Source organism: Nuphar pumila, chromosome 13 (assembly GCF_984573655.1).
Source record: "Nuphar pumila chromosome 13, dmNupPumi1.hap1.1, whole genome shotgun sequence".
NCBI classification, from domain to species: domain Eukaryota; kingdom Viridiplantae; phylum Streptophyta; class Magnoliopsida; order Nymphaeales; family Nymphaeaceae; genus Nuphar; species Nuphar pumila.
The window spans coordinates 51,507,943-51,580,031 of record NC_143261.1 but is presented as its reverse complement, the minus strand read 5'-3'; the positions used below and the strand labels follow the sequence as shown (position 1 = coordinate 51,580,031).

At 38.1% G+C, this 72,089-nt stretch overlaps 2 protein-coding genes and 1 pseudogene across 2 annotated transcripts; 1 reads left to right on the top strand and 2 right to left on the bottom strand.

Moving 5' to 3' along the window:
* Positions 1 to 20,397: 20,397 nt before the first annotated feature.
* On the bottom strand, positions 20,398 to 26,908 carry ABCG26 (ABC-2 type transporter family protein). The gene is made up of 8 exons (XM_089985387.1): positions 26,752 to 26,908; positions 26,377 to 26,532; positions 25,784 to 25,967; positions 24,372 to 24,650; positions 22,992 to 23,276; positions 21,882 to 22,166; positions 21,690 to 21,797; positions 20,398 to 20,723 (listed from the first exon to the last, which is right to left on the bottom strand). Exons 1-8 carry the CDS (start codon positions 26,871 to 26,873, stop codon positions 20,454 to 20,456), a joined length of 1,689 nt encoding a protein of 562 aa, XP_089841513.1. The 5' UTR covers positions 26,874 to 26,908; the 3' UTR covers positions 20,398 to 20,453.
* Positions 26,909 to 31,414: 4,506 nt separating this feature from the next.
* LOC149818360 (pentatricopeptide repeat-containing protein At5g48910 pseudogene) lies at positions 31,415 to 32,749 on the top strand (annotated as a pseudogene).
* A 1,786-nt stretch (positions 32,750 to 34,535) lies between these two features.
* Positions 34,536 to 36,831, bottom strand: LOC149818359 (fructose-bisphosphate aldolase, cytoplasmic isozyme 1-like). Its single transcript, XM_089984836.1, has 2 exons — positions 36,708 to 36,831; positions 34,536 to 35,771 (listed from the first exon to the last, which is right to left on the bottom strand). Exons 1-2 carry the CDS (start codon positions 36,733 to 36,735, stop codon positions 34,723 to 34,725), a joined length of 1,077 nt encoding a protein of 358 aa, XP_089840962.1. The 5' UTR covers positions 36,736 to 36,831; the 3' UTR covers positions 34,536 to 34,722.
* Positions 36,832 to 72,089: the final 35,258 nt, after the last annotated feature.

Sequence of the window (72,089 nt, the reverse complement as noted above, 5' to 3'; positions counted from 1 at the left end):
TAATATAGTGTCTGATATTGTTCTGTTTCATGACAGGCTCAGTTCAATTCAAAAGTTAGCAACGCAACACATGAATCACGTGTGGATTCTTCAACTACAAAATAGTTGTAGCATTTAACTTTCATTAGTGTAAATCATTATAATGTTTAGCATTCTATAATTCCTTATTGTAAATTGATAATTCTTTGTTATAAATCGATAATTCTTTGTTGTAATGTTATAATTCTTTGTTGTAATTCTATAATAGAAATTATACTACAAATATCGCTCTTTGTTATAAATTGTTAATTCTTTGTTGTAAACAAGAAAGGCAGATGATGGAGGGAGGGGATGAAGAGGAGAAAAGTGTAACAAAGGTACGTAAATCGCTCCTGTCTGTCATGATTTACTATAATAGGTATTATTATGTATAACAATTATTGTGATAATGATTACTATGTATAACAATTAATATGATGGCGATTACTATGTATAGCGATTACTGTGAACGATTTACTGTGACATATATTATTATGTATAGCGATTATTGTGATAGCGATTACTATGTATAGCGATTACTGTGAATGATTTACTATGATAGGTATTATTATGTATAGTGATTACTGTGATATCAATTACTAAGTATAGTGATTACTGTGATAGCGAGTGTATAATGATTATTATATATAGTGCACGATGTGTAGAAGTACAAATGAGACTAATTTTGATTTGATACAAAAAATATGCTATTTTATGTTACAGGGAGGTCAGAAGAGAAGTAAAGCACTAGGGGATAAGCTCAGAGGGCGGTGTTAGTGGCCTATAGTTCTGTCGTGGTATGGTCAGTTGAGTGAATATCAGAAGGATCAAATACAAAATATGCACTTCGGCGGCATTTTGGACCAGCATTATTTTGAAACATGCTGGAACACCATGACCCACTTGGTAAATAAGTGAAATCATAAGATGAACACATTCCAGTTTGATTATTTGGAGATCACCATGACCCTAAAAGATATGGCATAGATTACAGGTCTTAAGTGCCATGAAAGTGTTGTCCTAGCACGAGATTCAAACTATAATGCAAGGGACAAGTGCACGACCCTTCTAGGAATGTCGATAGAGGACTGAGGTCAATGTATTTCTGGTGAAAGCAATTCTATATCGATGAAAGTTTCTTCTTTTCGTAATAAATGAGAGGGTCAGTCCGCTACATGTGCATCTGAAATAGATGACCAAGAGTTGCGCGACTTCCATCTTTATTTTTTTGGACTTACTTTATTTTTGGATTTGTCTGGTTCGAGGTTAAGTTACATGTTGCTGCACTGCTTGGAAGACTTAGATGAATTCGCCAACTATGCATGTGGTGCTACTATGCTCGCATATTTGTACAATCAACTTTACTGTGCGAGTAAGGGTACAAAAACCATCAGAGGGTTTTAGCCATTTGTCCAGGTAATTATTTATTACATATTTGGTAGTTGTAGACTAAGATCATTGAAGGTTATAGTCTTACTAATATATTGATTTTGTAGGCCTGGGCATGGGAGCATATTGTCATCTTGCGTCCTCAGTGTGGCTCTGTGATTTGTGGTTTTTTTAAGATCGACCGGTGAGCTAGAATAAATGCCAAGGAGGATAATGCTAAGTTCATTTTAAATGGTCTGCAATTGAATGAGGTAAATAGTTTAAAATTGTTTACAATCATTTCAACATTTATCATTCATTAGTATAAATTGTTAAAATGTTTAGCATTTTTAGGTAATCATTGCTATAGGATTTTGTCTTCGTTAGTACATATCACAATAGCATTGCACGATGAGGAGCAAACACAACTCACAAAAAATATCCATCATATCCCTCCGGCTATAACAACGATTCTCTCAGTTGCAGTACACGATGAGGAGCGAACACAACTCACAAAAAAGAAGGTACTCTCCGCCATAAGGTTAGAGATGTTGGCGAGGGAGAATAAGGAGTTACAGAAGCAGGTGAGGAATTTGGGGAGGCAAATGCGGTCACAATATGGTACATTGGTAGAGATGATTACCAGTAGTTTTAATGAGATCGAGAGAACCAAGAGGCCACCGAGGAAAGAGAGTCTACCAAGGAAAAGAAAAAGACGATTTGTATGTCATAGTCCATCTGAGTCGTCAGGTGCCACTGAATAAACATTATGTGATTTTTTTATCTCGATAATTATTTATTGTAATTCTATAATTCTTTGTTGTAATTCTATAATTTTTTTTGTAACATGACATTCTATAGATGTATAATTTTTTTTAATAAGTGTAACACACAAGTGCCATTGAACAAATTGTTGTAATGTTCGACCTTCATAAAAAAAATTAAAGAAGCATTTAGCGTTCTGTATTGTGAAAATTATGATTTGCTTTTACGAGCTGTATTCCTATCGCGATTTACACAATGATTGATAATAGGCTGAAATGATTTGTATGTATGAAGGCTACGTGCTATCGCGATTTTCTTGATACCGATTGACTTGCAACCAGTTCTAATTCTTTGTTGTGATGTAACATTTAATAATTATATAGTTCTTTCTATAAGAGATCGTGACTTTTTTTTATAGAAGTATTCTATCACGATCTGTACAGCCACGAGCATAAAGCGGAAATGATTTATCCTATCGCAATTTGCGTTTACGAGCTTTGTCTATGTGAACGATATTTTCTGTTGTGATTTACACAATGACTGATTCATAAAAGCTAAAAAAATAATAATAAACAAATTGACACGATGTTTAAACTTAGTAAAGTAAAAATCGATTTCACTGTTTCGTTCATAATAGGATTTATAACTTGATACCGATTTAATTAACAGTTGCAAATCGATTTCACTGTTTCATTCACAATATTTTAGTAACAATTGCAAACCGATATGAGCTTTGTCTATGTGAACGATATGTCCTATCGTGATTTACAAAATGACTGATTCATAAAAGATGAAAAAGAAAAACAATAAACAAATCGATACAATGTTTAGACTTAGTAAAGTATAAATAAAGATAGCAATAAAAAAATTGATACAATGATTGATAAAAGGCTGAAACTCTTTGTACGTATCGTAATTTACACAATGACTGATTCATAAAAGGTAGAAAATAAAAATAATAAATAATTAAACACGATGTTTAGACTTAGTAAATTACAAATTGAGGTAACTTGAACAATACAAATCGAGGTAACTTCATAAATACAAATTGATTTCATTCATAAACACAAACAAAGACATATCGTTGTCGCGATAACTTCATAACAATAAATTGACGTGATTTACAACCACCTTCATTTACAAAAAGTATGAGTATTAAGTTACAATACATCATGACCAATGGTTTGACTTAGATATAATACATGACCATCATCATCAAAGAAAATAGACATCATCATCAACATCACCCCCATGTCCAAATAGTGATGTGTTTCGAGTGCAATCCAGGTATGCATGAAATCTAGTTTGCTAGTGTAAAAAGCTTCGAGGCAAAACTGAACAAGCTGCACAAGGTATGGATCCCAACAGACAGAGAAGATGCAGCTCGCACAATTAGCATATTTGTCATGAAGTATATTAAAGATTAGGCAGATAGTTTTCCAGTTGCGAATGATGGTTTGCAAACGATGAAGGGTACAATAGTAGGAATAGATCAAATAGATGGTCATCGATATCACCCTCTGTCTATCATGCATAATATATGTGCTTGCTCTGGTATACAAGAAAGAACAAGAAGGAAGATGAAGGCAGAGGAGAAAAAAGAAGAAGAAGAAGTTATGCTGCAGCAAAAAAGAGGAAGAGATTTTAAATAGATTAGAGTTTTAGACCTGGACAACGGGTCGGGTCGGGTAGGGTTTTACATATAATAGGGTTTTACACAGATATATATTAGGGTTTTATATATACTAGGGTTTTATGCACGTGTACACAAATTGACACGATGTTTAGACTAAGTACAAATCGAGGTAACTTCATAAATATAAATCGATTTACAACTTAAGACCAATTTAAGTAACAGTTGCAAATCGATTTCACTATTTCGTTCATAATATTTTAGTAACAATTGCAATCCGATATGAGTAAATCACGATATTACATATCGATATCGTTCATAAATACAAACAAAGACATCATTGTCGCAATAACTTCATAAATACAAATCGAAGTCTCAATAAATTTTTTTTTATAATTCTTTATTGTAATTCAATAATTCTTTTTTGTAACGTGACATTCTATAAGTGTATAAATATTTTTTTAATAAGTGTCCTATCGTGATTTACTTTTACGAGCTTTGTCTATGTGAATGATATGTCGTATCACAATTTACATAATGTCTGATTCAAAAAAGGCGAAAAGGAAAAACAATAAATAAATTGACACGATGTTTAGACTTAGTAAACTACAAATCGAGCTAACTTCAACGATATAAATAGATTTCCAACTTGATATCCATTTAAGTTTTATATTAAAATAATATTTTAGTAACAATTGCAAATCAATATAAGTAAATCGCTATATTATATATCGATATCGTTCACAGAGACAAACAAAGACATATCATTTAGGGTTTAGGGTTTTGGGTTTATAGTTTAGCCTTTAGGGTTTAGGGTTTGGAGTTTGCGGTTTAGGGTTTAAGTTTTGGATCTATCTAAATTCCAAATGGATCCTATTTAAATAAATAGAATTTAAGTCATTTAATACCCAAATAAATTTAATTAAAATATATATATGTAAATGTATCTCTCTCTCTCTCTCTCTATATATATATATATATATATATATAATAGTTTAGTTTGAGTTTGGATTTGATGAGAGCTAAATGGGTCTCACAACCAACCCAATCTAATCACTCTCCCACCTAAACCCATCAATTTAATCGAATGCATCCCATCCCACCAAATTCGTTTGAATATCCTAATGTGATTTGCCTATTCGAGCTTTGTCTATGTGAACAATATGTTGTATCATGATTTACACAATGACTGATTCATAAAAAGGGGAAAATAAAAATAATAAACAAATCAACATGATTTTAGACTTAGTAAAATACAAATCAAGGTAACTTCATAAATATAAATCGATTTACAACTTGATACCGATTTAAGTTTTATATTAAAATAATATTTTAGTAACAGTTGCAAATCGATATGAGTAAATCGCTATATTACATATCAATATCATTCACAAAGACAAACAAAGACATATCATTTAGGGTTTAGGGTTTCAGGTATAGGGTTTAGAGTTTATAGTTTAGGCTTTAGGATTTAGGGCTCAGGGTTTGGGGTTTGCGGTTTAGGGTTTTAGGGGTTTAGGGTTTAGGGTTTAGGGTTTAGGTTTTAGAGTTTACGGTTTAGGTTTTAGGGTTTAGGGTTTTAGATTTTAGATTTTAGAATTTAGGGTTTAGGGTTTAGGGTTTAGGGATCAGGGTTTTACGGGTTTCAGGTTTAGGGCTTTAAGGGTTTTAAGGGTTTAGGGTTTATAGTTTAGGCTTTAGGGTTTGGGGTTTAAGTTTTGGATCTATCTAAATTCAAAATGGATCCTACTTACATATCGATATCGTTTAGGCTTTAGGCTTTTAGGCGTTTAGGGTTTTAGGTTTAGGGCTTAGGGTTTAGGGTTTATAGTTTAGGTTTTAGGGTTTAGGGTTTGGGGTTTGGGGTTTAAGGTTTTAGGGTTTAGGGTTTAGGGTTTTAGGGGTTTAGGTTTTTGGTTTTTAAGGGTTTAGGGTTTAGGGTTTAGGGTTTAGGGTTTGGGGTTTAGGGTTTAGGGCTTAGGGTTTTAGAGATTAGGGTTTAGGTTTTATAGTTTAGGCTTTAGGATTTGGGGTTTAGGGTTTGGGGTTTAGGTTTTATAGTTTAGGCTTTAGGATTTGGGGTTTAGGGTTTGGGGTTTAGGTTTAAGTTTTGGATCTATCTAAATTCCAAATGGATCCTACTTAAATAAATAGAATTTGAGTTCATTTGATACCCAAATAAATTTAATATATATATATATATATATATATATATATATATATATATATATATATTAGTTTAGATTGAGTTTGGATTTGATGAGAGCTAAATGGGTCTCACAACCAACCCAATCCAATCACTCTCCCACCTAAATCCATTAATTCAATCGAATGCATCCCATCCCACAAAATCCGTTTGAATATCCTATTGTGATTTGCCTATTCGATCTTTGTCTATATGAACGATATGTTGTATCACGATTTACACAATAACTGATTTATAAAAGGCAGAAAAGAAAAACAATAAAAAAATCGATACGATGTTTAGACTTAGTAAACTACAAATCGAGGTAACTTCAACGATACAAATCATTTTACAACTTGATGCCGATTTAAGTTTTATATTAAAATAATATTTTAGTAACAATTGCAAATCAATATGAGTAAATCACTATATTACATATTGATATCATTCACAGAGACAAACAAAAAATATCGTTTAGGGTTTAGGGTTTACAGTTTATAGTTTAGGCTTTAGGGTTCAGGGTTCAGACTTTAGGGTTTTATTGTTATGATCGTCTACCTCATTATCGAATTGCATTTCTTCTGCTGAAACATTCAAGTCAAGAGTGAATCCAATGCTTGTACCTTTCTTATCATGTGCATCATTAGTGCACATGTTCACTTCTTCAGGTGCATCATTAGTACAAATGTTCACTTCTCCATAACTTTCCAATGAATGAAATACATCATCTTCACAGCAACTAGATGATAAGCTCATCACTGTTATAAGCAAGATATCAATTTGCATTAGCTAGCACATACGTTTACTACGATTTACGCAAGATGCATATAACAATAGACATCGATTAGTTAAGCAAGTCAAAGAAATAATTGAATGAATCACAATATAAAAGCAACAACGATTTGTTATTTGCTTATACTATGCATCGAATTGTTATTTACCATGCCAATAAAAGAAATGATTTATCGTATATGTGTGTTGATGATAGCGATTTACATGACAATGATTTAATTATATCTACAATGCTGTGAAGCGATTTTAATAGAAATCACTAAATGAGCACTGATTTGAATACGCAAATCGTCACCGCAAGCGCGAAATAATGTCTTTTCGCATGCACACATTTTAAAATCATACTACAAATGTCTTACAAACCAATACTAGAAAACACATAATATTTTACAAATTGATATACATATCGCATAATATATTATAAATCAATACGACAATTCAGCATAATAGCTTACAAAGCGACACTACAAAACACATAATATCTTACAAATCGATATACATATTGCATAATATATATTACAAATCAAAAAAAAAAAATCAACATAATAGCTTACAGATCGATATTAATAAACAAAATAATATCTCACAAATCGGTAGTATGTTACTACAACCGCGATTTGCGATACATTACATATACCGAGTGAATGGATGATACTGAATGGGGTAGAGGCCCTTCTTCGCATCTGTAACCAAGCATTCTTGTCAACAGGTCCCAACATCCTACAAATATCTTTAATTTTCCAACTATCAAAAATACAACATCCACCTACAATAACAAAACAACGCCTTAATTGTAACGCCCTCGATTTTCAAAATAAAGCTAAATTAAAATTTTCATGAATTTCTTTTTTTTTCTTTATAGCAGAACTTAGAAAAGCTTTTAGCAACATAATCAGACAATAATGAGTCATCAATTTTAGAAAACTCCGGGCAAGTCAAAGGTATGTGGCCAAGCTCTCCTTAACCACCGAGATGTTTCATTTATCAAAACCACTTGTTTATTACAAATATCACTGCTTAGAAAAAATAACATTTGGTTTAATTAGGGGTGGCAAAACCTAACACGGCCCGCCAACCCGACTCTTAGGCGGGTTCGGGTTTGGAAAAAATGAACCCGTTTAATAAACGGGTCGACCTGCCTAACCCATTTATTAAACGGGTCGGGTTCGTGTTAGGGGTATGCCAACCCGCCAACCCGACCCGTCAACCTGAAAACCCGTTTACCCGACCCAACCCATTTATTAAATGGGTTGGTGGGTCGTGTCGGGTTACCCAATTATTAAACGGGCCGGGTTCGTGTTTGCCACAGCCGACCCGTTTAATAAACAGGTCGGGTTCGAGTTGAGGTATGCTGACCCGCCAACCTGACATGATTGCCACCCCTAGGTTTAATAAAGGAAGCAATACAACATTGTTTTGAGAAACCCTTGACTCTGTATATCGCAACACAGATCCAACACCTGAAATCCCCATTAAACGAGGTCAAAACTATTGATGGTCTGGTAAGCAAGCAATCATACACCCATTCAACTCAAGTAAATGCATTGACCACTCAGAGTCACATTTTGCAATAACGATGCTCAAGCCTCCATGACTTAGCGTATATCGCAAGAGCCTCTTAAGGGCTATGAGTTGAACATTTTGCTCAAGTCTCTATGACTTGAGTAAGCCTCTCCATGGCCTCCATTGGGATGTTAGACTCAAGTCTCCATACTTGGTACATTCGTATCCTATGAATCTAAACACAAGCTCCTCGAGCGTGGCTTACTCATGCAGATACAACATGGGTCTTTGCCCTATCGGTCCAGTAGTATACCAACCATGACATCTTGCTTAAGGTTATGCAAGACTTGGCACAATAACGCCCATTCACTCATACATTCATACATCACTGAACCTAGATCTAATGCACTGTTTCGATATTATTCTTTTCTCCCTTGATACACAGAAGAAACTTTGTTCAGGTATCAACGCAATATTCTGGGGGTTGATTATTCCATGTATTTTAGATACCCCAGAGGCCTGTTGACTCCATCCATAGTAGGGTGGTAGGCTCATATCGGGAGAACCCTACTAGGCCCAATTCAGATGCATCCTCTACTATAGTAGTTGGATTCAATCCTTAGATAATTTAAGGATAACCACGACCTCAAACCCCTTGAGTGACTGAGGTCCCATTGAACTCTGTCAAGTTAATAATCAAATGCATGTCACTCGAGTTGTACTATCACCGTCTATCATAGTGAGCGATAGTTTTAAAGGAGTTCGACGGTCTTACCATTACTTATCGGATATGCGCATGCCGCTCGGGCAGCCAATGCCTCCCGCACTGAGGACATATGTTCCCAACCCCATTCACTAATCCTCCTAACATGATCTTTTGACCACGAGGTTTATTCGGGTTTTAAGTCTTATTCATATGCATGCTTGACCCTGCTCTCGACATCTGCGGCCATCACGAGCATCTCACCTCTTTTGGGTGGACAACGTACTCTGATACAATAATCCTTACGAGCCTAGTTGTGTATCCGTATCTCAATGAGCATGCATATGACATGATCTCAATGGATCGACTTCTCGGTATGAATCACCGCAATGAGTAATTGGCTTAGTCAAGGTGCGATAACTACTCTGGCTCTGTGACCCTTATGAGTAAAGTGCTCTTACAGCTGAACAAGGAAATGAGTAATTCTGGTAGCGTTCCAACAATAAGGCATCCTTGTGTCTTTTAACTAGTTCAGGCAACTCTTTTGCCAACCATTTCGACAACACTTTCTCTACTTCAATGATAGGAGTGATTCGATTCTTTCTACATTGTAGAAAGTACCTGACAAAATATGGGCAACACCTCCTCTTTATGATGGAGTAACATGCTATGCTCTTTCCGAGCTTGGTTGAGTTTCATTAGAAATTTCTGCAGCAATTCCTCTCTTTAACAGAGGAAGTGTGTGTTTCTTTTAAGCTCGATGAACATCTTTTCAGAATTTCAGCAATACTTTTCCTCTTTGAATGAAAAATCACTATGCTTTAACTTAGGAAATGGATGCGCACAGTTGTGTGTACTTTGCATCCATTGAAGTTCGATAGAACCATGGGCCATATCCAGGCTATGCGCAAGTGACTTAGATCATTATGAAAAAGCTGTTTTGCATAAAGGCAAAACCTTTTCAATAGGGGCTTTATTCGTCAAGCAGAATCTTGATCGAGGAGCGACAATAAAATCACATTGGTGATTTGGAGTTGATCTCCATTTGAACGCTCATTTACCCGCACTATATATAGTATAAGCAGAAGCTTGTGCTTTATATGGCGACGACGTAAAAGAGTGCATATACATATTATTCGGGGGGTAAAACCGAAGAAAATATCTTACATATATAATTATAGAAAGCGAGAGCATGGGCATTATTCGACACGACGATAAGACAAAATGCATAATGTAAGTGCATAATTATAAATTGCAGAAAGCAAAAGCCTCGACATTATATAATGTGACAGCAAGATAAAATATAATATACACAGAAATCAATATCCAACGATAGTCACAAGGTGAGCGCATAAACACCAAAGTGTCCTAGACGGCTCAACCAAGGACTAGGGCGAGATACCACTTTTCAGAATGTAAATACTGCGCATTCAAACATATATATCCGACGATAGTCACAAGGCGAGCGCATGAACACCGAAGTATCCTAGAGGGCTCAACGAAGGACTAGGGTAAGATACTACTTCAAAAAGTACACGTCATATACAAACAAGTAAATACTTGAGAGAGATGAATCAATGAAGCAAACTTACTTCAAATCGGGGAAAAAATGACTCTGCAATGCTTTGTCTGCTTTGAACTGAGTTTGAACCTTCCTTCGAGAGGTCAAACTAGGTTAGATGAGTTCAACCTTGTTGAGAAAGAAGAAGAGCAGGTCAAGCTGCTAAACCTAAGTAGTTTAAACCAAACAGGGTTTGGTCTAAGTCAACTGGGTCAAGCAGGTTCAGACTTAGCCCAAGTAGGCTGGGTCTGGGTCAAGTGAATCAAACCTAGATTTAGGACCAAAAGAAACTTTGACTTTCACTAAACCCTACTAGGTTCAAGCCAAGTCAAGTGGGTTTGGATCAGGTCAGGTGGGCTCAGACCAAGTGGGCTTGGTAGGAGAGGTTTAAGAGAGAGAGAAGGCAAGAGAGAGATGGGGGTCAAAAATATAAGAAGAGAGAGAGTGAAGGTGCCTATTTATAGGCAAAATTACTTGGTCTCCAAGTAATCCCTTTTACCTTTTTTTTCTCTGGCTTTCTAGATAAAGATAGAAGGTTCCTTTTGAGGTAGGGCCCACATGAGATATTTTTATGGGATATTTTGTGGGTCCCACAAGATATTTTCTGAGGAATACTTCTGTGGGTCCCACCAACATTTTCATGGGTCCCACAAAATTTTTAGATTTTTGACGATTTTTTTTTTAAATTCTAAGTATGCCATTCTCTTCGTATTGACGTAACTAAGAAAGTTAGCTCATACAAATCTCTTGATTTTCTTCTGTGAGGAAGTTATGACTCCCTGATGGTTTGAGCATATATTCACGAAGATACAAATATCCTAAGTATATCTGGTTTGTAGAAATCAATTTGTTTCGTATTTTGAGTTCGAATGCTATTTTCACTTGGAAATGCCTCATGAATTTATTCAGAAAGATACTGAAAAATTGTGGGTCTTACATCATTATTCCCTTAAAAGAATTTCGTTCACGAAATTCTGTTAAGAGTACTTAGTACGTAACTTGGGATATTTCTCCCACATATTAGATTCATAATGTTATTTACTTAGTTTGACATTGTATTCATTCTAATCATAACCTCATATCATGTTACATGATCGATGATGGTGTGTTTTTCATATCTGAGTTCAAATTATGCTACCCCAACGACAGCTTTGTCAGATCCATATTCTTTCAACCGGCTATCCATCATAGCCATTCTGTGCAAACATTTCATACACACAGATCACTTCTTAAAGATTAACCATATTGGAACAAGTACCCTGTCAAATTACCTAGTCTTGGAAACATACTTCCTCATAGGTTCGTCTTTGCCAAACTTACCTGATGTTGGATCAGTAAGTCGTAAAAGGCCTCTGATCTTGGAACATGTATACTCACGCGGAGCTATACATCTTCAAAGGCTTACACTGGCTAAACTATCTGATCTTGAATATATAAAACCTCACATGACTCTCTCCTTGAGAACCGTTCTTCCATGTTTTATTTTATTAAGTGTCTTTTAGCATTCTAATTACACAAACTCAATTTCTCACTCATAGGGTCTATAACCATCAATTTGGGCATAAACAAATATTTGACTTGATAAATCCAAGATTGTTGTGGAGAATAAAATACATATCGATTCAGATGACCGTACATAAAGTCATGAGCCACTTATCTAGGCTTGAGCATCTTGATCTATCTTTTGGTTTGCTTTTTACCCACCACAACTCTATCTACCAAGGGCATTTGTATTCCTCGATATGGTCCTTATCAATGTGTTGTTCGGTTGACATAGCATAATCATGACCCATCACAGGTTACTTCTCTATCAAAGGTAGTGGAAGTCGTTGTTGAGAGGGTCCTCCAGATCCTATATTTTTCGTTGAAGATCTGAGGTCTTTTGCGACATTCTTTTACATGATGGCCTTGTTTGCCACAATATAAGCAACCTTCGTATTGCGGGGACAAAACCCCTCCGGGGTGATGTGAGCTACACCTCAAACAATGAAATTTGAACTGTTGGTAGGGCTGGATGACTTCTTTCATCTACGGAGGTCGCTTGGTTGATGGAGAGAGCTTCTTTACTCGAAAATGTCTTTTATGGACAAGTGATTGCGATTCTTGCCTCATTTTACGGATGATAGTCACAAAGTTATGGAGGGTCTCTAACAAAACCCCCCGTATGTGGGACTCCTCGCTCAGCATGGTTCTCCTCGTTATAGAAGTCATTTAACTAATCACATATAGGCAACATGATTCAGTTTCTCAATGTATGTAGGGAAGTAAAATCTTATTTACTTGTATATATACACTGCAACACGATATACACATATCACCTTTAAATATAAATGTCATGCTACATTGTCAGACATTGGCGGTGAGAAATCACATATATAAGTCCATCGACTCTAAACATTACCTATTTCTAAGAACTGAGTTTCTTCTTTGACGCAAATAACCTTAGAATAGGCTCATCGATCACCACATCGTCTTGGCTTAGGTGCAATTGGAGTTAGCTTGGGCAACACTTCCACACTCTCAAGCGAATCCTGTGGATAGACTAGTGATGTTGGTCCATCGTATGATGTGGCAGTATCATGACTCAAGGAGTCCGAAATCATAATAAACGAATGGAAAGAATTGTATCTTTCATTTGGGTTATACAAGCTAGGCGTATGTGATGCCGGTTGGTGAGCGATTGAATTTCACAAAGAAATTTAAGTCAAAGACTCTCAGACTTGGTGATCCATCAGAAGTCGATGGGGGTACTGCTACTCCCCATACTGGAGTAATGTGGTCCACTAATACGTGAGGTCTCATCTTTAAGTCCAAGTGATACCCGTCGACCCATATCGACGATATATCTCTTTTGGCATTCCCTGACGGAATGCTCATCTTCGCCATAATACTAGCAGTCTTGGACTTTCAACAGGCATATTCACTCATCGTGTATGAACTTGCACCGATAGCAATAGCCACGCGAGTCGTGAGTTGCCATCTATACACATATGCACCCAAATCAGAAAAGTATAAATATTATACTTATAGTGCAATACCGTGAACATGATGGATCTTGAACCAGGTTTCTCAGACACTTGCTCTGATACCATTTTTGTAACGCCCCAGATTTCCAAAACAAAGGTAAGTTAAAATTTTCATGAATTTCTTTTTTTTTCTTTACAACGAAACTTAAAAAAGCTTTTAACAACAGAATCAGACGATAATGAGTTGTCAGTTTTAGAAAACTTCGGGCAAGTCACAAGTATGTGTCCAAGCTCTCCTTGACCACCGAGATGTTCCATTTATCAAAACCACTTGTTTATTACAAATACCACTGCTTGGAAAAAACAGTATTTGGTTTAATAAAAGAATAATTGCAACATTGTCTAGAGAAACCCTGAAACTCGATGCCGCCTTTCTCCACACATCGCAGTGCAGGTCCAACACCTAAAATCCCCATTAAACATGGTCAGAACCACTGATGGTCTGGTAAGCAAACAATCATACATCCATTCAACTCAAGTAAATGCATTGACCACTCAGAGTCACAGTTTGCAATAACGATGCTCAAGCCTCCATGACTTAGCGTATATCGCAAGAGCCGCTTCAGGGCTATGAGTTGAACATTTTGCTCAAGTCTCTATGACTTGAATAAGCCTCTTTATGGCCTCCATTGGGATGTTAGACTCAAGTCTCCATACTTGGCACATCTGTATCCTACAAATCTAAACTCAAGATCCTCGAGCTTGGCTTAGTCGTGCAGATACAATACGGGTCTTTGCCCTATCGGTTCAGTAGTATACCAACCACGACATCTTGTTTAAGGTTATGCAGAACTTGATACAATAACGTCCATTCACTAATACATTCATACATCACTGAACCTAGATCTAATGCACTGTTTTGATATTATTCTTTTCTCCCTTGATACACAAAAGAAGCTTTGTTCAGGTATCAACGCGATATTCTGGAGGTTGATTATTTCATGTATTTTAAATACCCCAGAGATCTGTTGAGCCCATCTATAGTAGGGCGCTAGGCTCATACCGGGAGAACCCTACTAGGCCTAATTTGGATGCATCCTCTACTATAGTAGTTGGGTTCAATTCTTAGATAATTTAAGAATAACCACGACCTCAAATCCCTTGAGTGATTGAGGTCTCATTGAACTCTGTCAGGTTCATAATCAAATACATGTTACTCGGGCTGTACCATCACCGTCCATCATAGTGAGTGATAGTTTTAAAGGGGTTCGACAGTCTTACCATTACTTATCGGATATGCGCATGCTGCTTGGGCAGCTAGTGCCTCCCGCACTAAGGACATATGTACCCAACCCCATTCAGTAATCCTCCTAACATGATCTGTTGACCATGGGGTTTATTTAGGCTTTAAGTCATATTCATATGCATGCTTGACCCAACTCTCGGCATCTGCGACCATCACGAGCATCTCACCTCTTTCGAGTGGATAACGTACTCTGGCACAACGACCCTTACGAATCTAGTTGTGTATCAGTATCTCAATGAGCATGCATATGACACAATCTCAATGGATCAACTGCTCGACGTGAATCACCGCAACGAGCAGTTGACTTAATCAATGTGCGACAACTACTCTGGCTCTACGGCCCTTACGAGTAAAGTGCTCTTACAGGCAAACATGGAAACGAGCCATTCTGGCAGTGTTCCAACAATAGGGCATCCTCGTGCCATTCAACTGGTTCAGGCAACTCTTTTGCCAACCATTTTGATAGCACTCCCTCTGCTTCAAGGGCAGGAGTGAGTCGATCCTTTCTACGTTGTAGAAAGTACATGACAGAATATGGGCAACACCTCCTCTGTATGATGGAGTAACATACTACGCGCTTTTTGAGCTTGGTTGAGTTTCATCAGAAATTTCTGCAGCACTTCCTCTCTTTAACAGAGAAATTATGCATTTCTTTTAAGCTCAGTGAGCATTTTTTCAAAATTCCAGCAGTACTTCTCCTCTTTAATGAAAAAATCACTACACTTTAACTCAGAAAATGGATGTGCACCGTTGTGCATACTTTGCATCCATTGAGGTTCGATAGAACCTTGAACCATATCTAGGCCATGCGCAAGTGACTTAGGTCTTTACGAAAAAGCAGTTTTGCGCAAAGGTGAAGCCTTTCCAATAGGAGCTTCATTCGTCAAGCAAAATCTTGATTGATGAGTGGTAATAGAATCACATTGGCAATTTGGAGTTGATCTCCATTTGAATGCTCATTTACACGCACTATATGTAGTATAAGCAGCAACCTGTGCTTTATATGACGACGACGTAAAGGAGTGCATATACATATTGTTTGGGGGGTGAAATGAAACAAATTATCTTACATATATAATTACAGAAAGTAGGAGCCTAGGCATCGTTTGACGCAACGACAAGACAAAATATGTAATATAAGTGCATAATTATAAATTGCAGAAAGCAAGAGCCTTGACATTATATAACACAATAGTAAAATAAAATACAATATATATGAGAATCAATATCCAACGATAGTCGCAAGGCAAGCGCGTGAACACCTAAGTGTTCTAGAGGGCTCAACCAAAGATTAGAGCGAGATACTATTTTTAAGAACACATATACTATGCATTCAAACATATATATCCGACGATAGTCACAAGGCGAGCGCGTGAACATCAAAGTGTCTTAGAGGGCTCAACCAAGAACTAGGGTAAGATATTACTTCAGAAAGTATACATCGTATACAAACAAGCAAATACTTGAGAGAGATGAATCAACGAAACAAACTTACTTCAAATCGCGAAAGAAACCGCTCCAGAATGCTTCGTCTGCTTCAAACTGAGTTTGAACCTTCCTTCGAGAGGTCAAACTAGGTCAGATGAGTTTGACCTAGTTGAGAAAGAGAAAGAGCAGATCAAACTGCTAAACCTAAGTGGTTTAAACCAAACAGGATTCGGTCCAAGTCAATTAGGTCAAGCAGGTTCAAACTTAGCCCAAGTAGGCTGGGTCAAGTGAATCAAAACTGAATTTAAGACTAAAAGAGACTTTGACTTTGACTAAATCATACTAGGTTCAAGCCAAGTCAAGTGGGTTTGGACTAGGTCAGGTGGATTCAGACTAGGTTAGGCAGGCTCGAACCAGGCCAGGTGGACTCATATCAAGTGGGCTAGGTAGGGAAGGTTTAGGAGAGAAAGAAGGCAAGAGAGAGAGGGGGTCAAAAATATGAGAAGAGAGAGAGTGGAGGTGCCTATTTATAGGCAAAATTACTTGGTCTTCAAGTGATCCCTTTTACCTTTTTGCCCCTAGCTTTCTGGATAAAGATAGAAGGTTCCTTTCGAGGTGGGGCCCACATGAGATATTTTCATGAGATATTTTGTGGGTCCCACAAGATATTTTCTAAAGAATACTTCTGTGGGTCCTGCAAAAATTTTAGGTTTTTCGCGATTTTTTTCTGAAAAATTCTGAGTATGTCATTCTCTTCGTATTGACGTAACTAAGAAAGTTGGCTCGTACAAATCTCTTGATTTTATTCAGGGAGAAAGTTATGACTCCCTGACGGTTTAAGCACATATTCACGAAGATACGAATATTCTAAATATATCTAGTTCATAAAAATTGATTTGTTTCGTATTTCAAGTTTGAATGCTATTTTTACTTGGAAATGTCTCGTGAATTTATTCAGAAAGGTACTAAAAAATTGTGGGTCTTACATTAATGATACTCACAACGACATACGTTCTTCAACAATAGCATGATGACATGGGAAGGCACTCACGACGCCTTAATGGCGCTTGTTGGAATGTTTGTGCGTCATTGTTTTTTTTCATACTGCCTAACGAAAATGAAGAAGAAGTGAAGATTGTAAAAAGAGATGGCCGACAAATGCCCCTATCATGCCCACTAATTATCGAACGAGTCGATCGATTTATAGTTATCTCTACGAGGTACGAACGAACCCAAAAATATTTTATAACACAAGGCAGGAACGAGAAGGCGGCAATGTGTTGTAACACAAGCTAAAAACCAAGGCGGGAAGGACAATAAAGGGTGCTCTAATGACAACAGACATTGGCAAAGGGTGCTCTGGCAGCAATAGACGATGATAAATGGTGTGTCATCAAAGGGAGCTCCTGTTATATCAGATGGTGCATCGTCAAAGAGTGATCCGCTGGCAGCATAGGAGTTTACTGCTTAGGGCAAAAATGAAACATTTAGACTTTTTGAAGAGTTAAGATCATCCTCCCTTTTCTGGATGATGGACATTTTTGTCTTTTTTTGAACCATTGTTTCATGGCGAGAATGGTGGGAAATGATACTTAAGTCTTTCCAACCGCATCAGACTCCGACGGTAAGTGATGCCGACACACACGGGGATACGAGCCCCATGTGCTTATATACGTGGTGCTCATTCAGACCCCCAAACATGTATTGTAGCAAACCCCTCATCTTCGGAGGAGAACACACAACACCCTCCCAATATCAGAGGCTACCATCAGCAACAATGAGGGCTGACACTGCAAGAACATTAGCACCCACAAGGAGAGAGGAAATGAGAGGAAAATAGAAGATAAAGAAAATGAAAGAAAGAAAGGAAAAAAGAAAGAATAGGATAGAAAGAAACAAAAAATAAAAAGAGAGAAAAAGAAAAAGAAAAAGAAAAAGAAAAAAAAGGCTTGGAATTAAAAGAGAAGAAAGAAAGAGAGAGAGGTCAAAGAAAAGGAGAAAGAAGAGAGAGAGAGATTCAAAGGTTTACCATAAATTATATAAGAGGCTAGATTTGATGGACCAACGACAAACCAAGGATTTGTACACATATAAACTCATGTAAGATGTTGTAGGTAGCTGTAAAGATGAGAGATAGCAGAGAAAACCAATGTTATCAGTATCGTATCATGTATCATATCATATGACGTATCACAATATTGTTGATCCATGCAATACGGTACACCCCCTTGATCTTTAATGCGATACGATACAACATGTTATTTTAAATTTTATTTTAATATTATGTGATTGTTATAATTCATTAATTTGTTTACTCAAAACCCTTTTCTTTTGTTTGTTATTTAACGTGACTTTAATAGTAAAGCTTTTGTTTTTGTTAGTTAGATTGTTACGATATGACAGTTGGAGGCAGTCACCATACTACACTAAGTGACGCCAATATATGCGACGCCAATAGACAAATAGTGACGGCCATGACCCTCTTTCGACACGGCCTATGGCCACCGCTAGTAGCTAATTTTGCTGCAGTGAATGCCATTCTTTACTCAAAAAAGCAATCACAATGCAAAAAAATATTAAAACTAAGAAAACATTGCCTCCCACCTCCCAAATCCAGCTACAGTTTCTACTGTTGTAGTTGGCAACTCTAACATTTGGACACCCTTGTCATCTCCTTTCTTAACTCCAATTTTTAGTTTGTATTGGCTGTTTCGTAATTGGCAAATTAAAGAGATGCCAACTCCAGCAGATTGCCAAATACCAGCTCAGGAGCAGTAGTGGATATTGGGAAAGTCCAAGTGTCTCAAATCCTAGATTTGTGACATCCAGGATTTGGCTTTTAGGAAGTGGTAATGTAGATATCATTACGGTGGCATGTTTTAGTGGCATGGTTGGTTTTTCCAAGGACCCGTTTGTTTCATTCGATGAAAGGGAAGAGCCTTTCATAGAAACTGACATGCATTTATAAAAAAATTATATCTATTAAACCTTCTCACAAGAATGCTTCAATGTGTGAAGAGGTATGGAGGATTTGCAGCCTGTGATTTTTGGACCCTGTGATTGTAAATCACAATCATCATACTTTCTTAGGTTCGGCGGAACATGAAAAAGTAAAAGTTGTAATTGTAAGTGCTAACTGTGTTTTTTTGCCCCTTTTTGCCTTGAATTTTGCAAAAGTAGATCAAAAGGTTAACCTTGTGATTCACAATCATAACTTCTACTTTCTAAGCTTCTACTTCCTCACCAAAGTGGTAGGCGGCCGAAAAAACTAGGGTTAGCTACTTGTGCCAGCAAGTCACTTTCCCACCATTATGATTTGATGTTTGTTTCACTCAAGGTGAGAGATGGAGGGAAAGGGCAGACAGCTCAGCAATTTCCCATGAAAATTACATAAAACAAAGAGCCCCTAATGCAAAGATGACAAGGGAATCCCACATGCAATGATCGATGCACTGCAAGCATTTTATCTGACCTCGTTTCCGTGGTAAAAGACAGACCAGCCAATATGAATCTTATGTTGATAATTTGCCACGCACAAAATTAGGGGCTATGGTGAACAATCAGTTCATTTTCTTCAATTTTTTTTTTCTTTGGGGATAGACAAGCTGGGGTTAGGTATACCTCGATCAGTTACATGCCACCATACCAAAAACATTCAAAACTTAAAGGAAACCAGTCTGCTGGTTTATGCTTCCACACCTTATCACAACTCAGGATTCCTAGCTTAGTTAATTGTAAAGGACCATAAAACACTCTTTAAGAATCCATTTACATCGAATTTCATCAAGCTTAGTTAAAATGGCTTCATTTGTTTCACCCAATTTATACATGAAAATGAAGGTTTATATATGAAACCCTCCATTTTCATATGCAGGTGAAACAAACATGCCAACTCCATTTTCCTGTGGGGGTCCACAGTCATCATGGGTTTCTTTTCACGTTGACCATGCATTTCCTATGTAAATCCATACACACCATCCCCCTTGTGAATGGAATTAGAAACACATTTTTTCACACATAGGATGGCCTTCCCATCATGGGATGCCTTTCCCATGAAGTATTTTCTTACTGGTGGGAATGAAACAAACAACCCTTCTGTTTTTAATATGAGAGAGAGGTTAAATACTACCACAATCAAGAAATGAATGATAATTTCTAAGACTCTAATCTGCTGTGATGAAAATATACTTCAAAGCAATAAACAACATTGTAAAAGGATAACTAGTCAAATCGGGGATAGAGTAATCCTTTTGCGAAGACAAGCATATGCACATAGTCGATAGGCAAGGGCCATAGATAACAAGATCCAAACTTCTTGCATGCTGCCATTGAGGTTGATGGTGTCAAATGAAGGTGAACTCTGCAACCTCTTGCATCCACCTATGCTTTCACATTCATACGACTGGTCCCCTGAATATTGAACCTTTAATAAAAGCCTAAATCCATAGTGCATGAAGGATACATACTTTAACCATTGCATAAATTTTGGTATATGCTGCAATAAACAAATAAATTACATTAGGAAGAAGCACGTGTGTGTGCATGGAGTAAATATTGGCTAATATCAAAGACACATTATTGAGTAGAAATCATAATTTTTTTTTGTGTGTGTATCCGACCTATGTTACAAGGACACATTGACGGCGACACTATGAATATACGATGCAAATTGAGAATTTTTTGAAAACTAGGAGATGAGGACAAAGTTTTTGCTATTTATTGATAAAAACGATTTCTAATATCTTAATATTCAAGAATTATATTTAAAATTAAAAATATTAATAAAAACAGTTAAAATTTATGAAAATTATAAAATAATGGCCGTACATGTGTACGATAGAGTCCCATGACATGTCTTTGTGCCATGTCATGTCCTCAAGATACAGGACCCTAAATGGAGGGTATCATTGTGACATAGGATCAAACCCAACAAATGTGATCTACATGTTTTGTTTAGTAGAAACATGTTTTAGAGCATGCGTTTATGATGTGCAACTTAACAGATAAGTGGCTCAAAACATACCAAAATTTTACAACTCAAACAATCATCGTTGCACATAGGCAAAACATGTGTCAAGTGTGTGATCTCAAGCAGACAAGGTATGACGAAGGCATCTATGTCGGAGCAGATCTAGTGATCCGGCCTAAGTACCTTACAAAGAACTCGGGTCACACAAAACACAGAAAATCGTTGTGGAGCGATTTTCTGTGATTTGTATTTTACACAGAAAATCTCTACACATGTAGCTATTTTCTATGTTTGTGTTTTACACAGAAAATTGTTGTACGCAGTAGCAATTTTCTGTGTTTTGTATGATCCCGTTACTTTGTAAAGGACTCGGACTGATCACCTAGCCATGCCTGCATCTATGTTGACAAATTGGGTTAATGCGGCTAATACCTATGATTTCAATTCCAACAGTGCATCACCTTTTGATAGGAGAGAGAGATAGAGTAAAACCTGGACATAATATCCTCCAGTAAGAAGGAATAACATAAGCACTAATGAAGCAATCACTCCAGCCCTTTTTATGCTCAGTACTGCAGCTCCAAATAGCTCTCCTGCTCCCTGCATTATGGTAACAGTTGAAGGTTTCACTATGGTAACTACATATTAGCAAATTGGTGTGTCCAGCAAGGAGAGATTTCATACCTGGCTAGTGATGACAATTAATAGGATCGTGAGCAATGTCAAGAGAAAGCATGGGACTGTTCTTCTGAACTCAACCATGAAGTACAAAATGGCCATGAAAATGGTCGGATATAACAAGTGTGCAACCATGTCGCATAAGGTGCTACAAATGTAGTACACACTTAGTCGGTACATATCTGCCTTTCTTTCTTTAACAAGGAATGCCTTCTCAAAAGGAAATACATATACTGCTCCAAATATGGATGAGGAAGTCCAAAATATACAGACATAGAAAAGTAATCCCACCTGCAGTGAAGAATTGCTAAGTACTAAACCAAGCTAAGTTTGTCACATCAAGTTGTATGCAAACTGCCTGCATATGAGAGAGAAGAGAGAGAGAGAGGCATTTCTATAGGTGCTTTTGCTGGCCTATTTCTAATTCTTTTGTCTTTTTCTTTTCCGTTTTTCCATCTTTAGTTGGCTAGGCAAGTTGGACAGTCACCTGTGAGAATTGAACCCAAGACCTACCAGCCAAGATAGTCTCACTGTAATCGAACAGTTATATAAAAGCAGTACTATGGATTTTAACAGAACAATAATGCATATCTACAAGAACTCGTGTGTTCTTTGGGCCTATCCTTGAACTGTCTCACATATGCATTGATGAGAAAACTACAGACCAGTAATCAGAACAAGCACCCCTCATTCTGCATCAAGGGTATCTTTTGCAAAAAATACTGCAACATACCACTGATTTGTGAAAAATCACTAAGCACAAAATGATTTCTAAAAGTACTAAAGCATAATAATGATTTTCTTTAAAAAAACACTGAACTGTCAAGCTATTTTCGTGGAAGATTGCTGAACAAAAAAATTACTGATATGTTCAATGATTCATGTAAAAGACAATGTTATCACAAAACATGGGGCAGGGAGACACGTGCTGCATTTTGGGTTGCTGAGTAACTTGGTAGGTACTCAGTCCGATTACTCATCTGCCCTCACTTATGCATTTATCATCAGATGAACAAAATAGTTGCACTATTTCCTATTTATTAATGTCATAAACACAAAATGCTTTTTCTTTCTAAATCAAAGGTGTTTTTTAACCTTTTTGTAGATCAAGCATACCTGATCTCTAAGTTGAGCCTCAGTTCCAGCCTTTGACTTCCACCAAAGAAGGCCCAACAAGACTGCAACCCCAATAGCTTGAATAAGCCTAAGCAAGTCAAAATAGTCCATACACCTTTCTCTATATGTTCTCCTTGAGAGTATCATGAACTGCTCCCACCAAGACATTGTCCATTCCTTCTTCACTTGAACAGCCAATTGAAGTCGTTTAGGAGCTGTAATGCACTTATGATTTGCTTCCTTCTCTTTTGTTTCTAGTTCATACTTGTACTTGGTTTGTAGATACTGGAAGTTTATAAAATTGCAGCAGCAGTCACATAATGATTGATATTGCAATAATGAAAGAATGAATATATTGCAAAGTCCATGCCTTTCTAAGAAATGCTTCTCTAAAAACTAAGGCTCTGTTTGGGATTCTTTCATTGAGGTGAAAATACCATTTTCTATGGGAAACTGTTGGTTATGCTCTTTCATTGGAAACTGATGAGAGAAAAACTTTAATTTTTTATTGTCTTTTTATATTTTAACAGACCGACCCTGCAGATGTCATCCGTATGCTTGGTTTAGTAGAAACCGACCTTTGGATCATATTTTTGGCATATATGTCAGATTTTTCATGGATTCAAACAAACTGCCTATAATATATTGAATTTTCAACCATCAAAAAATCATATTTTTACATCTAAAAAATACAATCCAAAGATTGATTCCTATTATTTTGACCATATTGAATGCATCCACAGGGTCAGATTTGTCAAAAGGGCCTGCCTTTATGAGTTTTAACTAGGGTGTTCGAAACCTACAAGTAAAGCCAATATTTTCCTTTTCCATATATTGCCAAAATATGGTTTTGCCAAAATGTAGTATTGCCAAAAATACGGTTCCCAATATATGGTTATGCCAAAAATGGTATTGGGGATGGAATTGCCAAACACATGATCTTGCAAATGGTGTTGAAATGTGGTATTGGGGTTGCCAACTCTATTCCCAATGTATGTTTTGTCAAAGCTACTGTTCCCAAACAACAGAGGGTGTTGGGGATTCGTTAAAAAAAAACAAGGTGTTGGGGAAACCACGACCTCTCCCAAACAGCAGAGGGTGTTGGGGAAACCACAATGAACTGATCCGAAACAGCAGGGGGTGTTGGGAAACAGTAACAAACTTCAACTTGGAGCTCAGAAACAGAGCCTTAGTTACATTATTAAAATTAATCTAGATCTAGGAAATCGATTAGTTACATCATTGAACTTAAAGTAGCTCTAGCAAATATATTAGTTACATTGTTGAATTTAAACTAGCCCTATCAAATATATCACTTAGTATTGAGAAAAACAAGGGAGCTTGGACAGCATATTTATAATAAAACAGAAGCTTTATCACCTTAATCACAACACTTTCAAACTCTGGGGGGGATTGAGAAGCAATCAAATCTTGTGGGATTCTTATGCCATTGACACAACCTGTTGCTAAATCTAGCATAAAATCTGCAGGGTTCATGGCAAGTTGAGGCATGAAGCCAATGGATGAGAAATAATTCATGGCATCTGCTGCTTGCCCATAATACACTGGATAACCTTCTGATATAAGCAAAAGCTTGTCAAACATGTGGAAAACACGACTTGAAGGCTGATGAATGGTTGTGATGATTGTTCTTCCACCCTGCAAGTTGTGAACAAAGAATGCATTTAGGTGAGAAACAACTTGGTAGTAAAAAGGAAGGCTTTTTAATGAGGGTTCCAAGAAATCTAGGACATGAGAATTGCATGGTACTGTAGGCCTTGTAAATTCCAAGAAATCTCCATACCACCTTTGTAGGTGGCAGACTAGAACTTTTTTTTTGGGGGGATAGCTGGGGAAAACTACCTCACTCATTAGTGAGAGGAAGAATCAGGTGCATTGTGATTGCACACTTTTAGTATGCTGCTGCACCTGATCACCCACCATTCCACCATCTTTGGGATACAGCCTGTCAGATACGGGGCCCAACAGCAGATGGTGGGTGATCAGGTGCAGCAGCACACTTAAAGTGTACAATCACATTGCACCTGATCTCAATTCCACTTGTGAGCTCATTGGTGTAAAAACCCCAAAGTCCTCCTTGCCTACCAGGGAGTACACCTAGCTCTGGGCTTGCGGCAAGGGGGGTGCATCCATGGGTTTCAAACTCGTGACATCCCTTCAACTTGGTGACATTCATGAGTCACCCCTACCAGATGAGTGGAGCCCTTATGATCACAGATCTAGGCACTCTTAAAAGGCTTAGACTTGTCCGCTTTTGAGAAATTGATGGAATTCTCCTGTTATTCCACACGTTTCCATGTTTCAACCAAACAAGTGAAAAGTGGGCCCTCCATAAGAATTCTTGTTACCGAGAGTTCTCATTTAGAATATCTAAAATGCACCCAGAATTTTCAAGGATTCAAGAATTCCAAATCTCTCTCTCTCTCTCTCTCTCTCTCTCTCTCTCTCTCTCTCTCTCATGCACACACAAAGGCTCTCATTTGGCACACATTTGTCTTTTGGAAACAGTAATTCCTATAGGGTCTATTTTGCTTATGCAAAACTTATAATACTTGCATCTAACTAACATAATAATGTGTCTTTTTTGTTATGACAGAAGGAATTCCAAAGAAGGTGATAATTAGCTCAAACCTTATAACACTAAATAATTAAGGTCTTTTTTTTTCTAACATCTTCAAAATGTCACACAAGTATTTTAAGCTTGAACACAATTAACCCAGACTTTGACAAAATTCACCAGAATAAACTTCAGTAGGATTATAAGATAAAACCTTTGCAATGCACTGTAGAATTTGAAGGAGCTTATTTGCAGATGTGGAATCCAATCCTGAGGTTGGTTCGTCGAGTAATAACAATGAAGGATCAACAAGAATTTCATAACCTATGCTTGTTCTTTTCCTTTCACCACCAGATATCCCTTTTACAAAAGACCCTCCTACTCTTGTATGTCGACATCTGCACCAATTTTAGAGAAATCAATTTGTGACTGTTTTTCTTTATTTATAACTAGAAGAAACTGCACCCAACACGAAGACCTGATTGCGATGGCTTAGCCTGCCATACCTATGGTCGTCGTGCCGGCAGCGTAAAACTCCAAGGCTAGGGGCCCGCCCCTGGTGCCTATGCTGGCTTGTGCAAGGGGTGATGCCCATGGAAATTGAACCTTGACCGTAGGTCTGGCGGCCAAGGCCCCACCCCACTATGCCAACCCCCATTGGGGCATTCAATTGTGACTGTTACTAGTGAAAATCATAAATCCAATGATATTTAGAGTCTTTAGACCACTGAGCTGATGCCCTACTCATAAGTGCAGATTAGAAGGGCTACTATATGAAGTTTTGGAAATGTTAATTTGTTACTTAACCTTTCAAGTCCCAGCTCCCTTAGTATAATCTCTGCTCTTTTAAGTTTTTGTAGGCGACTCATATTGCTGGGGAGCCTCAGAAATGCTGCAAAAACAAGTGTTTCTTCCACAGTTAACTGTGGAAAGAGCACATCATCTTGTGTCACAAATCCAATCCTGTTAATCAACATTCCAAGAGGATGTTATGAGAGAGAGAGGGAGAGAGAGAGAGAGAGAGAGAGAGAGAGAGAGAGAGAGAGAGAGAGAGAGAGAGCCGAATCAAAGATATCAACATTACGACCGGTTCAACAGCCGTTGAAACCGAGAGAGAGAGAGAGAGAGAGAGAGAGAGAGAGAGAGAGAGAGAGAGAGAGAGAGAGAGAGAGAGCAGTATACCTCCTTTTAAGGGCAGTGCTATATGGAACGTCATTATAAGTGACTTTCCCTCTTATGTTTCCATGTAGGCGTCCACCAATTATCTTGAGAAGGGTTGTTTTTCCACTGCCTGAAGGGCCCATCAGTGCAAGAATCTCACCAGGGGCGATGCTCCCAGTAATCCCTTTAAGTATCTCCTTGTTCTCAGTGCTTGATACTACACCCCCAACTGGGCTTCTAGATGCGTTACAATTGCACTCAACACTGTACTCAACATCTTCAAACTGCAAAGCCCCACAGGATGACAAAAACATGAAAATATTGCAAACCAGAAGGTTTGATGCTCTGAGTCAAACTTTAAAGCAGATTGTTGCAGAAAAACTTAATTGTGGTTCATTGCAAGTGAACCACAAATATTCTAGGAAATATTCATCACTAACAGTACAAGCTATTAGTGGGGACCACTATTTTAGCACTCTGAACTAAAATAAACATAGCATGACAGATGGTTGTTTGAGTTTGGTTCCACTCATCCCGTCATCCCCCATCTTCGTACCCCTCTTAATCTTATGATGCAGGTTGTTTTAATCAAATCTGACATTATAGATAGATTCAGCATGGTCGATTTAATAAATAGTTCTTTAGATCGTATTTTTTCAAGAAAAAAATATGATTTTTTAAATAACACAATTTTGTGTTTTCTCAACCATCGACTTTTGAATCACCAAAAATCTCGCAGGAAAGTTGGATTTTGGCGATTTAAATGTCGATCTTCACTTAATAATGAATGATGTAGATCATATGAATGGAGCCAGATTTGATGAAAACAACTTGCATCAGTGAAATCCCAAGAAGGGGTATGAAGATAGGGATGACATAGGGAATGAGTGGAACCGATTTGTGGTTGGAGAATCAGAAAATAATGATGCAGGAAGACACCTCAACCTTCATCATGGAATTACTACAAGGTTATTGGTATGCATGCTGGCATTCTCTTAAAATGGTTTGACAGGAAACTTTTACAACAAAATCTAGGTTGCTTTCTATTAGAGGGAAAAAAATCAATATAAGAAGTGTTCTCCAGCTTCTTGTCAGGATATGTCTTCATGATGTTGAACTAATTAAAATAAGAAGTCTATGTTGTAAGGAGTGCCATTTTATAATAAATTTTCACGAATGCATAAAAAATAGGAGTACTATTATTGTTTGAATGCAACAGCAGTTTTGGAGCTTTGAAACTATAACTCAGCTTTTGAAGAGAGATTTTGTGCAAAAATGAAGACTGTAACCATGAATTTAATTCCTATTTGAAAAACGATGCATTTTGCTCCTATATTATGAATACTGATACCATCCAAAATCTTAAGTGTTTATTCTGAATTGGTTTGTAACTTCAAGCCAAGGCATCTAGCACTCAAGGGCTCTGCAAACCTGGTTAGGTGAGTCAGCTTAAGGTTTTTCAGTTGAAGGAGGTCGAGAGTCCGATATCTAAGGTGCATGTCATTTGCCACAAGGCCAAAGACAAATGGGAAATTATCTCTGGTGGGCAGGAGGGGAGCAAATCGGTTCCACTCATCTCCGTCATCCCTATCTTCATACCCCTCTTTGGGATTTCATTGATGCAAGTTGATTTGATCAAAATGGACTCCACAGATGCGATCTAATTCATTCATTTAGTGAACATCAACATTTAAATTGCCGAAATCCCATTTATTTGTAGGACTTTTTGGTGAGCCAAAAATCAACGGTTGACAAAACATAAAATTTGTGATTTAAAAAATCATATTATTTTTATTAAAAAAATGCGTTCCAAGGTTAGATTCTTACTTGATGGACCATGCTGAATCCATTTATAGGGTCAGATTTGATCAAAACAACTTTCATCATAAGATTTAAGAAGGGTATGAAGATGGGGGATGACAGAGAGGATAAGTGGAACTGAACTGGGAAGGGGAGTGCTCATGAAGTTTTACACTATGAAGGCTGACTCAGGTCCACGGTCAGTATGACACCAGCAGTGGTTTCACCATGATAAATCAGAAAAAAAAACAAGGGGACCTATATTATGATAGCCTTAAGTATATAAGGGGCACCTAGAATTCAGGAAGTTCACCTTGAGGAATATTGGGAGAGGCCCAGCATTGCATGTGCTGAGGGAATTCTCTACATTAGTTTCTGAAGTTGAGTTCTCCACATGACATGCTTGAGAGATGAGGCCAATGTTGTGTCCAAAACCATTGCTTCCTGCAATCTGCAATGCCCCCATGGTGGTAGGAATCTCAATTATGCAAGCTTCCTCACTTCCAATTTCCATGTTTCATGTAAAATTTGGGAAGTGTTCACCAGCCCCTCATCTACAGCATCATCATGTAAAATTTGGGAAGTGTTCACCAGCCCCTCATCTACAGCATCATGAACAGTATATGAAGGAAAACCAACCATAACTAATCCAAGAACACACCAAGAAATTGGAAGCCAAGCTTTTGGTTGGTGCATCACAAACTTTATGCATTCTATAGTTTATTCTGATATACTATGGTAGGTTAGTTTGTTCATGGTGTTCTAGATGAAATTGCCGGGACCAAGTAAACAACGCAAGCTTGTTCTTTATTATGTAATAGAATTTGCAGCAGGATCATTATCTTATCATGTGAATGACCATAACAAAGTGGCTCAGTTATGCCCTAAACATAACTGGAAGCCTTATGTGTAAATAACGTATGTATATTAGTTTGTTGAATTAATTCATTTTTACTGGAAATTCAATCAAATTTGTTAACTGGTTCCAACTTGGATAGCTTGTGGACTTTATGACGACTCAGCCCAAGCCACTCTTTTGTCCTTTTCTGGTTGCGGTCTTAGACTAGACAAACTTCTCCAAGATAAATTCAATGAACTTCAATTATTTTGGTTGGAGAGAGAGAGAGAGAGAGAGAGAGAGAGAGAGAGAGGCCTTATGTGACAAATATAGTGATGCTTTTGAAAATGTTGCCAAAGAAAAAATCATTAAAGATGAAAATGTTGATAGAATTGCCACATATTGAAAATAGTAAAGACTTTATTGTTTAAATCTTGGCCGCTACACGGGTGGTCAAGGTTCGATTCCCATGGCGTTTCCTTTCTGCGCAAGCATACACCCGACATAGGCCTTGGGGGCAGGGGTCCTAGTCTTGGAGTTTTCTGCCACTGGCAGCCTGAGACACCACAACCAAGTCTTTGAGTCAGATGTGGTTTCTTCGGGTTATAAAAAAAAAAAAAACTTTATTGTTTAAATGAGCATATCGCTAAAATAACGTATTATCATCATTTTCTCAAGAAAAAAAGGTAGTTTGATTTTGGAAGGTATGCTTTACAATGTTAATATCATACTTGTATATGATTTTTTCTTGTTTGTCCCTGATGAGATATTCTCAGTAAATATGCAAGAAATTACGAGCTTTGGAGATTGTCCAATAAACAAAATGACCTGTAAACTGCTGTTGCCACTGTTGTTACAACCGTAGGCCTTTATTTAGTGCAGCGGAGCTGGAGGGGGGCCTTGGCCATTAGGTGGGTGGTCAGGGTTTCATTTTGCATTAATGAGCGCAAGTGATAAATCCTAAATCAATCGAAGCTTGGCGACTGTGAGTGTGGCAGGTTTAGCCAGCACTGCATCTCGAGGGTGGTTTGCCATTTTTTTTAAAGGCAAACTGGGGTTAGAGAGATCCTTTTTTAAAGGCAAACTGGGGTTAGAGAGATCCCCACCGGTTATTATTCAACGTACAACTGGGTTTTGAACCTGCAACGTCCCACCATAATGAGACGTGCACTGACAGCTGCTACCAACCACGCGGAGCCCCCTTTGGTGGTTTGCCAATTCTTCATAAAAAAAAATGTGGGACGTTTAGATTCACAAATTAATAAGTTGGCCGATTAGATGGTAAATTGTTAAAAATAGGTGATTTTGCCAAAAACATCCGAGCAACTCATACATTCTTACTGAAATTTCCCAAAAAATGAACAAAAACCCGACTTTTTTTTTGTGGTTTCTTGTGACTTTATGTGATCTTGTGCAAACTGTACCTATTCATTCACAATTCCTGCATTGATAACCATCTGCACAAATCCACCAACAATGACCGTGTCTTTAGCCACTCCCCAACTCCCCACATTCCCAAAACTTCACCAAAATCAGCACTCCCATCAACCTCCACCAAATCTACAACCAAACATCACACACTCCCCCCCTCTCCAAAACTTCACCACACCCTTCCAACTCAAGCAACTCCACGCCCACATTGTGAAACACAACATCCACCCTTCCATCCTTTCCTTCTCCAAAGTTGCCCAAGTGTGTGCCTTCTCCCCTGACTTCAGCTACGCCCGCCAACTCCTGCAATTCTCGGACAGAGAAGAGATACTCATATGGAATTCCTGCGTCAGAAAGCTTGCCGAGGGCGATTCCCCGGTCGACGCCATCGTCTTGTTTCGCAAATTGCGCGGCGCCGACGTCCTGCCCGACACCTTCACTTGCTCGTTCGTGCTCAAGGCGTGCGCTCGTGTTCCGTCGCTCGGAGACGGTGTGATTGTTCATTCCTTAGCGGTAAAGCTTGGGCGGGTATCTGATGTGTTTCTGCAGAACACCGTTGTTCATATGTATGCTTCTTGCGGTAGTTTGAATGCTGCGCACCAACTGTTTGTTAAAATGTCTCAGAGAGACGTTGTGACTTGGAATATCATGATAACACAATTCGCTAAACAGGGTCAGCTTGATATTGCTAGAAAACTGTTTGATGAAATGCCTGAAAGAAGCACCAGGTCATGGACGTCGATGATTACGGGTTATGCCCAGTGCGGGGAGCCCAATGAGGCGATCAGCGTCTTTCGGAGCATGGAAGAAGCGAACGTGAGACCAAATGAAGTTACGGTCGTTAGCGTTCTAGCAGCTTGTGCTGACGTTGGTGCACTTGATCTGGGTAGGCGGATTCATGCCTATGCAAAGGAGAATGAATTTCATCGAAATATTCGCGTCTGTAACACGTTGATAGACATGTATACAAAATGTGGGTGCATCGAGGAAGCAGGGGAAGTTTTCAATGAAATGCCCGAGAGAACGATAGTATCGTGGTCTGCCATGATAATGGGGCTTGCCATTCATGGTCTTAGTGAGGAAGCTCTTAGTCTCTTCTCTAAGATGCAGAAAAGAGGAATTCATCCAAATGCTGTCACGTTCATTGGCCTATTACATGCTTGCAGCCATATGGGGTTGATTGATGAGGGTCGCGGGTTCTTCGAAAGCATGGTTAATGACTATCATATAGTGCCACAGGTTGAACATTATGGATGTATGGTTGATCTTCTAAGTCGAGCAGGGCTTCTGAAAGAAGCTTATGAGTGCATCAGGAACATGCCAATTGAACCAAGCGGAGTTGTCTGGGGTGCTCTCTTGGGTGGTTGTAGAGTTCATAAGAATGTTGAGTTGGGAGAAGAGGTGATCAAACATCTCCTTGAGATAGAACCTCAGAATGACGGATACTATGTTGTTCTCTCTAACATCTACGCTGAGGCGGGTAGATGGGATGATGTCGCAAGAGTTAGAAGAGTGATGAAAGATCGCAGTATTAAGAAAACACCGGGATCTAGCTCCATAACAATAGATGGAGTCACTCATGAATTTGTTGCAGGTGATGGCTCCCATCCTCATGCTAAGGATGTGCAAGAGAGATGGCGGGAACTTGCAGAACAATTGAAGTTGCTTGGCTATGTTCCGGATACCTCTGCAGTGTTGCTTGACATAGAAGAGGAACATAAAGAACATGCACTATATCGCCACAGTGAGAAATTAGCAGTGGTTTTTGGGCTTATGAACACTTCACCAGGTACACCTATCAGGATCATGAAGAACCTCCGGGTGTGTTCTGATTGTCATCTTGCGCTGAAATTGATCTCCAAGTTTGCTGATCGCCGGATAATTGTGCGTGACAGAAGCCGCTTCCATCATTTCTTAGATGGTTCGTGTTCTTGCAAGGATTACTGGTGACATGATGCCTTGTGCCATATAATTAATGATCAAGATTTCAGAAAACTCGAGAGATTTTCAGCAGATGCCCAGATTATGGAAATCCCATAGCTTACCCAATTCTCAATTCAAAAACAGAAATTCCATAATAAAGTTTTAGTTTTTGCATCTTGCAAGAGATTTGCAGCTGCTTGTATCATTATTGAGTTGGTTACTGCGCCCACACGGCAAGCTAACAGAAGTATGTTTGAGTGTTATATGGACACTATTTTGATTCCGGTTCTGCTTCTTTTGTATTCTAGTCATATTGGAAACTTCATCAAAATGGCGTCTTGTCTATAGCTGTATCTATGTGATATGAGTTATAGGCCTCGTTCATGACCCTTGAATTGTGGTGTTGGGGTGGAGAGATTATTGGACATGCTAACATGAGCCATAATTCAGGCCTGAAAACAATGGGCTCAACTTTGGTTACCCTCAGTAGTACCGTAACCTCTAGTAAGAAATTATGGTCACAGGCACATATAGTCAATCAGACCTTGTAGATGTGTTTGACATAGTTTGTAAGTCAGAAAAAATCTCAAGATCTGTTTTAGTTCATAGTTTGTAAGTCAGAAAAATTCTCAAGATCTGTTTTTGTTTTAATGTAAAAATTGGCTATCATTGTTATGATATTTCAGTGTACACTGTGGGCTGTTTATTTTTAGATTTTTTTGAACTATGATTTGAGGGTTGATTTCTACTATTTTGATCACGTTGAATACATCCATGAGGGATATGATCAAAACAACCTCCCTCTATAAGTTACCTAGAGGGTTCCTTACCCACGAGGGTAAGGAATGCTATCCCCCTCAAATGGGGTAATATTTGCTTCCTCTCGAGTAAGGAAAACCCTTAGCGACAAAATGTAATATTGCTGTTTTTTTCACATTTGGCACTCTAAATTTAATCTACATATTAAGTTCAGTAAAAACTGACCTTTGGATAGCGTTTTTCTGATGTATATATCAGATTTTATGAAGATTGAAAAATCAAAAGCATATAATGTACTTAATTTTTAAACCTCAAAAAAACATATTTTTACGTCGAAGAACTATGATCTTGATTCTTACTGTTAACACAACCATGGGTCAGATTTGGTCAAAACAACTTAATTCCAATTCCGGGCTCTTACCCACAAGGTTGGCAAATGCTCCACCTAAAATATCGTTAGTTCACGCTCTTCATAATGGAGATCACATCTATACCATTAGATCCATCAAACGTTCAAGGCAAACATTAGAAAATTGATCGTACACCAAGGAGTGCCATATTAAGCTCAATACAGTCAATACTTGAGGTTCTGTCGATACAGCTATAAAAGAGAGCCTTATGACAAATATGTAGGGATGTACATGGGGCCGATTCAGGTTAAGATCTAGGCATTACTGAATCCAACCTAATTAGGCTTGTCTAACAGGATTTGGAGTCAGATGAGAAAAGGCGAATCAAATCCAATTTCGGTTAATTGAATATATATTTTTCAAACGACAATTTAGCCATCAAAGGAGTTGTGACCAAGAATATTATTTCACCATTAATGGTTATTTTCAACATTACCTGATCCCACAACAAACGAACCGAGAGAGAGCGAGTCCTGTAACAACAAAATTAACCATAGGAGGGGAAAGAGAGAGAGTCCCGTAACAACAAAATCAACCATGGGAGAGAGAAAGAGCAGTCCTGTAACAACAAAATTAACCATGAGAGAGAGAGAGAGTCTTGTAACAACAAAATTAACCATAGGAGAGAGAGAGAGGGAGTCCTGTAACAACAGAATCAACCATAAGAGAGGAGTCCTGTAACAACAAAGGCAATTGACATCCGCTAGAACTCTTCTAGAGAGAGTAGAGAGAGAACATCCGTTTCACGAAGAAAAAAAACCACATACCTAAAGGTTTAACCAACACACAAAAAAAAAAACACCATATTCCAGGCTCCACAGAAAGCCCAACTCAATACTTGTAACCCTTAACGTGCAGGCTTTCAGAGGCCAAACCACCAGCACTGCCACCAGCATACTTGCCCAGGGTGGCCTCAGAGTTGGCCTTGCACCTCACCAAGAAGGCCTCCTGCGCTGCCTTCACGTTCTCCTCCTTCCCCTTCCACGTCTTGAGGGTGCTCTGCTGCAGGGCGCGACCATAAGAGAAGGACAGAGTCCACGGCTTGACCACTTCCAGCTTGTTCATGGCGTTCAGATTCACCGACGCCTCCTCCTCACTCTGTCCTCCCGAGAGAAACATGATGCCGGGAACGGCGGCAGGAACGGTTCGCAGAAGCGCACGGACAGTGAACTCGGCGACCTCCGCCGGCGTCGCTTTCTTCGGGCAGTCGGAACCAGCGGTCACCATGTTCGGTTTCAGAAGGGATCCTTCAAGAAGAACGTGGTGGTCATTGAGGGCTTTGTACACAGCAGCTAAAACTATCTCCGTAGCTGCTGCACATTTGCGGATGTCATGGTTGCCGTCGGTGAGGATCTCCGGCTCGACGATGGGGACAAGCCCGTTCTCCTGGCAAATTATGGCGTAGCGAGCTAGGCCTTGAGCGTTCTGCTGGATCGAAAGCTCAGACGGCTCGGTAGGTCCGATCTTGATCACAGCGCGCCATTTCGCGAAGCGGGCGCCGGCCTTGTAGTACTGCTGGCAGCGGGCGGCGAGGCCATCGAGCCCCTGAGTGGTGGTCTCGCCGTTGGTGCCGGCGATTTCGACGGTGCCCTTGTCGACCTTGATGCCGGGGAGGACGCCGGCCTCGTTCAGGATGTCAACGAAGGGCTTGCCCGAAGAGGTCTTCTGGTAAAGGGTCTCCTCGAAGAGGATGACGCCGGAGAGGCGCTCCAGAGCGCCCGGGGCGGTGAAGAGGAGCTGCCGGAGTGCCTGGCGGTTGGCCTCCACGTTCTCGACGTTGATGCTGGCGAGACGCTTGCCGATGGTGCCCGTGCTCTCGTCGGCGGCGAGGATGCCCTTGCCGGGAGTGGCGATGTACTTAGCATTCTTGATGAGTTCCTCTGTGTATCAACACAATATTAGAACTAGAATCCAGTGAGAAACGAAGAAACCACACTAACAAAAACAAGAATGAATGAGAAACGAAGTAATCGCACTAAAAAAAACAAGAATGCATGAGAAACGAAGAAATCGCACTAACAAAAACACGAATGCATGAGAAACGAAATGGAGCCCTTTTCCCCGCTCCTTTCCTCTTCCCCCCCTAGAAATAAACAACGAGGGCTTTTATAACAGAGACAATATCAGGGGGCGAACAACAAAAAAAAAGAGAGGAAAAAACCGAGGGTTATTTATTCACTATAGTACTGAAAAACAGTGACTACATTAAAAAAATATATACATGTTTATCAACGTTTGGGGAAAAAGAGAAAAGAATCGTTCCATTGATAGAAAAAGGACTTCATCCTTATCCAGCGGAAAAAAAAAGAAGATTTTTCTTATCTCCTCCATTCCGATTAACCAAGAAGCATATTTCACGGGATCGGAGCAACCACACTTTAATCTCAACCTAATTAGCGTAAGATGAAGCTCAATACACAACTAATCCAAAAATCTCCTAATAGGAAACACAAAAATGGAGTTCCTGTTGAAAAGTTATACCTCAACAGAGCTCAGAACAACACAACGAATAATTTAAGAAGAAGAAGACAGACAAGAAATACGATCTAAAAAAATGCTGAAAAACAAGAAAAATCCAGAGAAAAAGGAAGGGACACTCAAAATCCGAAACAAATAGAAAGAAAAATACCGATTTTTCATTCAAAGCATCACAGAAGCTCAAATAATAAGAAAAAAAATGGATATTTCACCATATCATTAACGAAACCCGTCAGAAAGAGAGACGACGTGAGGATCAAGAAAAAACAGTCAAATTAGCGCAAAATACTTCATTGAGTCCATCGCACAGAGTCTTGTAGAAACCCTTATCTTTTTACCTGTGTATTTCCCGTTGTAGGCCGACATCTTCGATCAGGAGAACCCTAGATTCCAGGCGAGTGTTGAGGAAGGAGGAGGCGGGCCAGAGAAGCTTCGAGATAGAGAGGGATTTCGGGTTATGAGGGATCGAACCTTCCGACCCGATTTATAAAAGAGGGAGGGCATGGGTTTGCTGACCTGGAACCCACGTCTTCCACCCGCCACGTTTCCACTCGACCCGCTGTTTACTCAGCACGTAGATTTCCTCGCCGCTCGCGGCTTTCCGTACGCTTTATCTGCCGAGATTACGAGATCGTTACTCATTTTTTCAAATATTATTAGTTTTGCCATCGTATAGCTTGGTCAGCTTCATGTGACAAGTGACGCATGTCTCCGAATGAACTTGGGCGTTACCATAGTGTTGTATAATGGTAGGATATGTTCATGTAATTTTTCATCTTTAGAGTTGCCCTTGGATTTTGTTTGGGTAAGTGAAACTTGTGGCGCCCAGCAGTTTGTTGAAAACAACGGCTGGTGTCGCACAGCGGAGGATATGAAAAGGACGCCAACGGCGTTATGAACATTATAAGGGCAGTCTGCATCTCATCCGTTACGCCGATTTAGTGACATCTATAGCAGGAGTCTGAGCTCATCCCATCTCATAATTCAATGCCCTACCTTTTAGTCGTTACATTTGCTTGCGGCACCCAACAAACAAACAAGTTTTTTGTTGGGATCGTGCAATAATAATAATAATAAAAAAAAAAACTCACCGGCTACACATTTTCTCAAGGTAAAACTCAGATTTAGTGACATTTGGTGGCATTTAGAGGTCAGACTTACTGTATTAATTGAGCCTTTACGAGCGTTTGTATCAATCATTTAAAATTTTATTTTTTTTATCTGCCAAGGTTATGGTACTCGTGAATTTGTACATCTTTTATGTCTGTTTATCAATTTTTCTTTTAGGATAGTAGCCCAAGTTAACAAAAGTTAAGATGTGCAATATAAATAGAGTTAAGGTCATTGTAAAAATTTAACTTTTATAAATACATAAAATTGTTTAATGAAAACTTTGTCAATTTCAAGGAAAGGATACAACTCATTGTTCTCCCATCTCGCTGCTCTTTAGTTGTAATGTGAATAGTCAATGTTTACTGGTTAATTTTAATTAATCGGTAAAAAAAAATAACAAAAACATCAATTTTCAGACTCATAATAAAATACAGGATAAGATAAAAGTCTTTAGCAGTTTCGCTCATGTTTTTTTATCCTTGTTGTGGGCTGCTTAAAGTTTGTTTATGGATCTTGCTAGTTGCTACATGATAAAAATACTTGACATATTCATGTTAGATTTAAATAACTCTATATACAAATGTAACAAAAGAATAAACAAACAAACATGCAAACCTAACAGTGATGTCACTTGCCAACATATATTTTTTGTCAAATTCATACTCTTTCACCTATTTTAGTTATTGCCCAACTTTTTCTTTCTCATTACATGTTTTCATCACTAATTAAATTTTTATATAAACACATACATGTCAGTACCACTAGTTGTATACATATATACCTTAAGCACCATAATTGATTTCTTACTTAAAAGTTTGGTTCTCTTTCTGCTGCCATATTTTTTTTTTTATGTTTATAAATATTCATCACGAACTACTTAAAAGATACATAAAAAACATAAAACATTATAGCGGTTCATTAAAAAATACTAGAAGAATATAAAGAAGCAAAGAAGCGATTCATTAAACAACTTTTAATAAATATATATTTTACAAAGTATCTAATATACTGTTATGTGTACTTTCGTCTGTTGTAGCTAACTTCACTATATATATTGCACTTGTATAACACAATATCCTTGTATTCTGTTAGTCGTCTCTTCACCTTAGATAGTCCTACTTTACAAACCACTTTTAGTAGATAAATATTTATAAGAGTCAATGGAGCAATATGTGAGATATTATCCACCATCGGAATGAATGAATATGCATTATATGAAATTCAGTACGATTTAATCGTGAAGAACTTGTCACAATAACACTTTTATAGTGTGCCCTCATACAAAATGCATGTAATCACAAGTCCACACAGAATCTCGCTAACCTGCCGCTCTTCACTACAAGAAAAATGTTAATTAGCGACGAAAATTTATGACAAAAATAATCTATTACAAATTTGCATCGGATTAGCTAGAGATAACTAGTCATCCATAAAATTGAAATTAGTTGTGAAATTAGCGATGAAAAATTTTTGTCTCAAAATCTGTCGCTAAGTAGCGATGGATTAGCGGTGGAAAAATTTACCGTCGCAACTTAGCTACGACCGAGCGACAAATTTTTTTTGTCGCTAATGGGCGACGAATTTTGAGATAGAAATTTTATGTCGCTAATCCATCGCTAATTTTTCCCCTAAAACCCTAATGCGAGCCCTTTCTTTCTCTTTTTGTTTCATCCCTTGCACGCAGTCGTCACCCGCCGCTTGAGTGATCTCCTTCACCTCCTTCTTTCCTCACTCCATCTCTCTCACCGTCGTGTGCCGACGCCGACCACCGACCCCGAACCCTCACTCACCTTTTGACATTGTCGAACCCTCACTCACCTTTTGACATTGTCGAACCCTCACCCTCGATCGACCGTCGACTGCCGACCATCGACCACCGAGTTCTCTCATTCGATCAGACCCCTCTCCCTCGCTCGACTCTCATAGTCGAACCCTCACTCACCTCGCCTGTCGCCTGCACCTGACGTCAGTGGTCTTCCTCTTGCCGACCCCTTTTTAGGTAACCTTTCACCCTCTCTCTCTTTCTCCTGTGTATTCTTCTTCTTCTTCTACTTCTTCTTCTCCTTCTCTTTCTTTTCTATCGACCGATAGGGGCCTGTCGTTCTTCCCTACTGGCAAACCATGGCCGGTCAGCAAGGGCTAAAGCCCTTGCCAGTTTTTCTGACAGGTCAGCAGGGGAGACACCCTCTGCTGCCTGTGACAAAGTTTTCAACAGGGGCTTTGGGCCCCTGCCTCATTGCTTCTGGCCGATAGGGGCTTTGCCCCTACTGCCTGGGTGTTTCCGGCAAGCAGGGGCAAGGCCCTTGCCCCACCAGTTCCTTCTTTTTTGCCAGGGAGGGGTCAAGTTCCCTCCCTGTCTTTTTTTCCTTGGTTTTGAGGGAGGGGTTCAGCCCCTGTGATCATCGCAAAATTTTTCCTCTCTCTTGTGGTTTCTCTCTCTTCCTTCTCTTTTCCTTTTCCAACCTCTATTTTCCTCCTTTTTGAAGGGAGAAGAATAAAAGAAAGAAAAGAGAAAGAGAAGAGAAAAGAAAGAAAGAAAAAGAGAAGATGATCTATTTTGCGCGGTCTCACTTGACCTTGATTTGAAAAATATTTAGAAATTTAACTCGCCTCCGTTTTTTAAAATATTGTGGGAAAATGGAGAGACGAGATTCGCTCGTCGGTACGAGGTTCGACCGTTCCTGACGCCTTTACCAGGGGTAATCGAACAAAGGATCGAATCTATGTCTGTTGCTTTGCCTAAATATAATCTAAGAATTTATTCTAACTCTAAATGCACAAAGAATCATGCTTGTGCAATGCAAGAATGTATGCTCCTTTTGAAAGATGTTTTGAAAATTTCCAAGTATTCTGAGATGAACTTGGTAAAGGAATGAAGAAATGATTGAATTTTGAGATAGATCAGAGAAGTTCTAAGTTTTTGAAGTAAATTAGGATTTGGAAGAATAAATAAGAAAGAATGACTTGAAGCTTAAAAAAATGAAAGGAAATGAAGTTTCAAAGTCAAAATTGACTTTGAATTTGGATTTGAATTTAGAAAATGAATACTTGAGATGGAATTGAATTTGGATTTTTAAGTTTGGAATGGATCTGAGATAATCAAATGGTATTTAAGAATAGAAATGGATTTAGGGAGTTCAGATGAGATCTGAAAATGGAATTGAATTTGAAATCTAGAATTGGGAATGGAGTTGGATCTAAAGATGGATTTAAGATCTGAGATCTGAGATCCAAGATAAAATTGGGTTCTGGATCCTAAGATGAATTTGGATCAGAAGTCTTGGATCCTAAGATGGATTTGGATATGAAGTCTGAGATCCAATGTAGAGTTGGACTCTGGATCCTAAGATGGAATTGGATCTGAAGTCTAAGATCCAAAGTAGAATTTGGTTCTGGATCCTAAATGGATTTGGATCTGAAGTCTGAGATCTAATGTAGAGTTGGACTCTGGATCCTAAAGGAGAATTGGATCTGAAGTCTGAGATCCAATATGAGTGTTGAATCCTGGATCCTAAAATGGATTCGGAGTTAAATTCAGAAGATGAATCAAGAACTTCCAAGTTTAATTTGAACTTGGAAAATGAATTTTAGAAATTGAATCTTGAATATACAAATGAATTTCAAAGTTAAATTGGATTTTAAATTTAAGATGGAATTTGGAATTTGAAACACAAGACGATTCTGAAGTTTCAAAGTCAAATGGGACTTTGAAATTGAATTCTTGAATCCTTTTGAGAAATAGAATTGAATTTGAATTTATAAATAGGATTTGATCTGAGAAATGAAAGAAAGAATTACTTAGATTTATGAAAAAGAAATTTTAAAAATATGATGCAATTCTATCCTAAATGATGAATGAATTTAAATTTTGAAAAGCTATTCCATTCTTTAAATGAATTAAAAAAAGATTGAAGATATAATACATCCTTGACTATGGTCATTGAATGTATTATATAATAATCTATATTTAAATTCAGGTGAAGAATGAAACACATTTGGTGCTTTTATAAAATTTAAAATGAAATTAACTCTCAATATACACCGACTATGGTCATTGGTATATATTTTGAATTAATTTTAGGTTAAATTCTAATAAAATAAGAAAATATTTAAGAAAATATGATGAATTTTGAAAATGAATCCAGTGTGGATCCAGTGTTATTTCGTAAAAGATAAAAATCCTAAGTTTTGTCCATACCCTGACTATGGCCATTGATATAGATCATCAACTTAGGATCCATTACCTTTTATGAAAACGGTGCACGTGCCATTCGTGTTTCACCATTGTGAGAATTTGAGAAATGAAGAAAAGATGCATGAAGAACAAGTAATTCATGATATTACTATGCTCATCCATTCTATCTAAAACAAGAAATGTAAATTCTCATTTAAAATCTAACTATTACATGAAAAATTTTACAACTCCAAGTAGGGATATTTTTCACATATTCCCTGCAAAAATGCTAGGTTAGTATGAAAAGAGAAGAGAAATAGCCCATGTCATATAGGTGTTAATGATGAAATGCTCATGTCTATTTATGATACTGGCATTTAAATGAGAAAGGCTCCCAAAGTCACTTAAGCCTTAATGTTTATAAGGAGAAGAAAGAGGAAAAGAAAGAAAAAAAATGATTATACATGCCTAATAGGAAAATGCCTTATGCCTACCCAAGGAATTTCAATAACTCTTGAAATTTTGCTGTGGATAGAGCTGAATTAGGTTTCTGGACACCTCATGCACATGAACGTAATGCTGACACCAATGAGACTTACAGACCAAGTCACTAACAAGGTAGGTTGAGTTGTGGCCATTTGACTATATCTGTCATAATACAGATATACCTTAATTACCCTATTGTTGATGTAGTGGATGAGGGATGTTGTTGCGAAGAAGGCTGGACTCTGCTGAATCCTATAGCAAGAGCGTAGTGATGAAGGGTAGACACACCACTATCAACATGCTACTGGGCATAAGAACTATGTTGCCTGTGTATGCAATGACCAAATGCATATAACATGAAGATCAAGATATGGTGATAGGATATGGAGCCTGTCATACTGCTATATGGCAGAGATGACAGGTGGAGGGGAGTGATTTTACAACAGTCCACTGGGCTGTCATATGAAAAATGGAAATCCAGGGGACTGTGGTGGTTTGCAAAAAAAAAAAAAAGGTAAGAAAGGGGTCTGCCTCTACAGGAAATGTGTCAATCGGTTTGTTACCATCCAGTGACCCAATGTTAACATAAACAATGAACTCTGAAACGCTGATGGATAAATTAGGGAATAAACCACTCTAATCATCCATTATGGGATACCCTGGAAAGTTTAGCTCTAAAGTAACCCACCAGCATGATGACAATGTCGCCTGACACGTGAGAATCTAACAAAACAAAGAAAGGATACAAGTAATGTACAGATTCTTTAAAATATGTACACAGAGCCAATACTTTCAAAACATGAAAGGAAGAGGAAAGAGAAAAAGAAAAAAAAAAGAAAAGAAAAAAGAAAAATGGTAACACAGGAGATGGACTGTTGCATAATGAGGTAATAGGTAGTAATTACAACGAACAACCGCATCTTGATAATGCACATTAGCCCCTACTTTACGAGGATTTTGAAATGGCAAAAGATTGCTAATTTGACCCAACACATGAAAATTTGCCCAGCAAATCAAATTCGTACAGTTTAACTCCCGTCATTACCATGAGACAACCTATTATTGCCATTCTGCAGAAGTCCAGAGAGAATATCACTGTGCACATTTCTCAATGTGATGCCACAGAGTGCACACAGGCCCAGATGACATGAAGCCATCCCCCGGGTGGAGAGGAAAAGGGGTGACGAACACAAGAAAGGGGTCTTCACAAGGTACATTGATGGTGCCTTGTTAGAGGATATCACTGCCTCACGAGGGTGTCTCTGATCTTCAGACTATAATGGTTCAAGTTTCCTTCATGTGATGTCTTGTAATGTGAGAGATCTCAATAAGGGAATTCTGGGCCGTTAACGTATGAAATTTCATAACCACAGAAATCATCTTAACTGATTTTACTATGAACATGTGTTGACTCACAACAGTGATACAGATGACATACAACGCCGCTGTAACCAAGCCATAACCAAAAGGTAATTGGTATTGTCCTCAAAATGGACTCACTGGAGATTCCCAAACCAGATCAACCTGCAACCTATTCCATAATAGGATCGCTTCACAGCAGAGTGCCGGAAGTTGAATAGAGCCGAATTGTTATGATGGTGATTTGAATGGGGCAGTTTGATAGTGAAAAGGGTTCCAAATTGCCAACGGGTGGTAGTTCAAGAACCTCCCTAACAGTTCTAGGAATAGCTTCACAATGAGATAGGAAAATAAGTGATAAAAAAAAAGAAGAAGAAAATGAAATGGAAGATCTGAAAATCATAGGCACAATATAACAATAACGGAATTGAAACGTGATTACTAGTGAATGTAATGCAGTGAGCAACAGCCAGCAAAAATGCAGTTCAATACCATTATCACAAGAGGCTTATATGCTAAAGAAGGAATTAACAGGAGATGAATTCTTAACTGTATAGGCCTTAGCAGGAAAAAAAAAATTCCATAGTCTACAACAATATTTCATGGTATTACAAGACTACTAGTTACATTATAGTTGAAAACAACATCGCTTACCCCTGTATTACGTCCTATCACCTGCAGGGATTATGACGAAATCACGATAGATACCAACCTATAAGCCACTGAGAGAATGTTAGTCTTCATCTGGCCAATAGATATTATACTGCAATTGTTTATAGGAAAAGAAGAAGCAAGAAAACAACGATGCAATCTGAATTATTGCCTCTCAGCTTACTTCGATTGCCATTCAGGTAAGGGAGCATACCAAATCATCCATTGAGCTTGACGAGGATGCTCGAGTCAGCGACCCAACCTAACACTTGGCTTCATATAAAACCCACAAAATGGGGTATAACAGGGACATTGAGTGGTGAACGCATACGACAGTAGCACCAAACTTAGGATTTAGATCTGGAACTATACTGGAAATAATAAAAGAAGATAGAACTAGCAGATTAATGTGGCTTTTCAGTCACGGTGATGACGCCAAAGAGGGATCATCAGACCCAGTATAAACATATATTCAGAGCTATCATCAGCCGAAGAGCATGTTGGGGGATCTGATGACCATGATTTTCACAATCCAGGTGAACCGGTGGCAGTTATCTCAACTACAGGAGGGTTAACGACTGAATTTCATCATCATTTTCCCTTTTTTTTTTTTAAGGATTTAGATCTCTACTTCATGTCGATCGCTAGTGTGCGTGTATGTACATCTACGTGCATACTAATAACCAGCACATTGTGGATGAAACTGAGTATTATGCTGACCACCCCTATTAAGCCTATCGACAGACAAAACAAGCAAAAGCAAATCTATGGGATTTCTAACATGGCCTTGAGGTCAATCAAAACTAAGATGGAGACCATATGCTGAAGAAATTACAAACTGGAATAGCACTTGATAAAATAAATAACAAAGAAAAACAAAACAAAACAAAGGGAAAATCAGCAGGTTGTTCTAAGGCCACGAGACCTTAATAGGATTGCTGCTCCAAGCAACCAATAGATTCTGGAAATGCACACGTCAGTAACTTGAGAAGCACGACTGTAAATTATTTTTTTTTTTCTTTTTTTAAGATGATCAATAACTGATCATTTCACTACAAGGGAAACGTTACTGTTGCATCAATGGGAACTCCAAGAAGATATGCAATAAGCCCATAAACAAACCAGAAAGACAATCACCTCCCAGATCAAGCATTTGAAGCTGGAAATATCAGTGTTGTATATGGTGGCGTATGCAATGATTAAAACAAATGGACTCTAAGGTCCACGATTTTACTCTACCTGAATCGAGTCAGCCTCCAGGATCTCTTTTTGTGACAGAGAGAGTGAAGCATGTGTTTAAGCTATGATTGAAGCCTAAATATATGCTTACATCCAAAACCTTGAGAACTGAGGGCATATGTTTATGCCACAACCCAACATAAATATCTGTTGTATGTGATAGAACATGATACATGATAACCATAACATACAGAAATGAGATGCTTGATCAAATTACGATTCAAAATACTGAAACCTAAAGGAATTTAAGAAAGAAACAAAGTGTAGGAGTCAGTTTTGCTCCATTGTTGTAGCATTAGGCGGATCGATCTTGCTATATGTAGATTGATCCTGCCGTTATTGCCTTGTCAGAAGAGGGAAAAGAAAGAAGAAAAAAAAAAGTAGAGAAAGAAAACAACAAACGGAAAGTGAAGAGGAATAAAAATTACAGTAGAACGATGCTGTAAGGCGTCATTAAAAAAAAAAAAATTGAAGAAAAGGGGAGTAGGGTCACTTACCATGACTCTGTTGGAGTCCTGGAGGGAGAGCTCTCTTTTTATTTTTTTATTGAATCCCTTTCCAGCTTGTTTGCAGAGGATCTCTGTTTCCTTCGAGCGACCTCCTGATGAGATACCTTGAGAAATCGCCCTTTTACTCAGGAGAGATCCGGGGTAGAGGAGGACTGCTTGGTGCCCAGAAGATGCGAGAGCGATGGATGGTGAGAATAAATCCAGCAAAAAGGCTGATAAAAAATGGGTTGTAGCAGATGCCAATGGGTTAATCCTCGATCCCTTCTCCGCTCCTCTGGCTCTGTTTATATAGGGAGGGAAGAAGTATCGAGAGAGGGGAGGTTAGGGATCGACGGACCATCCGTGGGGAGGATGATCCGAGGGTTGAAGAAAGGGGGTTCCTGCCATCGGAGGGTGGAGGAGCTCGGGAGGTGGACGCGCCGTTGCAGATGAAGGGCGGATGGTGGATGGAGGCCATGGAGGCTTCGAGAAGGAGGAACGCACATGGAGGCGTGCGATGTTTGTTGATGATGAACGAAGGAGGAGAGCGATGGAGGCAATCGGAGGGTTGATGGAGGTTTGTTTGGAGGATCACAAGCCATCGAGCAGGGCGGCTGAGCGATAAGGGGAAGCAGGTCCTCTGCTTGCGACCCCTTGCAAAAAACCCTAATAATAAAATAAAAAAAAGTTCTTAACAGGGTTTATCGGATTTTAACCCGCATTCTTCAAAAAGAGGGCTCCTTTAAAACCATTTTTTGCCATAAAGTGGTTTAAAAGATTTTTTTAGCAAAACCAACTTAAAAGCTCGAAACCACTCGCTCTTCACATAGTTTTTCTGATTTTTTTTTGTTTTATGTATTTTTTTTTGTTATTTTTGGAATAAAAACCCTAGATTTTACGAGAAAACAAAGATTTAGACACTAATTTTTTTGTATTTTTCTGAGAAATATTTACAAAAGAGGGTTTTCAAGGCTATCTTGGGAAAATTTCTTCAGAAAATGGGCTTGGACCCAAGTTTTGAGAAAATATTCGAGCTTAAAAACCTCAAATTGAGAAACACAACTTGATGGATCCAAATGGATACTGGACGAACTGTTTGAGTTTTTCAAAAGTTATTTTGGAAGTTTTGGGAATTTGATTTAAAAATTGGATAGCGAAGCTCAGATTTAGATTTTTATCTGGATCCGGATCCGAAATTGAGTCAGATATGTAAAATGAATTTGATTTCAATAAAGCTTGAGAAACAAAGTGGAATTTTAGATTTAAAACTGACTCAATTACCCAAAAATGAAGACAAAAGGGCAAAATGGGGAATATTTACAAACTTTTGAAAAATTTGGGGTGTTTACAGATGCCCCTCTTTGCTACTAAGCCGGTAAGAAGCCGAGCTTAGTGGCAAAGATAACACTCCAAATTTTGAAAATGCCTCAGTCAGCAGATCTGAACTGGGTGTGGAAGAATTTATTTTGAAAACATGGTTTTTCAGGCTTAAAACCTTATCCTGAATGGTTCTGGGGGGAGACAAAATCCTCGACAATTATACGACTGAATGATAGGAATGAGGAACTCGTGATGGGACTTTTTGGGCGAAGATCCCGAAGTGATGGGAGATAAGATTTTTGATTCAAGTCTTACGGGTGAGACAAGATCAACCTTTTGGAATGAGTCGGGTTTTAGCCCTTAGCCTGGATGGGACAAAGATATATCAAGATAATTTGGATGGGGAAAGAAACATAAGCAGACCTTGATGGGACAGTTCTGAGAGAAATGTATCATGAGATGAAATTTCAAGCATTGGTCCTTTCCTGGATGGATATACAAAGAGCATGGATTCCTTTGTGGGGAAAACCATGATGGGGCGGGGGGATTACCTCATCGAAATGGGGCTCAGATTTAACCCAAACCTGAAAGGAAGGCACCTCACGGAGTGAGGTTCAGGCTTCACCCTTATCCTGAAAGGGATGGCCATACAGAACCCTCGAATGAGGACGCCGAGATAGGACAGAAAGGAATATATCATCAGAAGAAAATTTAAATTTAATCCTTGACCTGAGTGGGGGATGGTATGGAGTCTTCGGATGAGAAAACCGTGATGGGACCAGAAAGGACATCTAGTCGGAAATGGGACTCAGGTTTAACCCTAACCTGAACGGAAGATACCTCGTGGAACGAGGTTCAGGCTTAACCCTTAACCTGAAAGGGACGACCATACGGAATCCTTGAATGAAGAAACCATGATGGGACCTTCAGAATTTGGACGAACAAATCCGAAAGGGGTTCGCGAGAAGAGAAAAACAAGGGGTTCCCTAAAGCTTAGAAAAAGGGATGATCTTAGGCGCCTCATTGCTGAGAATAAAATCAGCTTTCTAAAAACCGACGACCTCTCGCAGAAGGTTGGGTGATACCTCGAAGAGCGAGGTAACAAGTTTAATCCTTAGCCTGAATGGATACAAAATCCTCGAGGAGCGAGGAAAACTGTGATGGGCCTCTAGACTTTGCACAATAAGTCCAAGAGGGTTTTTTTTTTGCAAAAGGATAAAAATGGGGGTCCCTAAAGCTTGAAAAGGGGTTGTTCTTGGGCGCCTCATTGCTGAGACTGAAAATAGCTTTTTACAATAACAGATCTTTTGCAAAAAGTTCAGGTTTTTCCCTTATCCTGAGCGGAAACTGTCTATGGCGGGACAGTGGGGAGCACAAGGAAGCGTGCAAATCTGAGAGCGCTCAGATGAGACGGAAGGAAAGGACTTTTCAGTCCTAAGGAGGGATGACGTCAGGATACGTCAAAACGATCCTCAAGTTCACACTTCATGTTGGGATAACTAGAAAATATTGCCAATAAGATGCCAAAAATTGTAATTGACTCAGAATGATTAAATTGTGCTCATGTGTGAAAATATCACCTCTTTCTACCTAGAGTATTAATTCCAACAGGGCTAACTCTGTAGAATTAAGAAGCAAATTCAAATTTGTTGTTGTTGAGTTTCCTCAAGGAAGATATCAATTTCCCTGATATGAAAAGAAGAGGAAATATTCTTAGCTTTATAAAAGCATCTGAATGAGAAGGTATTGATAAAAGAATTTCACATAGATAAAGATGATTCCTAGCAGTTTCGGGCAGTTTGATATCCTGGGCATTTCCCATGATGATCTGTTTGCACTCTTTTGAACCATGGATCTTTTCTGGGTTCTTTTACATCCTCCTTCATTTTGGAGATGTCTTGACTTTTCTCTCTTTTTCGGGAAAGGGTACGTCACAAACTCCTTCATCTTGGAGATGCTTCGATCCTTGTTTTTCTCTCTTTCACAGGGATTACGACATTGGCTCTTGGATTGAAATCTCTGGATGATAGCGGGAATCAAATATCTTTTAGGGTTTGTCGGTAGGTTCATCGCATCCGCCTTCATCTCGACGGTGATCCGAACTTTCCTTGGAAGGATTCGTCACAAACTCCGTCATCTTGGAGATGTTTCAAATTTTCTTTAGCCCCGAGGGTCTACTCGCTTAATTTGCCTTCATCTTGACGACAATTGAGAGATCCCTTTTGCGGATATTTGATTGCAGCTTAGCTTGGATGACTGAGGAGATATGGATTGGGTAGGTTCTTTTACTGCCCAGGATATTTTCACTGTCTTACTGCCAGAAGAATGATCTTTAAGAATGTGCCATAGCTATGATCAAATATCAACTCATTTATGACTTTTCAACATCATTGAATTTCTCCTTTGCTGGTCATATCGAAGATTTTTCTTCATCCTCTTGGTTGATCAACAGAAAAAGCTTGAATTTTGTTCTCATTTCGCAAAAGTCTTGCTCTTTTGGAAATAATACTAAAGGTAGTTTGAGGTAATTTTTTATATGATGGAAATTTTGAGATCAAAGATGACTTGATAACAAATTGGCAAAATATTCTTAAAATCCTTGATGAAAGAGATCACTTGATATCAAATCGACACGTCCGTGACAAAATTCTCCTCTCTTTTTCCCCAAAAAGAGAGACTCAGGCTTAAGCCCTTACCTGAACGGGAAGTTGGAAATACTCCTCTCTTCCCCAAAGAGGAGGTGTTTGCAAAACGGAACTTTCGAAGAGAAATTAAGTTTTCGTCAAAACTCCCTATCTCTAGGCTTCTCTTATAGAAAGGCGGCCGAAAAAAACAAAGTTGAGAAAGTATCACAGAGGAACGAGTTCATCACACTCTCCCTAGAAGAGGGTCCTCTGTGAAGGGGTTGGCCAAAGACGATAAACGGGGGTCACAAAAGAAACGAGCTTCCGTCGAAGCTCTCCCTGGAAAAGGGGTTCTCTTGTGTAAAGTTGGTTGTTGTTTTGCAAACTGTTCGCGAAGAAAATGAGTCCCTTCAAACTCCCCCTCGAAAAGAGGGTTCTTGCGAACGAAAGATGGTTGCATGCGAAAGGAACGAGCTCCCTCGAACTTCTCCCTAAAGAGGGTCCTTCGCAAAAGAAAATGATTGATGTTTGATAAAATGGTGACCTGAAGGTCGAAATTGAGGATTTAAAGCTTGAATGATGATGTTTGGTTAGTACGATGACTGAACCAGGAGGGCTAACTGATTAGTTAGCCAGACACTAGCACGAGTGCTAGATGTACCAGTACGAGCACTGAATTTCAAAAATGCCCGAGTATGAGCGTTGGGTTTTCAAAAAAATGCACACCAGCACGAGCACTGGGTTTTCGAGAGATGTACCCCAGTACGAGCACTGGGTTTTTGAAAAATGCACCCCAGTACGAGCACTGGGTTTTTGAAAATGTATACCAGCACGAGCACTGGATTTTTCAACGGAGATTTGAACAGGAGACCGACATTCTAAGATGCTTGAGAATTGAATAAGAATGATTGTCGGTGTTTTCAGGATTATACCTTATCCTGAAGGGGAAGTTCAGGTTTGTTCCTTAACCTGAAAGGGAAAGCTCAAGGAGAACTCCGATCCAAATGTGAGCATTAGATTGACAGGGGAGACTCAAACCGGAACTTTGAGAAAATAAGGATATACAAAGGCGAAAAACCAAGTTGGAACTTGGTTTTTTTCAAATATAAGAAATGAGTGAGAATCGAGTTTGAGACCTCAAATTCTCGACACCATGATTTGTCCAACACGAGCATTGGATTCAAAAGAAAGTTCAAGTCGGGACTTAAGACTTCAAAATAAGAATATATAACCGGAAAATTCGAGTCGGAACCCGGTTTTTTAAATATAAGGAAATGAAATGAGAATTGAGTTTGAAAACTCGAATTCTCAAAACAACGATTTGTCAAACACGAGCATTGGATTCAAAAGGAAGTTCAAGTCGGAACTTGAGACTTCAAAAATAAGAATATATAAAAAGGAAAATCCGAGTCGGAACCCGGTTTTCAAATATAAGAAATGAGTGAGAATTGAGTTTAAAAACTCGAATTCTCAACACAAAAATTTGTCCAATACGAGCACTGGATTCAAAAAGAAGTTCAAGTCGGAACTTGAGACTTCAAAAATAAGAATATACAAAAAGGAAAATCCGAGTCGGAACCCGGTTTTCAAATATAAGAAATGAGTGAGAATTGAGTTTAAAAACTTGAATTCTCAACACAAAAATTTGTCCAATACGAGCATTGGATTCAAAAAGAAGTTCAAGTCGGAACTTGAGACTTCAAAAATAAGAATATACAAAAAGGAAAATCCGAGTCGAAACCTGGTTTTCAAATATAAGAAATGAGTGAGAATTGAGTTTAAAAACTCGAATTCTCAACACAAAAATTTGTCCAATACGAGCATTGGATTCAAAAAGAAGTTCAAGTCAGAACTTGAGACTTCAAAAATAAGAATATATAACAGGAAAATCCGAGTTGGAACCCGGTTTTTTAAATATAAGGAAATGAAATGAGAATTGAGTTTGAAAACTCGAATTCTCAAAACAACGATTTGTCCAACACGAGCATTGGATTCAAAAGGAAGTTCAAGTCGAAACTTGAGACTTCAAAAATAAGAATATACAAAAAGGAAAATCCGAGTCGGAACCCGATTTTCAAATATAAGAAATGAGTGAGAATTGAGTTTAAAAACTTGAATTCTCAACACAAAAATTTGTCCAATACAAGCACTGGATTAAAAAAGAAGTTCAAGTCGGAACTTGAGACTTCAAAAATAAGAATATACAAAAAGGAAAAATCCGAGTCGGAACCCGATTTTTAAGAAAAATAATGATAAAAAAATGGAAAAACGAAATCCTGAGTCGGAACTCAGATGGGAAGGAAATGATTCTAACCCGGGAGTCGGAATTTGAAAGATTGACAAAAGCATGAATAGATTTTGATGATGAAGATGAGAGATTCATTCGAGATCCTTGACCCAAGGTGGCCTAAGGTCCGAATTTATTTATGATGGCTTCAGGATCTTCCCCTATCCTGAGGGAACATAGAACAAAATTTGAGGTGAATTGAAGAATTTATGGGAAATAATTCAGGTTTATCCCTTAACCTGAAGAAGAATAAAATTTATAAAGATGGAGAAGAATTTATTGAAAATTTATTTTTGAAAAGGAGTTTTCACGGGTAGCAGCGATGCTCCCATGAGGGGTATCAGGATTATCCCTTATCCTGGATGGGAACAACTCGGGCAACGAGGGTCAAGGTTTTTCCTTAACCTGAGGGGAAAATAAAAAGAATACCTCATTGAAAAAGAGGCATCAGGTTTATCCCTTAACCTGAAGGGTTTTTTTTTTTAAGATAAAGGAATAAAATTTAGTAAAATTTGATAAAACTTAATGAAATTTTGATAAATTGATAAAATTGACAACAAATGATAAAATTGGATTAGATAAAAAGAAAGATAAAATGAACGCAATTAAATAACGATAACCAAGTTATCAAAGAGTTGGTAAGATTTTTAGAAAAGGATTCGTCTGATCCTGCCTGCATTATGATGGAGGAAGATAAGTATAGATCAAAAATAAAAAAAATGCCCCAGTATCAGGGGGAAGAATGTGAGAAGAATATTGCTTTATTTGAAAAGACTTTTGAGGAATACAAAAGGCTATGATGAACAATTCAAGTGTAAAATCTTTTCAAATGTAAGGCATTAATTGGATCGGGCAGTTCCACTCCATATGCGTTGATCAGACGATAGGAATTGCGAGGCAGCGCTTCCTTAACTACATAAGGGCCTTCCCAATTGGGTGACCATTTGCCCTTTGGCCGATGCTTGAGATGAGCTGTCGATCTGAGCACAAGATCATTGACTCAAAATCTTCTCTCAATGACTGATTTGGCGTAGTGCCGAGCTATCCTTTGATGATAGGCCTGAGCGTGTTCTGCTGTCTTGAGCCTTTTTTCATCTAATAGATCAAGTTGTACCAACCTCTGCTGCTGATATTGATCGAGCGGAAGCTCGATGAGCGATGCAAACTTGAGTGCAGGCTTCTAAACGTGGAGAGGTAACACTATCTCAGTCCCATAAACGAGTTCTGAAGGAGTAGCATTGGTTGGAGTCCGAATGGTAGTTCGGTACGCCCACAATGCATCGTGCATCTTCTCGTGCCAATCGCGGCCTGTCTCCACGGTCCTTTCCAGAATGCAGATTAAAATCTTGTTGGTGGCCTCAGCCTGGCCATTCCCTTGAGGATAGTAGGGGGCTGAGAAATGGTGATGAACCCTGAATTTCGAGCAGAAAGTCTTCATCTTCTCATTCTTGAAATGACTGCCATTATCTGACACAATATCATGTGGGACACCGAAGCGGCAAAGAAGATTCTTATGAATAAACGAAACCACATGTCGGCCTTCTACTGTTCGCAGAGTGACAACTTCGACCCATTTGGTGAAGTATTCTGTAGCCGCGAGGAAATATCGGTGGCCATTAGAAGCTGAAGAAGTGATCGGACCGACTACATCAAAGGCCCACATCAAAAAGGGCCAGAGCGAGACCACGGATTGCAAGTATGTGGCTGGCGCATGAATGAAAGGTGCATGTATTTGACATTTAATGCACTTTCTTACAAATTGATGGCAATCCTGTTGCATGGTTTTTCAGTAATACCCTGCCCGGATGATTTGCTTGACGAGTGTTTGGTAGCCGACGTGGCCACCACAAATTCCCTCGTGTGCCTCTCGGACAACTTCCATGGCTTCATCCTTATCTAAGCATCTGGCATACTCAGAACTGAACCCACGACGGTAGAGAGTATTGGCAAGGATGAAATAACGGGCTGACATGCGTTGGATTGCACGTTGCTCCCTTCCTAGCATTTCCGTTGGGAATTTACCAGTTTCGATGAAGTTTTTGATGTCTTGGTACCAAGGCTTTTCTTTCTGAGTGACTTGACTCACTTGCTTAACTGGAATGTAGGCAGGTTGATCAAGTCTGCCGATCTCGAAGAAACGACAGGATTTGCTGTCTTTAAAAGACAAGATAGAGCCTAAGCAGGCTAGGTCGTCGGCTATGTGATTGTATTCTCTCTTGACATGATTGAGCTTAAATTCTTCAAGGTTGCCTATGAGAGCTAAGGCAATCTTCTGATAAGGGATTAACTTTGAGTCCTTGACTTGCCATTCAGCATTAACTTGACTGACAACAAGTAATGAGTCGCCGAAAGCATGTACTCTTTTGACATCGAAGTCTTGCAAAATCTTGAGGCCTTGTATTAGAGCTTCATACTCGGCCATGTTATGAGTACATTGGAAGTCGAGTCTGAGGGAATAAGGGAGCATCTCCTTTTCAGGAGTGATCAACAAGATCCCAATCCCTATACCAGACATATTTCTGGCTCCATCAAAGAATAAAGTCCAGACTGGAGATTCTTGGAGGCTACAGATGCGATCATCGGGAAAATCATCTTCGGCTTTGATCTCTTCTGTCAACGGGAAATCTGCCAATTGATCCGCGATGGACTGACCCTTGACTGACTTCTGAGAAACATATTCCAAATCGTACTGCATCAGGAGGACTTGCCATTTTGCAATCCGTCCAGTAAGGAAGGGCTGCTCAAGGATGTATCTGAGAGGGTTAAGTCTCGATAGAATTTTGATCTCTGAGGCCATCAGATAATGTCTCAGCTTCTGACACATCCATACTAAGGCTAGACATGTCCTTTCTATCTGAGAATATCTCTTCTCATAATCGATGAAAGTCTTGCTGATGTAGTAGATGACATGCTCTATCCAGCTGCCTTCCTCGTACTGTGCAAGAAATCCGCCACAAGCATTGTGGTTGACAGAAATATACAAGAGCAGCGGCTTTCCGAGTTCTGGTGGCTTTAGAACTGGTGGATTGAGAAGATACTGCTTGATGCGTTCAAATGAGAGCTGATGTGAACACCCCAAATTTTTTAAAATCTTTTAAATATTCCCTTCTTGCCCCTAGATTCATTTTTTGAGCAAATGTGTCATTTTTAAATATAAATTCCAGTTCATTTCTCAAGCTTTATTGAAATTAGATTCATTTTATATGTCTAAATTGATTTCGGATTTGGGTCCATTGTCCAGATCCAAATCTGAATCTCCTTGTTCAAATTTTAAATTAAAATTATAGAAAATACCAAAAATAGTTTTAAATAGCTCGGACAGTCCATCCTACATCTGTTTGGATCCATCAAATCATATTCCTTGATTCGAGTTCCAAAACTCGAACATTTTCTCAAAACCTGGGTGCAAACCCACTTTCTGAAGAAATTTCTCCAAAATGGTCTGAAATACTTGGAGAAACACTCTTTGTAAATATTTCTCAGAAAAATACAAAAATTTAGTGTTTAAACTTTGTTTTGTTTAAAATTTTAGTTTTTATACTACAAAAAAAAAAAATTAGTTTAAATCCTTGTTTTTTTCTGTAAATTTTAGGATTTTATTCCAAAAATATCAAAAAAAAATGTGGAAAACGAAGAAAAAAACAAATATATATATATATATATATATATATATATATATATATATATATATATATATATAGTTTTTATAAGGAAACACCTTTTTCAGAAAAACTCGTAAAGGAGCCCCCTCTTTGTAAAATCTCGAAAATCAGGGGGGCTCCTCTACGAAACTTTTTTTTAGGGTTTGAAAAACCCTTCGTAAACAAGGAAAGAGGCCAGCCGGCTGCCCCCCCCCCCCCCCTTTCTTCTTCTCCACCTCTCCCAAACCCTCCATCTCCAAGCCTCCTTCCATCGCCCTTCATCTTCAACCACCTTCCCTCCCGAACCTTCGAACCCCCTCCTTAAGAGGGGAACGTCGAGAAAACCCTCGATCCATCCGTTCTCACCCCAGCACCCTTCTTCACGATCTCATTATCCGTTTTCACTCCACCATGACCCCGTTCTCCTTCATGCATAGGCCGTCTTCTACCTCTCCATCTTCTTCTCCTTCACGATCGATCATTCACCTCTCCTGGCTCAAGATTTCCAAGCAATCCGATTGGTCGAACATCAGGGAAGTGTAGGAACTACAGGAGCTTGCATCTCAGAAATATAAGAGGTCGTTCGTTCTGAAGCATCCACAAAACGAGAGTTGCGGTTACAATAAATAAAAAAAAGAGCCTCCACTAAAGCCCTGATCGGTCATCTATTCTTCCATCTCTCAATTGAAGCAAACAAGGTAAGAATCCATCTCTCGTTTCTAGTTTTGGATTCCTTTTGTTCTGGCCCCATCGGAGCACTACCGTGATATCAATTTTGTATATAACAAACATTGATTCACGCATATCGTGCAATATCAAGAGGAATCTGCGGATTCCAACATCTCATTCCTGTAGTTGCAGTTTTTTCTTTTTTTTTTTTTTGTTTTGTTTTGTTAAATTTTCCTTTCATTTTGGTCTTCTGTCGGATTTTGGATTTCTTATATGATCTGCTATATTGTGTAAGTATTTCTCACCCATTTCATTGCACTCCACCATCGGATTTCATTCATGGACATTTATTGCATTTTATTTAAACCGTGTTTTACTCTATCATAATCGATCATCCCCTGCATCTCATTTGACGTCTTGTTTCATTCTAATCATCCTATTTCAATTTTTTCTCTTCTTTCTCATTTTCCCATTTGTGTATTGATCTTAATTTCATGTTTGTATAGTGATTTCTCTCTTTAATAGTTGTTTTCTTGTTCTCATTTTAAGTTGCCCATTATATTTTCAGCCTTTATTCCCTTCATTTTTTTTCTTTCATCTTTAGTTCTGATTAATGTTCAATTTTCTGGTTCATATCAGTCATTGCATCGCTTTTTTTTTTTTTTTAATCAGCTTCCACATCCAATTGTCGTGAAACCCCTTTTTTTTACTTGCTGCGATTTTACTGTAAAAGCCTTCTTGCCGTTAGGATACCCTTATGGGTCTGCTTGCATACAGTGGCCTTAAGATTCAGTCCCATGGAGTTTCAACTCATGCATCATTGGGTGGGTATCAAGTGGTGTCCTAGAGTTGGGATCAAAAGGTTTGTTAAAGATCTGTTGAGGTTCACGCATGAAAGGTGCGTTATAGGAAAGATGATAGATCTGAAGAGAAATTGATAGTTTCAGTCATGACCCCTTAGTTGGCTCTCGGTTCTTACCTTCTGGAAGAATTAGGCTTGGATCTCAATGACGTTTTGAATCGAAGGTTACGAAAAGCACAGGGTATGTTTTGTATGTTATCACACATAGAACATATAACAAAATCCTGGGAGTTTTGCTCCAAAAACAAGCATGTACCTTTATGTCTGTGCTCCATGGAAAAGGGTTCTGTAAGCAATTGCATGAGATTACAAGCGATGAGCCAACTTATTCACCCCAGGTAGCATCACCTCTCTCTCTCCCTCTCTCTTACTAAACTTCATGAATATGTGCTGCTTACAAACAACTTATCATTACAGATTTTTTTTTTGTTGTTGTTAAATATGTCTATTCCTGTCTCTTGATGGAATTTTACAGGTACTATGCAATAACACTTCTTGGTCGAGTACTATATTTTTTTTTTGTCACTAGTCACCTGTTGATCTGACTTATGTCCATTGATATGCTTGAAACACTCCATCATCCTTGTCTATAGATTCTGATGCCACAATCCCTACATTGATTTGCTACTAAGTGTTGATCACATTGGAGGAAGGTGACCTCCTGTTTACAGTGTCAAGGGATGATTAGTAATTAATAATGAGAGTTTCGTATGTTGTGATTTCATCTATTTCCCTGCATATTCATGGTAAGGAAATTCTGCTAATTGTTGAGATATTCAATGCCAACCAGACATCCAACAAGTTGCCAAGATTGAATGACAGTGCTGGCCTGTGTTGCGTGTCCTTACAGCACATAAAAAAAAATGTGGACGAAACTGCAGTATGGATAATACCTCAAGCTGTCCGACTCCAGATGTCGATACTACAGAGGTCTTTGTTTCTAATTGTGGAGTAAGGCTGCCAATTGTGAATATCATAACTGGTTGCCTAGTTGGATGTCACTAGAATTATCTCAAACCGATGGAGGTATGTTTTTAGCATTCTAGTTTCAGACAACAAAATACTCTCTGCTTTACACAGTACGAATCATACTGAAGTTGGCATGAGACTTGGCGGAACAAATGGTAAAAGCCATTTTTTTTTGGGCATGCTCCATTCAGCAGTAGTCTGGCGAACTCCACCTTTATCTTTTGATATTAAAGAAGTGGTAAACAGAAGCACAGGTGCTTTAGCAAGATTGATATTCCCTGCAATTTTATTTTGAAGTGTTGTTCCTACTGCAACTTTTGAGAAATTGGAATGAAACTGATAAGGGTGTTTTATTTTATGTATTTGCATTTATTTTCCATCATTCCTGTATTTCAACTTTTAAACAGTTGACAATAGGATTGTAATGTTCAAAATTTTCAATTTGTCATATTCCTACCCATATTCTAGTTCAAATATTGCAAATATTCGTATGTACTGTGTAGACCTGCATGTGATTATAGTCTTTTTATCTCCCACCAAAATTGAAATAGTTGACTGTCTTTTGATTCTTTTGCATGCTCCCTCTTGATTCTTTAAATTTTCAAAATTTTTAAACCTCTGCTTCTGTGACACCCTGTTTTATTTTATCTACAGATTTGAATGTCCAAAACTATATTCCACAACGATAAATGAGCACGCAATGTCTCATCTGCACCTGCTGAGGTGATGGTTGTTCCATCTGGGATTTGTGATGTGGCCTTCTAGTTCTCCAATTCGGTTATCGATGGGTGTCTCCATATGCAGAGCTGGTCCTGGGCTGCAGCCATGACTGCTTATAATCTTCTTCTGTTGCCTGTCCTATTCCAGTGCACACACCCTTCCACATTGGCTACACAACACTTCCCCTGGTTTTTCGTGGTCTTTGGCACCTTTTACCATTTATTTTGTTCCATCAACACTCCTGAACCTAGCTTTTTATTAGAACAATTACATCAGCTGGTTTCAGATGGTTCATGTAGTAGATCAATCTATTTGCATATTCTGATCTAATCAAATCATCAGATTCGAGCATCATTATTAATTGCATCATGTTATTGACACAAATGGGCATTAGGTATGTTTTGTTTTAATTGGGTATGGTCTGACGCCTGCTTCCCTTGCAGAATTTTGGGTACTTTCCTATTGTATGTTCCATATTGTTTCAATAATATGGTTGCATCCGCATGGTATACTGACTTAGCTTCATTTTGTCATTTCATCATATTGTATGATTCATTTCCTTTTGTTTGCATAATAATATCTCTTTCCTGGTATATTTTTATTTTTTTGGATATAATATTCCTGTACACAGTTAATGTACATCATCTTCCAACTCTGCCTCTTCACAACAACCAACACTCTCACCACCCTCACATGTGTGCACTCATTCACTACATACTTAAGCATTTTTTTTTAGACTGTATATGCACATTTCCTCCCTGTTTTTTTTTTTACTTGAAATCTCTATCTATATACATGGTTCACGGTGGTGCAGCAATCTCACCTCTACTCCAAATTTTAGCATATCCACCCTTCACCGATTCTCATATTTTCTGATTCAGCTTTAACCAAATTTCATTGATACCTAGATACCATGAATTCTTCATTTACACTTACACAATATGTTCATTCAGATATTCTTTTAACTATGGCATTGCCTATACATATATATATATATATATATATATATATATATATATATATATATATATATATATATATAGGCAAACACAGTGCTCACACTGTTATATATATATATATATATATATATATATATATATATATATATATATATATATATATATGTGTGTGTGTGTACTTATATATGTACATTTGCTAACAAGTGCAGGGTATGTCAGATGTCTTTTCTCATTTAAATATGAGTAAAGTATCTTGTGTAAAAATTTTTTTTTGATAGTCATTCACACTTTTAAATATCCCTTTGTACTAATTCTATCTTGCAGGAACATGAGAGGCCCTTGAGATTAGAAAATTTTTGATGTTTTCAAACTCCAACATTGTAATAAGCTAGATATTAATGAAAATTCTACATTTCCCGTCTTAGATTAGAATGGATGAGCATGTAAATAACATTTGTTTCATCATTTTCCTTTGTTTTTCCGAAGACTCACAAATGGTGAAAACACGAATGGCACGTGCACCATTTCGTAAGAGGTAAATTAATCCTAAGTCGATAATCCATATCAATAACCATAATCAGGGTGTGGACAAAACTTAGTATTTTTATCTTTTACGAAATAACACTGGATCCACCCTGGATCCATTTTCAAAATTCATCATATTTCCTCAAATATTTTCTTCTTTTATCAGAATTTAACTTAAAATTAACTTAAAATATATACCAATGACCATAGTCAGGGTATATTGAGGGTTAATTTCATTTTAAATTCTATAAAAGCACCAAATGTGCTTCATTCTTCACCTGAATTTAAATATAGATTATTATATAATACATTCAATGACCATAGTCAAGGATGTATTATATCTTCAATCTTATTTTAATTCATTTAAAGAATGGAATAGCTTTTCAAAATCCAATTTCAAAAATTTAAATTCATTCATCATTTAGGATAGAATTGCATCATATTTTTAAAATTCCTTTTTCATAAATGCAAGTAATTTTTTCCTTCATTTCTCAGATCAAATCCTATTTATAAATTCGAATTCAATTCTATTTCTCAAAAGGATTCAAGAATTCAATTTCAAAGTCCCATTTGACTTTGAAACTTCAGAATCATCTTGTATTTCCAATTCCAAATTCTATCTTAAAATTTAAAATCCAATTTAACTTTGAAATTCATTTGTATATTCAAGATTCCATTTCTAAAAATCATTTTCCAAGTTCAAATTAAACTTGGAAGTTCTTGATTCATCTTCTGAATTTAACTCCAAATCCATTTTAGGATCCAGGATTCAACACTCATATTGGATCTCAGACTTCAGATCCAATTCCTCTTTAGGATCCAGAGTCCAATTCCACTTTTCGGATCTCAGACTTCAGATCCAATTCCCCCTTTAGGATCCAGATTCCAATTTCACTTTGGATCTTAGACTTTAGATCCAATTCCATGTTAGGATCCAGAGTCCAACTCTACATTGGATTTCAGACTTCAGATCCAAATCCATCTTAGGATCCAGAGTCCAACTCTACATTGGATCTCAGACTTCAGATCCAAATCCATCTTAGGGTCCAGATCCCAATTTTACATCGGATCTCAAATCCCAGATCTTAAATCCATTTTAAGATCCAATTCTATTCCCAATTCTAGATTTCAAATCCAAGTCTATTTCCAGATCTCATTTAAACTCCCTAAATCCATTTCTATTCTTAAATACCATTTGATTATCTCAGATCCATTCCAAACTTAAAAATCCAAATTCAATTCCATCACAAGTATTCATTTCCTTTTCTAAATTTAAATCTAAAATTCAAAGTCGATTTTGACTTTGAAACTTCATTTCCTTTCATTTTAAAGCTTCAAGTCATTCTTTCTCATTTATTCTTCCAAATCCTGATTTACTTCAAAAACTTAGAACTTCTCTGATCTATCTCAAGCTCTAAGTTAAATTCAATCATTTCTTCACTCTTTTACCAAGTTCATCTCAGAATACTTGGAAATTTCCAAATCAATTTTCAAAAGAGCATACATCCTTGCATTGCACAAGCATGATTCTTTGTGCATTTAGATCTTTTAGAATAAATTCTTAGATTATATTTAGGCAAAGCAAAAGGCGTAGATTCGATCCTTAGTTCGATTATCCCTGATAAAGGCGCCAGGAACGGTCGAACTTCGTACCGACGAGCGAATCCCGTCTCTCCATTTTTCCCGCAAACATTTTCAAAACGGAGGCGAGTAATTTTCTAAAATACTTTTCAAATCAAGGTTAAGTGAAAACCCGCAAAAAAAGTTCCTCTTCTCTCTCTCTTTCTTTCTTTTCTCTTCTCTTTCTCTTTTCCATCTTTTATTCTTCTTCCTTCAAAAAAGGAGGAAAATAAGAGGTTAGAAAAGGAAAAGAGAAGGAAGAGAGAGAAACCACCAGAGAGGAAAAATTTTGCGATGATCACAGCTAACATTCTGGTCCCCATTCAAACTTCACTTCTTTTCTCAGCAAGTGATTGAAGGGCTCGCATCTCATGGCTAAATTGGAGATAAAGCGACAGATAGACTGAATGCGACCCTGAAGGCTTTGCAGCTCTTTAAGATTAGTGGGAGGCGGCATGTCAATGATCGCCTTCGCCTTGGCAGGATCCACCTCTATGCCTTTCTTGCTGATCATGTACCCAAGTAGCTTGCCTGACTCTACCCCGAAGACACATTTCTGCGGATTGAGTCTCAACTTGTAGAGGATAAGTCTTTCAAAGACTTGGCCGAGAGCATCAAGATGATCCTCACCTTCTTTAGATTTGACCAAGATATCATCTACATAGGCATCCATGTTCTTGTGCATCTGGTCATGGAAGATAACTGCCATTGCTCTCTGATAGGTTGCCCCAACATTCTTGAGCCCAAATGGCATGACTGTATAGCAAAAGGTACCCCAAGGCGTGGTAAAGGAAGTTTTGGATTGGTCACGAGCGGCCAATTTGATCTGATTATAGCCTGAATATCCGTCCATAAAGGAGAACATGGCATGGCCTGCCGTGCTATCGATCAGAAGATCGATGTTGGGGAGTGGGTAATCATCCTTCGGGGTTGCTTTGTTTAGATCTCTAAAGTCAATACAAATCCGGACTTTGCCATTCTTTTTGGGAACTGCCACGATGTTCGCCAACCAGTCTGGATATTCAATGGTCCGAATGAATCCTGCCTTTAATAACTCTTCAAATCCTTCTTTAACTTGTGGTGCCACTCGAGGATCCATTTTTCTGAGTTTCTGCTTGATTGGTTTGCAATCTGGATTCAACACAAGACGATGCTCGACTAACTTGGAGTCTAAGCCAGGCATGTCCTCATAAGTCCAAGCGAAGACTTCCTGATGCTGTTTGAGGAAGTAGATGAGCCTTTCTTTCTCATTTGAATTCAAGCTGGAACCAATTTTGAGGATTTTCGGATCATCTTCCGAACCGATGTTGACATCCTCCGTTGGATCTTGAACTATTGGCGATGGTTCATCCCGCTTCTGAATGCTGGCAAATTCTGGCAAATCTTGAATTGTCGAGTCGAACTCTGCTAATTCTTCGATCTGCCCTGTCACTTTGCTGGCCTCTGCCCCTGCCATTGTCTTGCAGATTCTGGCCGGTTTATTTTGAAAAAGGTTGGTATTGATAACGAGCTTTTTGAACGATTTAGGAGCCATGATTCCGGCAATCCTGAAAGCGCAAAGAAGGTTTTTGAAAAAAATGTTTGAAACAAGCTTTTGTACAAAAACAAAGGATGACAACATAGCCAAGGATATAAGCAGAGAATTTGTGCATACCGAGATGAACAGAGAAAACAAACTTTCCATTGCTTAAGTAGACTTTGATATTTACAGGTGATGGTTTGAAGGAAAGAAAGAAACTGGGGCGGATCTTGCCCTTACAGGATGACATAAAGACTGAAAACAGAAATCACTGGCATTGTCTTCTTTGCTGGGCTCCCTTGACGAAGGTGGTCTTTCTGCCGGATGACTGACCTGTGAAACCCAAGCCTGTGCCGGTGACATGCTGAGCGGGGATGATCGACTCCAGGATGCTGTCTTCATCTTTGCCCAGGCCCCTAAAGGGCTGATAACCGTGCTTCATTAGAAGATCAAACCCTTTCTTAGCTTTGGAGAATTGAGGAAACAAAGGGTGATCTTTAAATGAAGTGCAATCGAGGCGTCCTTCTAGCTTGAAGAAGCGAGGTCCCTGCCACTGAACTACCGCGGTGACATTTTCTGTCGGCTGGACTTCTTTTAAATTTAGCATATCCAGACTTTCACTCAGATTAATTTCTTCGGCTTCCCGGATGCTCGGGATGTCGGTAGTGAAAGTAGGATGGGGAATCATTGGCTGTGGGAATCGTTCTTCCGGATCCTCTCCTAGGATCGTGGTGATCATGCCTCCTTTCGACCATTTTACGCACTGGTGCAAGGTTGATGGGACAACGTTGGCGTTGTGAATCCAAGTGCGCCCAAGTAGCAGATTGTATCACTACATGGAAGAGCACAATATGTACTGAATAATTGATGAAGATTTCAAGAAATATTTTCCCCTTGGCAGTCTGCCCATGGTTGTCGAAACCGTAGATCGTGATCGGATCCGGGGTATATTCATCTTCCTTCAATCCCAAAGCCTTGGCTGTCATCTCTGGACAGATATTGAGGCTGCTGCCCCCCATCAACGAGCACATGAGAAACTGTCATCCCCCTGGTTCGCACCACTATGTAAAGTGCGTTGTTGTGAAAAGAATGAGGCTTCGGCAAATCCTCATAAGAGAAAGTGATTGGTGCATTCGTCATGGCCTGATTGACGATCTGAGCCATGTCTTGTGGTGTTGTGCTAGGCTTGACCTTGATCTTTCTGAGAAGATCTTCTAGCACTTGCTGGTGTTCTGGGGAAGCGAGGGTCAGATCCAGGATCGAAATGTTGGATAAAGCAGTAATTGGCTTCCGCACTGACCCTGAAGCCTCTTCTTTTTTTGAAGCTGCCTTGATAAAGCGCTTCGGGATTCTGGGGACTATCTTGGCAATTTCTGCCATTGCCTTTGTTTTGCTGGAAAAAGCAGTGACATCCGCCCTCTTGGCGGAAGACTGTGCTTGACGAAGGACCAGGACTTGATGCTGATCCTGAATGTCCTGACTAGAACACGGTTGGATGCTGTCCTGCAGAGAGAATGCCTGCTCCGTAATGACTGAAGCCGAATGCTTGGGAAATGGCTTGGACAAGATCTCTGGCTACTGCTCATCCTTGAAATTCCACTAGAGGGGGGTGAATAGTGAAATATGATAATGATCGATAAAATAAAATAATTAAGCAATAAGGCACAACACATAAAACACAGAATTTATACTGGTTCGGTCAGTATCCAGACCTACATCCAGTCCCCAAGCAAACCACTTGAGCTTTCCACTATAACATCCGAGTCACCGGATAAATAGTACAACACCCTCTTCCCCAGAGGTCTTCTTCTCTCAACAGAGAAGGACAGCACCCTCTTTCACAGAGGTCTTCTTCTCTCAACAGAAAAGGGCAACACCCTCTTTCACAGAGGTCTACTTCTTTTAACAAAGAAGAAATACAGTGAATAACAGAGTTACAATACTTCCTATAGAACCTTCAGAATGATATGAATGCACGAATGAAGGATTCTCAGAATGTTCTGTTTGTCACTCAGAGGATACTCTTTGTCAAAGAGCTGGACTTGACTTTTTCTCTTTTCTTTCTTTCCTTTTTCTCTTTCTTTTTCAAGGCTCTCTTTTCAAATATCGAATAAAAATTTTTCTCGTTGTAAGCTCACACGTCTATTCCATTCCATTGTTTGAATAGTTTATTTGAGTGTGTTTATATAGCTTTTAAAAAGTAGTCGTTACATTTTGGAATTGTAACTTTTTGAAATGTGAAATGTTATGTCATTTCAAAAACATCTTTTAGAGAAGTTCGAGAATACCTTTTTCCATAAAAGTGAAATAGAGGGTACACTAGTCGTTGTACTATTTTAGGTAATACATATTTTATGTAAAAAGTCTATATCTTACAATAGTACATTGAACGTTGGGTTGTAGTTTTGTCTTTATTCTAATTAATGATTTAAGGTACATTAGTACTTCTTTGCTTTAAATGAGTGTAAGTACTATGAGTGTTTTGAGATATTTATTTGTACATAGTCATGTCAAGTGTTTTCTTTATGTTGTGTTTTTCAAAGTCTCCAGAGAGAATGAGGACCAAAAGAAGGTCGACATTCTTTGAGAAGGATTTTAACAAGGATTTGTTACAGGTGGTATTTAATGCTTTGTAAAGAGAATGATGACTTCAAGTAAGTCGACATTCTATGGTTGTAAAAATGGTAACTAGAGTCTTTTCAAAACATATTTTATTTGTTTTTCTTTTGTGTAGCCGATTTATGTTTTTGTCTTCTTCTTATATTAAAAAACATTTCTTTAAAGAAGGTAACTAAAGTCTTTTCAAAAACATATTATATTTGTTTTTCTTTTGTGTAGCCGATTTATGTTTTTGTCTTTTTCCTACATTCCTTTTTTCATGTTGTCTTGTATATAGTGTAAGGTATAATTATTATATGACAAAATGTCTTTTTTATAAAAGGTTGTAAGAAGGTACAATTATTATATGACAAAATGCCTTTTTCATAAAAGGTTGTAAGAAGGTACAATTATTGGTTTTCAAAAAGGAGCTTTTTGAAACTATCGTATACTTTTATGATATAATGTTTATGAATGAGTATGTAATATGCAATATGCAAGTTCCTGAAGGTTCTGTTACAAATGACTCTAAAGAAGAAAAAAGTCTTCAACTTGAGGTAGCCGATCTCTTCATTTGAACTTTAGGAATGCATGGCTCATCAAGCTTTTTCTTCAAGGAGTATGATTGCACCATAGTTGTACTTGAACAGGAAGTCTCCATCCTTATTGGGTGAGATATCCTTGCATCAAATACTCGTTAGATTTAAGGCAAAACATATTCAGTCATAATATAACATTATTTCAAGAGGACATATTATCATATCATATAAAATCAAATGAGACAGTGTATCATATTATGTGACATCAAAACCGAGTTTCTCAACATTCTCCCCCTTTTTGATGATGACAAAATATGCTCCCTCTGTCAAAAAGACATTATGCATAGAAATAATAATATGATAAAAAAGTGAAATAATGTTTAAAGAGAAAATATTTCTCCAATAATGGAGACAGGTTTTCTCCCCCTTTGTCATGGACAAAAAGGAAGGGATCAGAGTGAAAGAGTTATTACAGACCAAATATTACAGTCCAAAAGTATTTAAAAGTTATTACATATAAAAAATGAGTTTATCTCGAAGGTGGAGGAGGTGAATGTGTTCGGTCGGCACGATTCCGCTTGCGAGTCTGCTGCAACAGGGCTTGATTATGAAGGATTCGATCCTGAGTTTGCTCGATATCCATCATAGCAAAAAAGTAATTGAAGGAGGATGTTGGATCTGCTTCATCAGAGCCGGGCATGTGCAGGGACCTTAGATTGAAGGTGGTTCCATCGAGGACTTGCGAGGGACGGAGGATGACTTCGTTGTGAAGTGGTACTTGGAAGTATTTGAGAATGGGAGTTATGAAACACCCAAAAAGAAGAGGCTTGAATTTCTGATAACGAATAAAAAGGTCAAAAAGAATGGATGACCAGTTTATCGGAAGAGAAGAAAAGATTGCGTAGATGAGAAGAGAGATTTTTCGAGGAACTAATCCCTGGAGGGGACGCTTGAGATAGATGTTGTGGAGAAGAATCTGGGCAAGAAGTTGAGCATGAGGTTGGAGATTCCTCATGTGCCACGGAAGTTGGTAGCAGTTGGTGCAGAGAAGTATTTTTCGAAGTACCGATCGGTCGATTGGTACTATGGTGTTAAGGTCGGTACCGGTGGAAGGTAGGTTTAGAATTCTACCTAGGTCGGAAGCATAAAAAATCATCACCTGTCCTCGGACTTTGTTGGTGATTGAGGTCTATTCATGATCAGTAGAGAAGTTGGTATAAAACAGTCGGACTAGTTCGGGATAATAGGCAGCTGGGGATGAAGATCCTATTAGAGGTTTGAGTTCAGGGAGATAGGTGTCTAAGTCAAAGAGCATGAAGTCGTCAAAGTTGACCAATTTACCTTCATGAATGGGGCGAGAGCATAGTGAGTTGTAAGTGTGAAATAAGTCTGGATACCTTAGATCTGTTGCTGTAATCACATTGTTGGATGAGGAAGAGGCCATTGCAAGAGTTTGAAGAAAAAAGGAACTAAGGAGAGCGAGTTTGAAGAGGGTAATAGTGTGTAGGAGAATTGATAGATATGAGTGGAATTGGTATGGTTTGAACCAATCCATTAAATAGAAGAATGACAATAATTTAGATATGCTTTGAATGACATTTGGAAGTGAGTGATTTTTAGAATTTAGTCAAATAAGAAAATCCGTGAGTAGTAAGTTAAGAGGCTTGTGAATGACAAATCAAATCAAGATTGGAGGATAGTGTATTATATTTGAGAAGAAGTCAAGGAGGACATGGTTTTGAATTATTCTTTTATATAAGAAAGAATTATCATGTGAGAGTTTTATCGAATTGTGAGTTTGTGTCATGTATGGAGTGACTTGATGTGTGATAAAGCCAAAAGAGTGAATTTTTCTATGGTTTTTAAAGATTTTCGAGAGATAATGGCCTAATAAAAACAAATATCCTTTTATAAGATGTTTTTACTTTATGGAGAGTATTCGTGAAGAATGTGTAGGAAAAAGACAAATAGAGATGTGTGAGTGACATAAGATGAAGTTTTTAATGAGTCTTGATTGGAGAGAAAGATATACAATATGAAAAAGGTCATGATTGCTAAAGACGATAATTGATTGTACATAGGCTATGATATAGTAGATGATATAGTAAAAAATTAGCAACAAAAATAGTAGATGATAAGTTGTATATTTTACGTGAAATGTAGCAACAAAAAGATCGATGGATAAATAATCAAATTTTGACCCAAGTTTTAGAGAAGTATATTGAAAGGACAAAGAAAGAGATATATCATTTGAATATGAGGAATATACTATTTTGTTGAAGATCGGCTAGCCTATCGTGAGAGAGAGGAGTGATAATGATGGAAAGAAGAAGATATTGTGATTAGACATAAAGTTATTTTGAGAGAAACAATGAGAAACTCGTGAAGAGAGAGATAGAGAGAGAGAGAGAGAGAGAGAGAGAGAGAGAGAGAGCAATGATGGCCTACTAAAACAAGAAACAAGTGGGTGTTATTAAAATATAGTGCATGGGTTGAAGTGTAGAAGATTGTTATTCGTATGAGGGGTTTTCACAAGAGGACAAAAGGTGATGAAAGGATGTTATGAGATGAGTGATATGAAAGAATGTCATAATACTTATATTTAAAGAGGGTAGTACTCATGGGTATGCGTGGAGGAGGATAGGACAAAGTGTGATTATTAATGTGTACTTGAAAGGTGACAAAATGAAAGACATAAAGAATGTGTTGTTATTCATAGAAGTTTTGGTTTGAGGAACAAGGTTTTGAGAAACTCGATTGAAGGAATGCGATTGAAGGAGTTCATAGTTTCTTTAGGAAAATAGTAAAGGAGTCAAAGTTATGAATTGGAGATTCAAATCGTATGTGTGAGAGAGAGAAAAGTAACTAAAGTAACTATATAGTAAAGAGAAAGTCAAGTTATGAGAAACAATAATTATGAAGGTGATGTAAAAGATGATATGACAAGAGGTAGAATGTACTTTGACATGAAGTTTCAACTTTTTAAGGCAATTTGTGGTATTCGAGATCCTTAGAAATGATTCTTTCAAAAAAAATGTGAAAGGAAGACACGATTTTTCAAAGTTCTTTTATTATCCTTATTAAGATGAATTTAGTAAATATTATGAACTCGAGTGAACTTAATATTTTAGTTTTATATATCATTCAATTTACATATACCTAGCTCTCTTCTTATTCTTATAAAATCTTCATTTTTTAAAGGTTTAGTAAAGATGTCTGCTAGTTGTTTATCTGTGGGTATAAATTCTAGTTTGATTATATTATTTAGGACTTGTTCTCTTAGAAAGTGATGTCTAATTTGAATGTGTTTAGTTCGAGAATGTAAAACAAGATTTTTGGAAAGGTTTATAGCACTTGTGTTATCACATAAAATAGTTGTATTTTCGATTTTTAAACCAAAATCTTTCAAAGTTTGTTTCATCCAGATGACTTGTGTACAGGCTAGGCTAGCAGTAATGTATTCGGCTTCAGTAGTTGATAAGGATACACAGTTTTGTTTCTTACTGAACCATGATACTAGTGAGTGCCCTAGCATATGACATGTTCCACTTGTGTTTTTTCTGTCAGATTTACTTCCAGCAAAGTCAGCATCGCTGTATGAGATTAGATCAAATGTAGAGGATTTTGAATAGAATAATCCAAAATCAACTGTGTCTTTTAAATATCTCATTATTCTTTTTACATCTTTAAGATGTGATTCTTTTGGATTTGACTGAAATCTAGCACACAAGCAAACACTGAACATAATATCTGGACGGCTAGCAGTTAAATAAAGAAGTGATCCTATCATACCTCGGTATACCTTTGTATCAACAGACTTACCATCTTCATCTTTGTCCAAAACAGTAGTAGTGCTCATAGGAGTAGATTTTGAAGCAGTTGAGTTCATGTTGAATCTCTTCAGAAGTTCACGAGCATACTTAGATTGATTGATGAAAACTCCATCCTTGGTTTGCTTGATATGCAGTCCAAGAAAGTAAGTGAGTTCTCCCATCATGCTCATTTCAAATTCTTTCTGCATGGACTTAGAAAAATCTTCACAAAGAGTGCTGTTAGAAGATCCAAAGATGATGTCGTCGACATATATTTGAACAATTAGGGTATGATTATTCACTACTTTAACAAATAATGTAGAATCTGCTTTGCCAACAGAAAAACCAGTTTTTAATAAAAAAGTTTTAAGCCTATCATACCAAGCACGAGGTGCTTGTTTTAAACCATATAAAGCACGTTTGAGTTTAAAAACATGATCTGGGTATTGTTCATTTTCAAATCCTGGAGGTTGTTTTACATAAACTTCTTCATTTATAAAACCATTTAAGAAAGCACTTTTAACATCCATTTGATATAATTTGAAATCCATATAGCTTGCATATGCTAAGAGCATTCTAATAGATTCAAGTCTAGCAACAGGAGCAAATGTTTCATCAAAATCAATACCTTCCTCCTGGTTGTATCCTTGAGCTACTAGTCTGGCCTTGTTTCTTATAACATTACCTGCTTCGTCTAACTTGTTTCTGAAGATCCATCTTGTCCCAATGATTGGATGATCCTTAGGTCTAGGTACAAGATTTCAAACATCATTTCTTTGGAATTGATTCAGTTCTTCAGTCATGGCTAGCATCCAGAACTCATCAATGATGGCTTCATCAATCTTCTTTGGTTCAAGTTGAGAAATGAATGCCATGTTTGCAATCCGTTCTAGCTGAGCTCTAGTTTGAACCCCCTTTGTTAGTTCTCCTATTGAGGATGATCTTTGATATCGACAAAGGTTCTTTGATGATCATCTTCATTAGACTTAGCTGTGTTATCTAAAAATAAATCTGTACTTTCAACATCATCATCATTAGTTTGTATATGAACAGATTGATCAATAGATTCACAAAAACTAACATGCATAGATTCTTCAATAGTATTATGACTCTTATTGAAAACTCTGTATGCTTTACTATGACTTGAATATCCTAAGAATATGCCTTCAACAGATTTAGCATCAAACTTATCTAGGCTATCTTTTGTGTTTAGGATAAAGCATTTACATCCAAAGACTTTGAAATAGTCTATTCTTGGAGTTCTGTCATAGAATAGTTCATAGGGAGTTTTATTTAATAAGGGTCTAATGAGAACTCTATTTGTTATGTAGCATGCAGTATTAACAGCTTCTCCCCGAAAACATTTTGCAAGATTATTGTGTTGGAGCATAGTCCTGGCAGATTCCTGAAGGGTTCTATTCTTTCTTTCTATTACACCATTTTGAGGTGTAGCTCTAGGAAAGGCAAAGTTATGAGAAATACCATGCAAGTTACAAAAATTTTCAAAAAGTTCATTTTCAAATTCTCCTCCATGGTCACTACGGAT

Coding starts and splice junctions, on each gene's coding strand:
- ABCG26 (XM_089985387.1), bottom strand. CDS start 26,873: ATGGGCCCTTCAGGCAGTGGAAAAACAACCCTTCTCAAGATAATTGGT. Junction 26,533..26,751: donor AGCACTGCCCTTAAAAGGAG/GTATACTGCTCT, acceptor GTTGATTAACAG/GATTGGATTTGTGACACAAG. Junction 20,724..21,689: donor CTGGAGGATATTATGTCCAG/GTTTTACTCTAT, acceptor TGTTTATTGCAG/CATATACCAAAATTTATGCA.
- LOC149818359 (XM_089984836.1), bottom strand. CDS start 36,735: ATGTCGGCCTACAACGGGAAATACACAG. Junction 35,772..36,707: donor CTACAACGGGAAATACACAG/GTAAAAAGATAA, acceptor GTTGATACACAG/AGGAACTCATCAAGAATGCT.